Here is a 72089-nt window from a genome sequence, read left to right as displayed (position 1 = left end):
CACTATACTATAGTGATAATAGATAGATCTAAGGAAAAAAAAATCATAATTATTACCAAACATGCTAAAGTAAGTGCATGATAAAATTCAATATATATTCTTGAGAAACATTCTGAATAAAACAGAAAATATGACAAGATATGAATATAGTTTCCTTGCTTCCATTCTTGTCCTTTCCCACCCTAGTCTTTTCTTCACTTGTTGACCACAAGGATGGCATTTAAAAAGACATGAGATCACATTATTCCTCTGCTGATGCCAATCTAATGTTTCTTCACTGCATGCAAAGTAAAAAATGAGTCATCGTAACTGCTGCAGGCCGTTCACAATTTCCTACACTGGCTCTCAGGCACCATCACCCGTCACACTCTGTTGCTCACTACTCAATCCATACTGGCCTCAGTTTTTTCTCAAACATACCATGGACACCTCTCTTCAAGCCCTTAGTACCTGCCATCTCCTCTGCCTGGGAAATTTTCAGCACGCATACTGTATGGTTCTCTCCCTCACTGCCTTCTTTTTTTCAAATGTCACTTTAGAGAGGCCTTTTCAGGCTTCCCTGGTAGCTCAGCTGGTAAAGAATCCACCTGCAATGCAAGAGACTCCAGTTCTATTCCTGGGTTGGGAAAATGCTCTGGAGAAGGGAAAGGCTATCCACTCCAGTATTCTGGCCTGAAGAATTCTGTGGACTGTGTAGTCCATGCGGTCATAAAGAGCTGGACACAACTTTCACTTTCACTAGGGAGAGGGTGGGATGATTTGGGAGAATGGCATTAAAACATGTATAATATCATATAAGAAACGAATTGCCAGTCCAGGTTCGATGCAGGATACAGGATGCTTGGGGCTGGTGCACTGGGATGACCCAGACAGATGGTACGAGGAGGATGGTGGGAGAGGGGTTCAGGATGGGGAACATGTGTACACCCGTGGTGGATTCATGTTGATGTATGGCAAAACCAATACAATATTGTAAAGTAATTAGCCTCTAATTAAAATAAATAAATTTAAATTAAAAAAATAAACACTTGAATTTTCATTTTATATCCCACTTGCTTGCTTTGTTCTTCTCCACAGCATTTATCATCTTCTACCATTGTACATACTTAGCTCTTTTTCTTATCTCTTAATTGTCTGCACTCAATAGAATACGGTCAGATATTTGGGCCCAATTTGTTCTCTGTTTTTTTCACAGATGACCTGGCATCTGCTGCTGCTGCTGCTAAGTCTTTTCAGTCGTGTCTGACTCTGTGCAACCCTATGGACAGCAGCCCACCAGGCTCCTCTGTCCACGGGATTCTCTAGGCAAGAATACAGGAGTGGGTTGCCATTTCCTTCTCCAACCTGACATATAATAAACACCTATTATTGAAAAAAATTAATTATACAGTATGCAAAAGTATGAAAAAGCCATTAACATATAGATGCATTTCTAAGATATATTTTAATGTGAAAAATGTAAGAGGCAGTAGAATATGCAGAATATGCTACTATTTTGTGTAGAAGAAGAAGGAAGAATTGGGGAGGAGAAAAGGGGGGAAGAGTGGTTCCGGGGGAAGGGGAGATAAAAAGTCTCTATTTGTGCGTGTGTGTGTGTGCTCAGTGCTTCAGTTGTGTCTGACGTTTTGCGATCCTTTGGACTGTAGCCTGCTGGGCTCCTTTGTCCATGGGGATTCTCCAGGAAGGAATACTGGTGTGGGTTGCCATATCCTTCAGGGGATCTTCCCGACCCAGGAATCAAACCCACGCCTCCTGCTTTGCAGGCAGTTTCTTTACTCACTGAGCCAGCTAGGAAGCCCCCTCTATGTGTATAGCCATGAACTATTTCTCGAAGTCCATATAAGAAATTGTGCTTCTGTGGTAGCTCAGCTGGTAAAGAATCCACCTGCAATGCAGGAGACTTTGGTTAGATCCCTGGGTTGGGAAGATCTGCTGGAGAAGGGAAAGGCTACCCATTCTAGTATTCTGGCCTGGAGAATTCCATGAACTGTATTTTCCATAGGGTCACAAACAGTAGGACGCCACTGAGTGACTTTCATACAAGAAACTGCTGAGACTGGGTGCCTTGAGGAAGACAAGTAGGTGGGTGAGGAACAGGAAGGGGAGATACAGTGTTCATAATATAACCTTTTGTTTCTTCTAGGCGTGACACATGAGACCATTTTGAAAATACCTTTTTCAAAAATAAATCATTTGAGCAAGAGTTTAATGCCAATTAAACGCACACACACATCCACCTACACACAAGACATATAAAAATATATTAAAATGAATGAAATAACATCTTGCCTTTTCCAAATTCTGGAGTAGGAGAAAATTATCCCAAAAGGCATTTGCTTATGACATAACTTAACGTATATTTCATGGTAGCATTAGTGGACTTAGGAGTTTAGGGTTATTTTGTGATTTTTGTATGTTTAATTTATGTCTTATTTCTCTGCTCAGCATCTAGTCCCTTTTTTACGGCTTGCCTTTGATTTTGACTTAGAAGAACCACCCTTTCCAGTTCTTTCACCATGTACTTCAGATTAAGCCAGTTAGTGCAGTCCTACCTGCTTACCACAGTTACTGGTTATCTGGACTCTTCATCAACTGGGGCTAATCAACGACATCAAGACAACCCCAGAACTTTTGCCGAATATACTGAGGTGCAAACTCTCTTACACACATCAGGTGTTAAATGGAAGTGAGGTAGACAGGTGAGTCACTCTATGGACCTGAGAATACATTCAGTCAGTGAAAGAAAAATGAGAAATAAACCTTTGTGAGAATATTTGAGACCTAGATCAAACCATTCCTGAAAGCAGCCAGCTCTACTCACAGACTTTCTTCTTCATATTGGCCAAACAAATTTCCTTTTTCCTTAGGTTAACTTGAGTAAGGCTGTACGTCACTCATAACTAAACATAACTAAGTCTTGACAGAGTAGCTCTCATTCTTGTGACACATGAACTCTAGACTATTGAAATACTGAGAAGCTAGAAATTTTGCCCTATGTCACAACTTTAGAATGGTTGAAACCAAGATTTAAATTCAGGCTTATCTGGCTCCAAAGACCTCTCTCTTCCTATAACACCTTGATGCTGAAGCCTTGGATACCACTGAGAGAGAAAAAGACAAAGAGTGAGAGAGAGACAGATAGACATAAACAGAGACAGACAAGAGATAATACTGTTGGACAACAGCATCACATATAAGAAAAAATAATCAGTAACTAAAGGTGGAACCCTCCCCCCGCCCCCCACCCGCCGCACAAAGCTGAGACAGCCATTAAATGGAACAGTCGCACAATGTTAAAGACCTAAAGGTTATTTCATGCACCTGGCAACACTCTACCTGCTCAATGTATTTAAGCCACCTTTAAGGTTTTCTCTTAAAGAATGGATTAAAGACTTTTGAGTGTTGGATAAGGGTGAGATTTCATTGACTTTCCTTCACACTTTTCCCCAAGTCCCTGAAGAATAGGAACATAAGAGATAAACTAATGAAATATAGTTAATAATTTAAGTTATGACTTACTCTTTCAGCCAGCATTTCTTTTGACATTTTCTAAAGAGAAGGGGAAGTGAACAAAAAACTTGCCCCAGGATTCCAAACTGCAGGTGGCATCAAAGGAACTAAAACCAAGAAGAAAGTTCCATTCATCAGCCTCCCACTGGCCAACAATTTCTTCTGATAAGAGCTGGTGGAAGATCACTGTAAGACACGGTCAACCACTTTTTCATACTGCTTTCCCTGGTGGCAATAAAATTGATTTTCTGAAACATATTCTTAGGGCTTTGCACACTATGAAGTGCTAGACAAATGGAGGCATAATACTAATAACTGCTCTCATCATTAGAAAACCGTGGTTTACAGCAATAATTGTCAACCAGGGGTGACTTTGCTCTCCAGGAGATATTTAGCAATGTCTGGAGATGTTTTCGGTTGTCACAATAGGAGGGGGTGGTGCTACTGGTATCTAGTGGTAGAGGCCAAAGATCCTGCTAAATATCTTATGAATGCAAATAAGAGTCTCCCACAACAAAGAATTTCCAGCCACAAATATCGATGGTGTTGAGGCTGAGAAATTGATTGAGAGGGAGGGTAGTGTTTGTCTTGTGCAAGCCACAGTGATAGAATGTCATTGTATGTGTGCGTGCATGTGCGCATGTTGGTGGTGTGGGGGGAAGTTGAAGCTTTCTCTTTCATTCTTTTTTGTTGTTGTTGTTAAGTTTTTTTTAAGAACTTACCTATTTTATTTATGTATTTATTTTTGGCAACATCAAGCTGCACATGGAATCTCAGTTCCCCAACCAAGGATTGAACCCATGCACCCTGCATTGGAAGCATGGAGTCTTAACCACCAGACCTGCAAGGAATTCTCTCTTCCATTCCCTTATAGTTGCCCACTGAGTATCCAGGTTTCCAAAGCCAAATCTTGTGTGTCTGAGGTAAATATTTTGCCAATCAAGTCATCATCACCCAATAGCAATTTCAGGCTGCCTTTATGGAAGGAACAGCAGACGTTTAGAAGAAGGATGGTTTACATAGAATGTTTAAACTTCAATCTGAATCATGAAAGGATTTTGGTTGCTGAAATTTGGGGTAACATTTTGTCATCATTTTGAAAGTACTGTCACATCTCCAGTATATGTCTGTCCCATCTGTAATTTCAGCACCTGTTCATCAGACAAGGATGGGAGCAACTCTCTCTTAAAGCCTATATTGCTATGTACTAATTTACTAAGACTGTCTTCCCATGCATTATGCATCCCCACTCATCACCATAAGTGAATAACCTTCCCAACCACATGTGGCCACACTTCAGCACTCCTGAAGAGGGTCTTAGAAAATGCATTTTAAATAAATTCATTAGTGAAACTGGAGAAGGAAGTGGCAACCCACTCCAGTATTCTTGCCTGGAGAGACCCATGGACAGAGGAGCCTGGTGGGCTACTGTCTGTGGGTTCACAAAAGAGTCTGACCTGACTGAGCAACTGAAGATGAAGGTTAGCAAAATACATAATCAAGTAACATGCTTAAAGGAAACAGAGATCCTAGGTAAAGAATGGATCTGCTACCAAGACTTTCACTTTCTTTCACAATCCTGAAAGGTCCTTCCCACAGAGGGAGAAGGATGATGACCCAGAAACCTCTCTCTGTTGCTGTCCTCCACTGAAACTCCACTGAGGGAGATGGTCATGACAAAGAGAGATGAATGAACATTGATTCCTTTCTAGTCAAATCTGAGTATCCTGGCACAGTTTTATATATTAGTGATAAATGTGATTTAGACTTTTAAAATCACTATTTAGAAAGTAGAGTAAAAAATAAATGTTCCATTCACCCAGCCCCTGTAGTGTCTCCATACTTTAGAGGAAACCACTGTTAAGAGCACAGTGACTCCTTCCATATTAACTTTATACCCCTTCATTCAGCAAATATTTATTGAGTGCCTACTATGTGTTTTGGAGAAGGGAAAGACTACCCACTCCAGTATGCTGGCCTAGAGAATTCCATGGACTGTGTAGTCCATGGAGTCGCAAGGAGTCGGACATGACTGAGTGTCTTTCACTTTCACTTTCACTATGTGTTTGGCCGCTGGGGTTGTAAAGATGAACAGACAAAACATGGTTTGTACCTTTTGGTACCATATACTGTGGTGAAGGGAAGAAAGAGAAAAGCAACACCTTCAGGTTAACATGTAAATTAAAGAAATATAAATTGGGATCAGCCCAAGGAAAGAAACAAATACAGAGCTGGGAAAGAGAATACTGAATGGTCCTGCCCCAGACAAATTGATCAGAAAATATTCTGGGAGAAACTAAAACTGGAAGATAAGAAAAGGCAAGCAAAGAATGGGAAAGAAAGTTCTAGAACTTTTTTTTCAATTAATATATAACAGAATTTCGTTCATGTTAATTCACAAATATTTATTCCCTCTTTTAATCAATAATCACTGAGAGCCTAGGTGCCAGTCCTGTTCCATTAAGATAAAATAATGAACAATATCTTTGTTTCCACTGATCTTATAATCTAACAGAAGAGTTTATATATATATATGACTATACATTAGACAGGCAGTCTGACTCCAGGATCTGCCATAGTCCCTCCTAGGAAACAGAGTCCTAGGTTTTGTTTTCTGGTTATAAAAAGTCATAATATGTGTTTACTTTGTAAAATTTAAGAAATACAATTTTTTTAATTGAAATTATTTTTTAGCTTTTTAACAGCTGTTTGTAAGGAAAATCTCATTCGTCATTGCAACCATTCAGAAAGTGAAAACCAACTAAAAGCAACATCATTACTGGACTCTACAGAAAGGAAGTCCTCTAAAACATTCCTGTCTTGTGTCACCTTGACCGGTCCCTGGGGAGAGACAGGTAGACCAGTTGTACTCTGAACTCCACAAGCTCCCTGCAGTGAATGCGTAGCCTAGGTTATGGGATTTCAGCTCTCTCTACAATTGACTTTCCAGCTGTTCCAGTTTGCACTTCCAGCTGCAAATTTGTTTAACACTTCTCAGGAAGCCAAACACGTTAACGAGATGGTCCAAAGAATACTTTCAGGATTTAGATCAGTGTCCTGAATCAGATTCTAGGGCATCCCTGGTGCACTGCAGGGGGAGCCAAACAGAACAGAAATAAAGAATGCAGACTCTAGAGCCAGCTGGCCTAAGTCCAAAGATACAGGACCTAGGGCAAATGATTTAATCTTTCTGGCTGTTAGTTTCTTCGTACATAAAATAGAGATGACATATTAGAACTTGATCCGTAAGTTGTTAGCAGTAATTGTGAGTGGTATATTTAATATCTGTAAAGCACTTAAGGTAATGTTGTCAGAGTTAGCACTTAATAATGTTATTGGTTATTGTCATATAAAGTTACCTCTAACCTGAAGGGCCAGTCATCATTGGTTTTCTTTTCGTCTCTCTCTCTCTCTCTTTTTTTCTTTTTTTGTCTTCTCTTGTGGCTTGCACGACCTCAGTTCCCTGATCAGGGATCCCACCAGGGCCCTGGCAGTGTAAGTGCTGAGTCCAAACCACTGGACCTCCAAGGGATTCCTACCATTGGTTTTCTATTTTGCTCACAGAATTAGAGTGATAATTTTCTACTTAGTTTTTCTTCCCTGTATTTTCTAAGTTGTCTTTACTGAATATGTGCTACTTTAGAAAGTTAGAATAAAAATATTTTAAGCAATTTTCAACCAATTCAACTAGAACACAGAAAACTGAATGATTAAGTCCAGTTTTTAAAAATAGAGGCTACAAATGTTATTCATGGTAGTTTAGTTCTTAGTTACTTAACCTCTCTTGATAGCTATGACCATGATTGCAAACCATCATGGACATCCTCATCACTTAATGGAGATACTTTAAATAAACAGAGCAATTCTAATGTCAATCATATTATTTGGATGCTAAGCTCTCTCATCTGTCAAATGGGGTTAGTAATATCTGCTCTACCAATCCCACCACTTCACAAGAAGATAAAATAACACAAAAATTTACAATGAAATAATGACACTGACACTGAGACATATATTAGGAAATCAGCTATGACTCTCATAGTTAAACTTTTTATATTGTTTTATTCTGAGAAGGTAATTGAGAGTTCTTAACCCACTTGAGGAATAAGGAAATAAAGGCATAGAGCATTTACAATGTTTTCTCAACTCACACATCAGATAGTTGTAGAGACTGAACTAAAAACTCAGTGTCCTCATGCCTGATCAGTTCTCATGATCTCTTTGTTCAATATTTATCTGCCTTATTCTGGAGAAGGCCTCTGAGCAACTAACAGCTTCTCTGTGTATTAATTACTCAGTTGTGTCCAACTCTTTGTGACCCCATGGACTGTAGCCCATCAAGCTCCTCTGTCCTTGGGATTTTCCAGGCAAGAATACTGGAATGGATAGCCATTTCCTTCTCTAGACAGCTTCTGTACCTCTATTGATTGCAGTCCTCCTCCACTGCAAGTCTTAGAAACTTGAGGAATTTTTCAGAACCATGCAATGAACTTTTCAGCCCAACAATGCAAAAAGACACTGCCAAGGTTTAGAAACATGGTGAGAAACAAGGCATTTCCTCTAACTGTTTACTATCTCCCCCAACAGTTCTGCTTAGCTAACTGTGAAAAATCAAAGTTCTAAATGTGATGGGGAAAGTTTCCAACAGCATTAGGTTGAAGTGTAAAATAGGATACAAAACTGAAGATAGATACATAAATAGATAGGCAGACAGACACAGATATGCTGCAATCTTAATACTGCATCTTTTAAAACAATTAAAAGAAGATAACTGTGGACTTCCCAGGTGACACTAGAGATAAAGAACCTGCCTGCCAATGCAAGAGCCATAAGGGAAAGTGGGATCAATCCCCGAGTCTGGAAGATTCCCTGGGGGAGGGCATGGCAACCCACTCTCATATTCTTGCCTGGGGAATCACACAAACAGCAGGGACTGGTGGGCCACAGTCCATAGGGTCACATAGATTTGGACACAGCTGAGGTGACTTTGCATGCATGCATACAATCTTATTTCTGCATCTTTTAAAATGATTAAAAGAAGATACACAAATGTTCTTGGTTAGATAACATATGACTAGTTGTCATCTCTAAAAGTGAGAGTATGAGTGATTTTTTTTATTACTATTCTTGAAGACATTTTTCAATTTTTCTACAATAAGCAGAAATTATTCCTATGATTGCTTAAAGATTCATAGCCAGTAACAGAAGTTATGGCTGTTTGCCCTGTCAATACGGAGCAGTGCTGGAGGCTGGAGAAGTAAGCACAGGTCTTTCTCCAACTCAAGGCATCATACCTGATGATTTAACCCACTCAGTTTAACCCATAATTAAACTTATGGTTTTACCCACATCCTTGATAAGTGTTAGTTGCTCAGCAGTGTCCAACTCTCTGCAACCCCATGGACAGTAGCCCACCAGGCTCCTCTGTCCATGGAATCCTCCAGACAAGAACACTGGAGCAGGTTGCCAATTCCTTCTCCAGGAGATCTTCCCAACCCAGGGACTGAACCAGACTGAACTGGTTCTCCTACACTGCTAGAAGATTCTTTATCATCTGACTATGAGGGAACCTACATCCTTGGCCACTTGTCAAGTAAACCCAGCCCTGTGTCATTCAACCTGTGGCATGATTCCTGTCAGAGGGATTGGTCTGATTTAAATATGACCAGCAATTTTCTAGAGGCTTCTAAGGAAAAAAAAGTGATCTGTTCATCTGAGAAAGCCATAATTTTCTCTTTTTATCTGGTTGGTAAGATATGCAGATGTGAAGACAAAAACTTCAAAGGCAGAATGGGAGAATCAGCCCAACAATGAAGCTGACAAGAAGTAAAGATGGGAAAAAACAAAGACCTCTATGACATCCATGAACAGCTGAATCACACCAGCCCTGAAACCTGGCGTATCTTTGGATGATCCAGTTACAGAAGCCAAAAGGTCTCCCTCATCGTGAAAGCCAGTTTACATTTTCTATCACTTACGCAACAGAGTCAGCTATGTGGGTTTATGCCATACCTATGAATTTATATAGAGACTCCTCTAATTAGCACCACAAATTTTTAATTAAATGCTTTACTGAAAGTAACTTTCCAATTGAATTTTTCCTTCAATATTTTCTTTTAAAAGTATAAATAGGGATTAAATTAGATAATCTCTAGATCTGCCTCCCAGATCTAAAAACTTATGCTTGTCAACTCAAACTACAAATGATGTGAAATTTTTGAATTTTAGGTGTTTCATACTTAAGCTTCAGGTGTTTTACAAAGCCATTTGCTTTATGACAAACTCCTCCAATTTAGAGAAAATTCTGCCGGCTGTAGTTTTATGCATATTTATAGTCTTCAAAAACGGAGAGAATAAAACTCTAGTAAGATGGATAGAAACTGTAGACAAAGCTCATTAGCCTTGTCAGACATTTGATAAATAATTATAAACCAACTGCAGTAAGTTGTATGCATAAAACCAACCTTTGATCTCTTTGAAAACAACTGTTCCAGCAACAATTTAAAACTGTAATCACATGTAATGTATCTTGAAGCATAGAACACATAAATGTTCTTTCAAATCTGCCTGAGACTGGATTACTTTCCAACTGATTGTTAGTTAAGAAGCTGATTCTATTCTATGCCGCATTTAAATAATGGGCTAAATAGTTAGCATATAATTTGAGGACTAATCAACAAAATGTTTATCATACACAAAAATGTAATCTTTCCCACATTAACTTGTTGTTAGACTGTGGAAAGATTAACTACACTAAAGAAATATATTCATTAGCTTTTAATGATCGTAACCGACAGATACCATAGCTTTAAATTGCTTTTCGGAGTCTGGTTTCTATTTTTATAATCGATGTTCTAACTAAACATTCATCATTATGAAGACAAATCTTGTAAGTTATACACATATTTCTGTCTCCCTATGACAGACATTGATTTAGAAAGGAGGGACTAGATCCAACCTCCAGGAAACAGCTGGTCTCCTTAGATAAGGAAATCACTGAACTGGCTTTTAATATTGTAAGAAAAAAAGGAGCGAGAAAGGAAAACAAGGGAGACATTAGAAGCAGACGACAAAAATCTGAACCACCTACAGGAGACAACACAATTTACAATTCACAGAACATAACTTAATTATATTTCTTGATAGTCATCTTTATCGGTTATGTTCTCTCTGAAATCAAAATTGCCAGCTATGCCACTGATAGTAGAACAAAACGTTCTGAGAAAATCAGGTGGCATAAAAGGGTTAAAGGAGAAGAGCTGAAATCCTGGGGTAATGAAGCTCCAATACCTGACAGGCCACTCTCAAAGCATAAGCAGCAGTGAGAGCTTGAAGAAAGCTACACACCCAGGAAAATGCTTTGTTTTCCTCTTACATTAATAGATCCTTGTTGCACAATGACTTAATACATACAGATACATGATGCAGTCAGAGTACATGCAGTTTTCCCAAAGCAATTGATGATGGAGCATGCTTTGCCCAAACGTCACAAGTTGAGAAATGAAGGTACATTTTATTTTACCATTGCTAGGAATGTCTATTTTAAGAAACAGACACAAATCAGATTCCCCCTTTCCTAGTTTTCTCAGCAGAACTCTCTACTGGAATCTTCATTATGTTAACATTAAAAGAAAAATTAAATGATCTCTTCTATATTTGGAACTACATGTTGCCTTATGAAATGAAAATGTGTTAAGAAAAGACCTTTCAGATCGCTTAGCTCTATTTAACCAATAGATTTCCTCAGTCAGCCTCTTTTTTGTTTGTTTGTTTGTTTTTAGAACTGGAAAACCTAGAAGGGACTTACTTTTAATTCCCAAATTTATAAAATACTTAAAGGCTCTGAGAATGAAAGTTCCACTGAATATATGAAAGAAGATACTTAGAAATTTTAAGGGCTGCTCCCTCTGCCCAAATTCACAGCTATAAGTAACAGAGAGCAGCTGCCATGCCATGCCATGGTATTATTCTCACACGCATTTGATTTTCTTACAACTGAAAGTGATTTTAGCTATTGTACTTCTAGGATTACATGAGCCAATTGCTAATTTTCAATTAACACACAAGTCCTGCATGGAGTAGTTAACCCTTATGGATAATACAAACCCAAACCTGCAGACAATCCCCAAATCCTTGTTTGGGGGGATTAAAATGTATTTTATGACTTAAAAATATATTTAACTTTCTAATTCTATTTACACTGCCCTGATACTAAAACAGGTTTGCTTGTCCAGGCCACACAATAATGGTAACCTCTGAACATTTCAATGATAAGGGAAACTTTTGTGGTTAAGAGAAAAACAAAAATGATTATGAATAAATATAACATAGCTAACAATGACTTTTAGACACGATTATAAATGCATAACTTATCATTATGTTTTACTGAAAAACAAAATATGTCACTTTGGAATGTATTAGTGGTAGAGTAGTACTGAAATCACTCACAATTCTACCATGCAAATACAATTACCATATTTTCATTCAGAATTGCATATTATCTTCCATGCGCATTCCTAATTTTTCTTCTTACAGAGGGAAGTGGAGAAGGATGGGGAGGAAGAAAGTTGAAGAGATTGGATGGAAACAAACAACAAGACATGAACTCATTACAGACAAAATTAGGGGGGAAGTTAAGGAAACTAAGGTTAAGTGAGATCCTCAAAAACAGAGGCTATTATAAAAGGCCTCTCTAAGACATTTTTTTTAAAATGTCTTAAAAATAAAAGTCTACCTATAGACAGACCAAAGCTGGATGGAGGCTACTTGGTATGCCACATCACAGTACATGGCTTCAATCTTAAAGTCCTGCTGTCATGCGACTGCCCCAACTTTCTTATCTACCATACCAGCCTGAAGGAGGGCAAGCAGATAGACAGAGAGATGCCTCACAGTCAGATCAACTCCCTGTAAACAGTCTTCCAGGGATTCCCATGCATCACTTCCTTTTGTATCTGATTGGTTGGCACAGGGTCATAAGGCCACGTGTGTATCAGTAAACCAGACAAGGGATTCCCTTCTCCAGGGGGTCTTCCCCATCAGGGATTGAACCTGGGTCTCCTGCATTGCAGGTAGACAGCTTACTGTGTGAGTTACCAGGGAAGCCCAAATCAGGGGAATGCAGTCTATAATCAGGCAGGAATGTGAGCAGTTCACATTGAGGTAGTGCTACCACCACACAGGAAGGGAAGGAGGGAACAGTGTCTCTGACCCACTGCACATTCTTTAGTTAAGGTAGTATCACCTGTACTAAGCAGCAATCTGGACCCAGATCGTCTCTGATGAGCTGTATGGCCCTCTGAGAAGGGTCTTTGTTCAATTCTTAGAAGGACTAAGCGGATTAATACATGTAAAGCACTTGGAACTGTGCCTGACACACAATAAATACTCAAGATATGCTAATTAGCAATCATTTATTTTCAAATATTTGTTTATTCTAAAAGAATGGTTTGTAGCTTCCGGGAATTCTGTGCATGTGTGGAGCAAAAACTCATTTTTAGAAAGTTTCTTGAGGACCTTAGTGATGGTGATCTATTTGGTAAGAATCCTCTAAAATCCCTTGATATATTCAATATGTGTCAGGTTTTAAATTCCTTCTGGCGGTAACATTTTGTGATGGTTTTATCCTTGTTATTTGAGAGATGAGGTAGGGCCACAGCCCTCCTTAATGCCTGCAGGTTGTATAACATTTGAAAATTGTTTATTTCTTAATGCTGCTACTTTTTTTTTTTTTAGTGTCAAACAAACTTTTTTTGTAATTGAGTTTGGGTCTAGGGGAAATAAATCTTGTGAAGTCCAGGAAAAAGAAAAAAGAGAGAGAGAACATCAAGGGAAAATCCTTCCGAAATATAAACTTTAACTGCTGTTAATAATGCCCAAACGATTCTTACGAAATTGTGAGCCACTGTCTGAAGCAGCCAAGGGGTTGTCACCTTCTTGGCCCCAGGCTGGTCACTGCCCTCTTATCTAAGGATACAGAGAAAATGCTAGAGATTTGCTTAGTACACTTACTTAGGTTGCCTCCTCTTATCTACCCTCATTGGTGAGGTCCTACATTATTCTCTTTTTAACCATTAAGAAAGCCAGAAGTTCAGGACCACGAGACAATCAGCCTGAAAACTCAAGCAGTGACTGGCTAATTGCATGCAGTTTCTTCAAACACACACCACCCTGCTTAGAACTTTACCCCTGCAATTAAACTCCTAAAAATGTATTTGAAAGGGGTTTGGGGCTCCAAAATCACTGCAGATGGTGATTGCAGCCATGAAATTAAAAGATGCTTACTCCTTGGAAGGAAAATTATGACCATTCAAAAGCAGAGACATTATTTTGCCAACAAAGGTCCGTCTAGTCAAGGCTATGGTTTTTCCAGTGGTCTTGTATGGATGTGAAAGTAGGACTGTGAAGAAAGCTGAGCACCGAAGAATTGATGCTTCTGAACTATGGTGTTTGAGAAGACTCTTGAGAGTCCCTTGGTCTGCAAGGAGATCCAACCTGTCCACTCTAAAGGAGATCAGTCCTGGGTGTTCTTTGGAAGGACCGATGCTAAAGCTGAAACTCCAGTACTTTGGCCACCTCATGTGAAGAACTGACTCATTGGAAAAGACTCTGATGCCGGGAGGGATTGGGGGCAGGAGGAAAAGGGGACGACCCAGGATGAGATGGCTGGATGGCATCACCGACTCAATGGACATGGGTTTGGGTGCACTCCGGGAGTTGGTGATGGACAGGGAGGCCTGGCGTGCTGCAATTCATGGGGTCACAAAGTTGGACACGATTGAGCTACTGAACTGAACTGAACTGAACTGAGCCACCTGAGAGAGGCACACAGCCATGGAGAGCAATCTCATCTCTGATTAGAGGGTGTGAGCTCTGGCTTTTCTGAGGGCCTGGAGAAAACATGCCATTTCCGTCAGGTTATGTAGGAACAGCTTAATCCTTTTGTTTGCAGAACTGTTTTTTCAATCACTTCAGTGGGCACTGATGTCATGTGTTCATATGAGTTTGTTTCAGGGAGCACAGGGTTTGCTTTGTTTGGCTCAAGGAAAAAGATTGCATTGTTGCTTTATGCTTGTGCGTGCGTATATGTGTGTTGGGCACCCAGGAGAGGGAGACATGAAGCAGACCGGGGGACAGGTTGGCAGGACATCTGATGCTCACTAGCTGAAGAGCGCACTCAAGTCTTTATCATGGAAGGTGTAATCAGATTTAGAAGCTGAAGAGCAGGTTGGCTGAAGGACTGCAAAACTAAGGGCACAAGCAGTGATGCTTTTAGGACACAAAATACTGAGTATACTTTTGTAATGGAATCTCCAGGAGAAAGGATTCCTTCCATGGGTTAGCAAGTGGGGGTGCATAATGGCTTCACAAAGTCAACAGGCTTTTATTGAGGACCTATAATGGGCTTCACCAAATTGGGAAACACTGCCACATGGGCTTGGCATTAGGTTTCAAAAGATGTTGGACTTGGGACTATCAGAGAATCTGGGTCTAGGATGAGGCCTAGTTCCTGCACATCAATGGCTTATCATCTAGAAGACACTGACAGCATACGTGATTTTTTTTAACATAAAAAAAGGCATATCCATAAGTGATATGCAGACATACTGGAGTTACATTGATCAGTATAATCCATCACAGTTGCCCTAAAAAGTGGGCATATGGAGCAGGGAAGACAGAAATGGCGAGTAAGGATAACCTGAATATCAGTAGAGCACCCCTGCTTTTGAAATAACAACAAAGTTGTCATTGCTGTTCAGTTGCTAAGTCGTGTCTGACTCTTTTGTGACCCCATTGGGCTGTAGCCCACCAGGCTCCTCAGCACATGAGATTTCCCAGGCAAGAATACTGGAATGGATTGCCATTTCCTTCTCCAGGGGATCTTGCTGATCCAGGAGTTGAACTCATGTCTCCTGCATTGGCAGGCAGATTCTTTATTGCTGAATCATGGGGAGGCCCAACAAAGTTATAAGGAGAATAATAAATAAATACATAGATAGATAGATAAAATCTTTTCAGTTCCTGTTCTAAGTTCTCTGTGTGCCTTAATTCATTTAATCCTCATAACATCCCTTTGAATGATGAAACAAGAAATGCCTACCATTATAAACCCCACTGAACAGATAAAGCCACTTCAACACAGAGTTAACAGGACTAACTTGTCCAAGGCCAAACAACTAGTAAGGGGGGCTCTAGAATTTCAATAGACTGTAAACAGAATTGGGTTGAATCATATTCCATGTGTGATGGGAAAGCCTCATTCCTTCTGAGCTCATCAGGAATTTTAGAAACAGGATGGCAGCTTATACTTTTTCTCATCACCTTCGCCTCCAGTTTCATGCTTTTGCTGAATTATTGCAGCTCATAGATGGCTTTATCATCTTCTGCATTTGTTTTTTGTTGTGTATCTCAACACTATAGATTGAAACACAACTCCTATACATAAACATACAGATATATATTATTCACATAAATCTTCCTTTGAGTCAAAGAACTGACTAGACAATTTTTAAGGACTTGTGGAAAAAAAGCGAGTTTATGAAGAAAGCTGAGCACTGGAGAATTGATGCTTTTAAACTGTAGTGTTGGAGAAGACACTTGAGAGTCCCTTGGACTGCAAGGAGATTCAACCAGTCCATCCTAAAGGAGATCAGTCCTTAATATTCATTGCAAGGACTGATGCTGAAGCTGAAACTCCAATACTTTGGCCACCTGATGCAAAGAACTGACTCATTGGAAAAGACCCTGATGCTGTGAAAGATTGAAGGCAGGAAGAGAAGGGGATGACAGAGGATTTGATGGTTTGATGGCATCACCGAGTCGATGGACATGAGTTTGAGCAAGCTCTGAGAATTGGTGATGGACAGGGAAGCCTGGCATGTTGCAGTCCGTGGGCTTGCAAAGAATCAGACACGACTGAGTGACTGAACTGACTGAAAACAAAAGTGAGTTTATGAGCAAAATCAGCTTTTTAACCCCATTATGTTTGAGATTAGGAATCATAACTACAAAACGGCATTCCACAAATAGTAATGTAAGTGCATTATATTTGACCAGCACAACTTTTCAAAATGTGAATCCGAATACCTTCAGATGAGGCCAGAACTTTCCAACTCACCACAGGCCCCTGTCTGTATTGTCACAGGCAGGTCAGCTTCACTGGTTTGCACCACCAATCTGGACCATGAAGCATTTCTATTTGCCGTCCTCAAAACAACTTCCTTGAATTTAGCAAATTTAATGCATGGGTTGTCAGCTTTCAGAGTTGGAGCTGAAAACCAGAACCAGAATGTAAAGTATGAGGTATTGAGAGTCAACCACAAATTTCATCCATATTTCTAGAGCTGGAAAAAAATATCACTGCTAAATACTATTTATTATTAATTTATCATCAATCATTTTATTGATGAGAATAGAAAAAATCTTATCACTAAATGAATTAGCAGAATCTGAAAAACCAGAATTCTTTTCCTCATTAAACAAAATAGATTACAGTTTGTTCCATGCACCTGGACTAGGGAGAGATGCCACGAGTTTATCCAAGTGAATGCTCGGTTGTTGGGAAAAGCAAGAACTATTAGAACTTTAAAGTAACTGGAACCTTTGTAAACAGCAAATTTAAACCAGTAACCAGCAAATTTAAATGAGGTCACCTGAGGCAAGCCATCAAACCTCCTCCAGACTTCCCCCTAAAGTTTCTGAAAGCCTAAGGGTCATGGTAGCTTTTATTCAATCATTATTCATTCATTCAAAGGTATGTATCCGGATCCAATCTGAATCAGGCACTATTGTAGGTCCTTGAACTAGAGGGGGAAACAAAACAGACAAAATCCCCTCACATAGAAAAGAAACTACAGACCATAAACAAACACACAGATTATAGAGATCTCATATAAGAGTTTCAGAAAGTAAGTGCTCTAAAACAAAGCGAAACAAATCACACACACACAAAACTTTAAAACAGTTATTTTTACTAATAAAACTTATGCAAATTAGTGTATGGCTTCAATATGAAACAACAACATAATTTTTAATAGAAAAAAATAAAATGTAGAGCTACATATACAGAAAGGGCACTAGAACAAAAGTTGGCACACTGTACCTTGGTTTTCTTATTTTGGATACATTCTTAATACCAAGAGATGCTCTACCTACATCTCTTAACATCTACCTACATCTCTTACCTAATTAATTAGATAACATATTAAAGTGCTTCATAAATAATAAATGGTATTTTTTAAAATAATTAAAAAGCAAACAAACATGTGAGCAGGCATGCAAGAGGCACTTAGGAGTTGACCAGTGGTTTTTGAGAGACTGAGGGGCTTACAGTACAAACACTCAAGATCCAATATTCAGCTCCTGGTTCTCAAAGTGAGCACCACTTCTCCTGCTCAGAGCCTCGCTCCTCACCAGCTGCCTCAGCCTTCCTTTGCTCCCATTTCTCCTTTTCCTTATCTGCTCCCTTTCACACACTTCATTCTGGATGATTTATTATGAATTTAGATTAGTTATCTTTGGGTTTTACACTACTGCCAACCTAGACCCTCAGGCTCTCACCCTTTGCTCTGTGGTATTCGTCAAATCATGTTCCTTACCCAGCTGGAAAATGTGAGGCAATCACCAAAGCATCCTGACTCTACCATTTGTCTCTATTCCTTTTGTATTGCTCCTTTTTCCCATGAGGTTCTTAAAAGTCTGTGCTGAGCCATTGTGTTCCATCCACAAGGCAAACTAGAATAAGGTCATTACTTTATATGATATTATTTACACAGTGGTTTTTTTTTTTTCACTCAAGCAGCAAGAACTTTGCATAATGATATTTTATTCGAAATGTGAGAAAGATTTCCACGTTCAGTTTTTGCTAAGGACATGATAGGTATCCTAGAACAAAATATACATGTGGTTATCTGAGGAAAAAATGACTTTTGTTTGACCAAAAGAATAAATAAATAAATAAATCTTAGGAAAAACTATTAGCAAATAGAACCATTCAGTTAAGAGTTGCAATAAGCAATTTCAGTTTTGCTAAAGATAATGAAACCACTTCTTTTTTGCTTATTCCTGGAATTGGCCAAATCATTATGGATCTCGGTAGTAACTAATGGTCTAAGACAACAGGGTTGGCAAATGAGTATTTTATAGCTCAGTAACTCTTTGAATGCAAGCTAGACCATTCAGGTATTTAAGTGTTATCCATGGCCTCTTGAACTGAACAAATCGGTCTGTAATAATTAAAATACTGTAAGCAACGGTGACACAGTTCCTGAGTTTTCAAAGAGATTCTCTTTATCCCTAAGGGAAGGAAATGAGGTGTTGCCTTGTTAGAAATGCACTGTTTACATCTAGAAGCATCTTGACAAGCTGGTGGAAGAGGCTCATTTGTAAGCCCAAAGCCCCTTGGCTGCCCTGTCTCTGCAGCTCTCTAGAAGTTTCCATGGAGGGAGCAGTGAAAGGCGACAGCAGCTGAACTCACTCGAGTGCTTCTTTCTCAGGCTTTCCATCTCAGTGAGCAGCCCTTTTACTTCCTGAGTCAAGACTTCACCATCATGTCACACTCCACAGATCTCCATGCATCAGGGAAATAAAAAGTAGTTTCTATTTTTAAAATGATTGGAGAGACATTCTACATACAGGAATATCATCCTGTCCTCACCTTTGGGTGGATATCTCATCTTCACAAGAGAAAATGTTATTAGGGACTCTTCTGGAGAAAGGAAGTTCAAATGAAACTATCTTGATACATAACTATTTTAACTCTGGCAAGCACATACAGATCAGGAGGGATTTCTATTGCTTTAAAAACATTTAAAGAACAAGAGATATTATTAATTATAGCTTTGAAATATTTCGTTGACCTTCAGCTCAGAGAAAACCAAACCAAAGGAGAACAAACTGGCACAGAAAGGAGGTCAGGCAGGGAGGTCAGGCGCTACCTTGTTGAAGTTTAATTAGTTGTACCTCTGAGGTCTGAGAGAAACTACCTAAGTAACCACAATAAATTGGCTTGCAGGAAATAGGGAAAAATATATCCTTACAGGGACACTTTCAAGAAGACATGACCTAAAAAAGGATGTAGTTGATTTTTGATTGACTGTTTGGGGAATGTCATCTCCAAAAGGACAGGATTCGTGTCTTTTTTCATTAATTCCAGAGGGAACTTAGCCCAGGGCACTGGCCAGATAAAGGTTCAAGCCATTCATAGAATCACAGACCGAAGGAAGTCCAAGGGACCACAGCCAAGAATTCCCTGACTATAGGAAATACCCAATTCAAAAAATTTAATTTTTTAAAGATAAATTTTTATCTTTTTATTTTCTCAGAAAAAAATCCAGAATAAGACATTCCAAATATTTTCTTAAAGGCAAGGAGTTCTCCCTGATATTACAGGATGAATCCCTTTTAACCTGTCAAATGTAACAGCAGAGAATAACAGCTTAAATTCACTCAGATAGTGTGGCTGCTTCTTCCCCATGAAGTTGGTAATTAAGATCTTTCTCTCCCCAGGGTTCTCAGTCCAGGGAGTAAAACCTAATTCTTTAACATTTCTTCATCAGACTCTTGCGCCAAATCATTAATAACATTTAAAAAATGATCCCTCAGAGGTCTCCTCCAAGTTCTCAACACCCTTCCATTATAAGATTTATGTTTCTGAAAGCAATGGCTTTTAACAGCCTTCCTGTCTTATTTTAAGGGAACCCCTTCTCAAGAACTATTCTTCTTGTCTAATATACTATAAGATCATTACCTGACCTGGTTTGCTGGGTTCTCAGGGAATTCCTGGGATGTGGGGCTCACAGTGATAAAACCAAGAACATCCCAAGCAACCTGGCATGAATCGGTCATCCTACAAACAAAAGATTAGCCTGTTCTGACTGGTGTGGGAGTGGGTAGGAGTCCCAGGGCACTTCACTGTCCCCCTGAATCACTCTGACAGAGCTCTATGGCTCCAAGGGAACTCAGAGTAAACATCACACTCTAAAGTTTATTTAGAAGAGTGCTAAGTACAGATCCAAGTTTCTCAGCAGCAGCAATATTGACATTTTGGGCAGGATAATTCTTTGTTTTGGGGAACTTTCCTGTGCATTGTGGAATATTCTGAAACACCCTCTATCCACTAGATGTCTATAATACCCTCTCAACTAAGGCAATCTGAAGCATCTCTGGATATGGTCAAATATCACCCAACCCAAACCCTGATGAGAACCAGTGGTCTAGTGATAATTTTTTTTTAAACTTTCCAGGTTGCACCCTTTAGATGCATCATAAAATCAATGCAGTAAGTCACACCCACATTAAAATTTTAAGAAAGAATGCAAAGGTATAGAATAGGGCAGGATAGGATAGAAGAGAATAACCTGGAATGGGATGGGATGGATAGAAAACAGAGTTTTGAATATAATAAAGGTATTATTTTAATAAGCATTTGTTTCAGATATATGTAATGTGCATATAGTAGGTCACAAGGTGAAGTTCTTTTTCTATTATGAGTCATAATCAAAAATGTTTGAAAACTTTTATGTTAGGCTCTGTCCATCCTATTTGCACATATTAATCCACATTAAGACACTGTTCCTCTCTAGCTTGACCTGCCTACTCCACCTAGCCTCTACTACCTAGTTGCCATTCTTCTGCAAAATCAATTCCATGAATGACTTATATTTACAAAGCTTGAGCTATCCTGCATGAATTATCTGTTAAACATCTCCCTGTTGCATGTATCCACTTCTACAACTTGTCAAGGTCAGCTCAAACTTGATTTAAGTGCATATAAGCAGATATCACTGACAGATTTAATATGAATACGTTTTACTCCACTATTTGAGTCACTCTGTAATTCTGTAGGCTCTAAGGGAAATACTTGCAGGGTGCACGTTGCTCCTGGCTGGTAGCACAATACGTCTGTGTCCCCTTGGATTTTGTGAATACTGAAGGCATTCAAATTTCAGCCATTTCTCACTATAGAGATTCACATGTTGAGATCGTAACCCCCAGTACCTCAGATGCAACCTCTTTTGCAGACAGGGTCTTTATAGAAGTAATCATTAAAGTGATGACGTAAGGCTGGGCCCCAATTCAGTAGGACTGGTGACTTTGTGAAAAGGGGAAATTTGGAGGCAGACATTCAAAGAGAGAGAACGTCCTGAGAGACTGCAGCTATACTGCCAGAGCGAGGAGAAGAGGCAGTGAGAGCAGGCCCCTTCCTCGGAGCCCTCAGAACCAGCCAGCTCTGCTGACCTCATCCCTGTCTCTGAGCCCACTACTATTTGAGGAAGTTAGTCCATCCATGGCACTTTGCTTTAAATCAAGATCGCCCAGCATGTAGCTGACTTTCTCAGGTTATGCACAGACCACACCTCACGAGTATAGCAATAATAAAACCAGGACCCAGGGGACCCTGGCAGAGCGCCCAGTAAAGACAATCATGGACATTTTTGTCTTCCTGAAGCTAGGAGGGCTAGGTCTGGGCAGATTTGTAGCCCCTTGGTCAGGGATCAGTTCGGCCACTAGAAAGAAATGATGGTGGCTTTGATTTTTAGTGGAAATAAACCTTGCCTGTACTCCATCAGAGATCATTTGTCTTGATCCTGTATTCACTTATGGTCAAGAAGTAAAAAAGTCAGCCCAGTAGAAGGATGTGTGTTTTTTGCATGATGCTTAGCATAGTAAGCCTGGGCTGGTATGCCCACGAGGCCAGGGAGCAGGCCTTCCCAGGAGCTATTTCCCCACAATAGTTCTGATACAATGCCAGGCAGATGTGGGGAGGACAGAGAGGGTGATGTGGGGACCCTGTGTCCCCCTCCTCATTTGTAGTGTGCTACTATTTTGGATGTTACTGGTTGAACTGTGTCTCCCCTAAATTCACATGTTGAGATCCTAACCCTCAGTATCTCAGATGTGACCTCTTTTGCAGACAGGGCCTTTATAGAAGTAATCATTAAAGTGATGACATAAGGCTGGGCCCTAATTTGGTAGGACTGGTGTCTTTATAAAAAGGGGAAATTTGGAGACAGACACTCAAAGAGAGAGAATGTCCTGAGAGACTGCAGCTATGCTGCCAGAGCGAGAAGAGGCAGTGAGAGCAGGCCCCTTCCTCGGAGCCCTCAGAACCAGCCAGCTCTGCTGATCAAGCCCTGACTCAGACTTCTGGTCCCCATAATGTGAGACCTACACTTCTGTTGTCTAGGCACCCAGTGTGGGGGACTTGGCTACAGCAGCCCTAGCCCAGTAATACCGTAGGGCATGGAGTCATTGCTTCCCCAACACCACGGACAAGAATACACACACACATATACCATACACACCACACATACACTCACAAATACACACGTACCATATACATACAGCACACACACATGCATACATGTGCATACACACATGCCAGACATAACGCACACATAAACATACACATAAACACACACATAAACATACACACCATACATACCACACACACACACACCACACACACATGCATACATACACATGTACATACCACACACATACCACACACACACACACACCATACACACCAACACACACATATATACACATACATACTGTACACACTGCACATACATATACACATCACACATACACATGCATGCATAGACATGTACACACACATGTACATACCATACACACAATACACAGAGACACACACACATACCACACACACCAACACACATATATATACACATACATACTGTACACACCACACATACATATACACATCACACACACACACATACATATACATGTACGTGTCATACACACAACACACACACAGACACACACATACCATGCACACCAACACACATATACATACACATACATATCATACACACCACACATACATATACACACCACACACACACATGCATACATACACATGTACACCACACACACACAGACACACACACATACCATACACACCAACACGCATATACATACACATACATACCATACACACCACACATACATATACACACCACACATACATGCATACATACACATGTACACCACACACACATACCACACACACACACATACCATACACACCAACACACATATACGCACACATACATACCATACACACCACACATGCATATACACACCACACACACACACACATACATACACATGTACACACCACACACACACACCACACACACACACACCATACACACCAACACACACATATATACACATACATACTGTACACACTGCACATACATATACACATCACACATACACATGCATGCATAGACATGTACACACACATGTACATACCATACACACAATACACAGAGACACACACACATACCACACACACCAACACACATATATATACACATACATACTGTACACACTGCACATACATATACACATCACACACACACACATACATATACATGTACGTGTCATACACACAACACACACACAGACACACACATACCATGCACACCAACACACATATACATACACATACATATCATACACACCACACATACATATACACACCACACACACACATGCATACATACACATGTACACCACACACACACACAGACACACACACATACCATACACACCAACACGCATATACATACACATACATACCATACACACCACACATACATATACACACCACACATACATGTATACATACACATGTACACCACACACACATACCACACACACACACATACCATACACACCAACACACATATATGCACACATACATACCATACACACCACACATGCATATACACACCACACACACACACACATACATACACATGTACACACCACACACACACACCACACACACATACCATACACACCAACACACATATACACACACATACATACCATACACAGCACACATGCATATACACACTACACATACACACACATGCTATACACACCACACATACACACACTGAATATATCATACACCTGAGATTTTCATTTGTCTTGATTATCTTTCTAATGTAACATTGTTGCTAAAAACACCTCTTTGAAACTAATTAGACTCTTGTAAACTAAGGTCCCTAAGCAATCACTGTCTCTCCCCATTCCTCTCCTTACTATGATGAGATGAGCAGGGAAAGTAAAGCACATTTCCTAGGTCACCAGCAGTTTGAGGGCACAATCGAGCTTTCTGCTCCAGACTCAGAGTTCTTCACAGAAGAACTTCTCAAACTTTCACATCCCATGCATGGAGAGCTGGTTAAAATGCTGATTCTGACCGATGCTGGAGATCTGGGGTGAGGCTCAAGATTCTGCACTTCCAACAAGCCCCCAGGTGAGGCTGAGGCTGCTGGTCTGCAGACCACACTCTGGGTAGCAGGCTGTAAAGGAAAGTGTGTGTGAGTGTGTGTGTGTGTATGTGTTAGTCACTCAGTCGAGTTCAACTCTTTGTGACCCCAAGGACTGTAGCCCTCCAGGGTTCTCTGTCCTTGGGATTCTCTGGGCAAGAATACTGGAGTGGGTTGCCAGTTTCTTCTCCAGGGGATCTTCCCGACTCAGAGATCGAATCTGGGTCTTCCACATTGCAGGCAGATTCTTTACCATCTGAGTTACCAGGGAGAGGAAAGTGGTATTTCCCAAATCAGGTCCATCATTAGAATTCATCCCAGACCCAATGTCCAGAGATGGGGCCCAGGGACTTCTTTTATTTAAAGAAAAAATCCCTAGAAAATTGAGACCGTCATTAAGGTGTGGGAACCACTGCTCCATGCCACTCTGCCCTTTGATTGGATTCTCACTCTGGGAAAAGGGAGGAGAGAATGAAGTTCCCAAATCAAGCAACTGGGACCCAGACACCATGGTGACAAGGCCCCAGGGGAATTCCTGACCTGACTGGGTGTGAGAGTTAATAACCATAACAACAAAGTTGGTTATGCATTTAGAGCTCTGTTTGGGGGAGGTGAGTAGCCACAAAAATGAATAAATGAAGGAAGGAAAAGAGGCGGAGATGATGGAGTGACTAAATCCTATTATAAATCTATCGTCACTGGCACACTTTGAGTTTCTAGGAGTGCAACCAAGATCACTAACAGAGTGAGATTTCCATTTGATGTTGAGAACTGAAGAACATGAAAATGATAAACAAGATAGTCCAGATGTGGGCTTCCCAAGATATAGATGAGTTTTTATTCCAACTTTGTGAATGTGACCACAGCTAGGATGGCTTGGTATCAGATTTAAGGCCAGTTTCTGGATTACAGATAAATAACAATATTTGCCACTGTGAAGCTCTTTGCCATACTTAAATCTCCTACCCCATAGAGCTGAGTTATGAGAGGTTACAGTATGTGCCTAGGGTGCGGTTCAAAGCTATCCACCCCTGTGGACGTTCAATAAATACTTGTTGACTATCTGATTTAATCCCACCGTGGAAGTTGAGCTCATTTGTACTTTCTATAATCATGTCAGATACATTGGAACCACAGATGTGCCAGAGTGGGAGATTTCTCCCATTTCTATTTCTCTGCAAGAACTCCCTGTGCTGCTTATAAATATGCTGATCAAAACCTGCATCAAAGAGAAAACGCATTTCCATATTCCCAGTTTCCTTTATGATCACAGAATGGATCAAACAGAAGAAAACACATCTCCCCATTCCTGTTTTTCTTTTCATTCCTGATTTAGAGGTCAAAGATGATTCACATGTGGGAATACAACAAACAGTGAAAAGTCCACTAAGGGGCAGACCCCATATGCGCTCAAGGTACAAGAATGTTCAAATTCTTTCCCCAGATGCACTTACATGGAGAGAAAAATGTCTATTCTTTCACTTAATATATTTTATTTCACTAAAAGGTGATAATAATCATTCTTACATTTTGATACTTGAAATAAAAAGGAAAAGTACCATAAGTCTTAATATACTGTATCATGAACTAATACATTTTAGTCATAAGGCCTAAATTCAAAAATAATATTTTAGAATTTCAATTGCACCTTAGATATAACTAAAAGATGAAAATGAATTTGCTCCCTTTAATTGAAAATGTTCTAAGATCCATCTCAAAACTGACTCACATCCTTGGTTGTTTAATTTATGATGACTAGGTTAAGTTTGAAAATGTTAATTGTTGACTTTTCTCCCAATATTTCCATGTCATTTCTTTTTGTTTTAGTTTTACAGACCCAGAAGTAAGAACCCATGCTGTGAACATGAGTAATTTTCCTAACAATTTAGTGTGAATTAAAGAAATTAAAGTGTGCTGTTGTGTTTCTTTGAACAGCTTACCCAGGATTATAATATTAATGTTTCTGCTTTCCTTTTGTGAAGGTGCCATTGACCCTAAAATAATCTTATTGCTCATTTTAAGGCAATTGTGTACACAGAAAACAAATATGCTATTTCCCTTCATAGTTCCATTTAGATAAATAACTCAGAATAAATTTCAGTATATTAAATAATTCAATCTGAATAACAATTTATTGACCAGAGTAAACTAAAATAAATATAATTTATTAATATATAAAATTGTGCGGTAGTTTGAGCATTCTTTGGCATTGCCTTTCTTTGGAAATGGAATGAAAAACTGACCTTTTCCAGTCCTGTGGCCACTGCTGAGTTTTCCAAATTTGCTGGCATATTGAGTGCAGCACTTTCACAGCATCATTTTTCAGGATTTGAAACAACTCAACTGGAACTCCATCACCTACACTAGCTTTGTTCGTAGTGATGCTTTCTAAGGCCCACTTGACTTCACTTTCCAAGATGTCTGGCTCCAGATTAGTGATCACATCATCATGATTATCTGGGTCATGAAGATCTTTTTTGTACAGTTCTTCCGTGTATTCTTGCCACCTCTTCTTAATATCTTCTGCTTCTGTTAGGTCCATACCATTTCTGTCCTTTATCAAGCCCATCTTTGCATGAAATGTTCCCTTGGTATCTCTAATTTTCTTGAAGAGATCTCTAGTCTTTCCCATTCTGTTCTTTTCCTCTATTTCTTTGCATCGATTGCTGAAGAAGGCTTTCTTATCTCTTCTTGCTACTCTTTGGTACTCTGCATTTAGATGCTTATATCTTTCCTTTTCTCCTTTGCTTTTTGCCTCTCTTCTTTTCACAGCTATTTGTAAGGCCTCCCCAGACAGCCATTTTGCTTTTTTGCATTTCTTTTCCATGGGGATGGTCTTGATCCCTGTCTCCTGTACAATGTCACGAACCTCATTCCATAGTTCATCAGGCACTCTATCTATCAGATCTAGGCCCTTAAATCTATTTGTCACTTCCACCATATAATCATAAGGGATTTGATTTAGGTCATACCTGAATGGTCTAGTGGTTTTCCCCACTTTCTTCAATTTAAGTCTGAATTTGGTAATAACGAGTTCATGATCTGAGCCACAGTCAGCTCCTGGTCTTGTTTTTGTTGACTGTATAGAGCTTCTCCATCTTTGGCTGCAAAGAATATAATCAATCTGATTTCAGTGTTGACCATCTGGTGATGTCCATGTGCACTCACTCATCTCACATGCTAGTAAAGTAATGCTCAAAATTCTCCAAGCCAGGCTTCAGCAATACGTGAACTGTGAACTCCCTGATGTTCAAGCTGGTTTTAGAAAAGGCAGAGGAACCAGAGATCAAATTGCCAACATCCGCTGGATCATGGAAAAAGCAAGAGAGTTCCAGAAAAAACATCTATTTCTGCTTTATTCACTATGCCAAAGCCTTTGACTGTGTGGATCACAATAAACTGTGGAAAATTCTGAAAGAGATGGGAATACCAGACCACCTAACCTGCCTCTTGAGAAATCTGTATGCAGGTCAGGAAACAACAGTTAGAACTGGACATGGAACAACAAACTGGTTCCAAATAGGAAAAGGAGTATGTCAAGGCTGTATATTGTCACCCTGCTTATTTAACTTCTATGCAGAGTACATCATGAGAAACGCTGGGCTGGAAGAAGCACAAGCTGGAATCTAGATTGCCGGGAGAAATATCAATAACCTCAGATATGCAGACGACACCACCCTTATGGCAGAAAGTGAAGAGGAGCTAAAAAGCCTCTTGATGAAAGTGAAACAGGAGAGTGAAAAAGTTGGCTTAAAGCTCAACATTCAGAAAACTAAGATCATAGCATCTGGTCCCATCACTTCATGGCAAATAGATGGGGAAATAGTAGAAACAGTGTCAGACTTTATTTTTGGGGGCTCCCAAATCACTGCAGATGGTGACTGCAGCCATGAAATTAAAAGACGCTTACTCCTTGGAAGAAAAGTTATGACCAACCTAGATAGTATATTCAAAAGCAGAGACATTACTTTGGTGACTAAGGTCCGTCTAGTCAAGGCTATGGCTTTTCCTGTGGTCATGTATGGATGTGAAAGTTGGACTGTGAAGAAAACTGAGTGCCGAAGAATTGCTGCTTTTGAACTGTGGTGTTGGAGGAGACTCTTGAGAGTCCCTTGGACTGCAAGGAGATCCAACCAGTCCATTCTGAAGGAGATCAGCCCTGGGATTTCTTTGGAAGGAATGATGCTAAAGCTGAAACTCCAGTACTTTGGCCACCTCATGAGAAGAGTTGACTCATTGGAAAAGACTCTGATGCTGGGAGGGATTGGGGGTAGGATGAGAAGGGGACAACCCAGGATGAGATGGCTGGATGGCATCACGGGCTCCATGGATGTGAGTCTGAGTGAACTCCAGGAGTTGATGATGGACAGGGAGGCCTGTCGTGCTGCGATTCGTGGGGTTGCAGAGTCGGACACGACTGAGCGACTGAACTGAACTGAACTGAATATATAAAAAAATAATTATTCATTCCTGTTGTTAAGGGAATTATTAAACATGACTTCCCAATTTGAAAAGTAAAGGAAGGAGGGGAAAAAAAAGGAAGGAAGGAAGGAAGGAAAGAGGGGAAAAGGAAGGAACGAGGGAGGGAAGGATGCAGGAAGCAGTTTACTTCGTAAATTTTAAGTTCTATTTAGGTTAAAGGAACCAACTGTGTCACTATGGGTTAGCTTTTAGAAAGGGAGACTATTGAATCGAATCCTTTTCAGTCTCGTCATTCTATGCTTCCATGCAAGAGAATCAGCTTCAACATGTTCATCAAAGTTTTCCTATAGATAGTTCTTGTGTATTTTACTTGGGAAAGCTAGAATTTCTAGAGCTCTCCTATGTTCCTTTGTGGTATTAAAAAATACCTCCAACTGTCACAAGGAGATTTTACAGCTCACCTTGTGGGCTCCGAGCAGACATTCCCAGGGTCTGCAAGACTGTCAGTTCCTCTTTTTGGCTGAAAGAGAACTCTCTTCCTTGAAGCAGCTTCACAGTTTGCCATGCGATGACTCAACACCAAATGACCCCCAAACTCCTCTGAACCGCCCCTGCCTCCCTCCTCAGCCCAGCAAACATCTTTTCCTTCCTTCTCTAGCACAGACAGTGGCACCACAATCTTTCTGGCCTCTCAAGTTCAAGTTCTTCTCTGTATTACTCATCACTGATAAAGTTCTTGCCCGAATCTCTCCTCTCTTACAGATTTGCATCGCCATCCATATCATCATCACCTCTTCATTGTGAAGCAAGTTTCCTTGGGATTATACACTCACATGCACACACACACACATGCACATACACATAGACACACTTTCATTTTTTATTGAAGCATACATTCCATGTGGTCAAGTATATAACTTGATGAATTTTAACACACTGTAAAATGTACAGCTTCATGAATTAACATACGTATTCATCACTGTAACCACCAACCAGATTGAGGTAAAGAATATTTCCAGTACCCCCAGCAAGCTACCTATCACCACTTGCCAGTCTTTATGAGTTGGTTTTCACAACTCCAAACATCCACATGTATTTAAAGAAATAATCTTCCCCACCCAATATTTGGGCATGTCATGACCTCCTGAGATGGTCTCAGTTTCCCATATCTCCTTCTTCACCTTGCTGTCTCCACATGGCTCAGAGATTCTTAGCCTGTTCCAACACTCTCCTTTCTGTGCAGTACAGGCCATGTCCTTCAGCACTGTGAGAACAGCGAACATTCTACCACTGGGATCAAGCCCCTAATACAGGCAAGCTCTGTCCTTAGACTTAACATTCATTATCTCGTTCAGCCCCCATACACCACTTACTTGTTTCTGCAGATTCTGCTAATATCTCTTTCAAGTCTCTATCTAAACGGACTCCTCCAGAAAGCCTTTCTGATAATAACAACAGCTGTTACCTACTGAGCGCCTGTTGTGTGCCATCCAAAAGGCCACCAGTAGAATACCAGAGAATAACTAGTAGGATAACTAGTCTCACTTCAGTAATTAAAGACCAGGTGGTGCATATAAGAAAACTCCTAGGAAGAAATGAGTTGGGGGGGGGGTGGTATTCTTCATTTTACCGGTGAGGTTCACAGAGGCTAACTATCATGCTTGGAAAAACCCAGCAAGTGAATGGTAGAGATGGAGCCTTTACCTCTATAGCCTGTGTATTAATACTTTCCCTTCTATCCTTTGCAGTGCTCTTATTCATTCAATAAATACTGAGCTCCTGCTATGAATTAGGCATTGTTCTATATACACTGGAGGCCCAGAAGTGAGAAAATAGATAAAAGTCTCTGCTCTGAAGTGAGCTTAACATTCCAGAGGGAAGGCCAGCAGAAGACAAGATGATACAGTATCATTTCATGGCACAAGCTGCACTGGAGAGAAATAAAGCGAGTGGTGCTGTGGACAGTGAGACTCACTGATGTTGCTGATCTTTGTTTTTGGCCGTGGATCGTGGCTTAAGAGATCTTAGTTCCCCGACCAAGGATCAGGCTTGTGTCTCCTGCAGCGGAAGTGTGGACTCCTAACCACTGGACTGCCAAGGAATTCCCTGATGCTGCAGTTTTAAACAGAGTGTGCAAAGTAGGCCTCACTGAGAAGGTGACTGAGTCAGGTTTTGAAGGATCTGAGGACACTGGCTCTGGACTTCTCGGGCAGAAGAGCATGTCACAGGGAGGGACCAGTAAGAGCAAAGACCCTGAGAAAGAACCAATGAGTTGACCAGAAAGGGGCAAAAGAGGAAAAGAACAGTAAAAAGTGTTTTCAGAGAAGTAAGAGGGATTGGTATTCAGATTGTACAGGACCCTGTAGCTCACGGGGGTGATGTTGTCTTTTGCTTATAACAATAGCTATGGAAGAATGCTCTGTGTGCATGTGTGTGCGTGCCTCTGTGTTTTACCATATTGTCAGAAATTGAGATTTGCTTTATATTTTAGCATGGACCATATCCCAACTAGATTTTGAGCTTCTTGAAGACAGAGAACATTTCTTCTATTTCTCTCAGATTCCAAAATACTATACCAAAGAGGGAAAATATACCATCACTTCTCACCTCTTAAGCCTAGAAGGTCTGTGACATTAATCTTTCCTGCCAAATACTGCCATGGCCTCAGAATCCTGAAGAACTAACTGCACTTCGGAGTGTTTCTGCATATCTATTACCATTTTTTTTTTCATCTGCATTCACAGTGGTAATCATTCAGTACCTCAAAAACCATTTTACAGCTTAGCATTCTTCTCCTTAGAACATTCCTGGCTGCATTACATCAACAACTGCGTGTACTGTATTATGAACAATACACACCAGCAAGGACAGTGGTGTTATAACCGAGCAAGTCAATTTACAAAACACACTACCCCAAACAAGAGCACAAGAGTTTCCGTTTTCAGCAGTCATTAATGGTATCACTGTAGACTGTGAGACCACAGCATGCTAATTGCCAACACACTGTGCCAGTGCAAACATGAGAGGGAATCCTTCTTGGATGCAAGCATAGCTAAGTCAGAAATTCTTAAGTGTAATCCAGGGAACACAAGCTATTCATTAATTTATCCAATAAACATGTGTTGAGACTGTACTATGTTCTTGTTGTTCAATTGCCCAGTCATGTATGATTTTTGCGACCCCACAGACTGCATCACACCAGGGTTCCCTGTCCTTCATCATCTCCCGGGGTTCATTCAAACTCATTTCCATTGAGGTGGTGATGTCATCCAACCATTTCATCCTCTGTCGTCCCCTTCTCCTCCTGCCTCCAATCTTTCCCAGCATCAGGGTCTTTTCCAATGAGTTGGCTCTTTGCATCAGGTGGCCAAAGTACTGGGAATTTCAGATCCAGCATCAGTCCTTCTATGAATATTCAGGGTTTCTTTAGGATTCACTGGTCTGATCTCCTTACAGTCCAAGGCACTCTCAACAGTCTTCTCCAGCATCACAGTTCAAAGACATCAGTTATTCGGTGCTCAGTGTTTTTTATTGTACAGTTCTCACATCCATAGATGACTACTAGAAGAACCATAGCTTTGACTATACAGACCTTTGAAGGCAAAGTAATGTCTCTGCTTTTTAATATTCTGCCTTGGTTTGTCATTGTCACTGAACCAGAGTCGGAAACATAGTGGTGAGTAAAAATACTTAGGAGTTCCATAATGGTTCTTCCTTTCATCAAACTGTCATACAGGTGCTACCATAATTATTATGAACAGAGAGACCCTATAGAAAGGGAATGTGATCAATCAGGTGAAGACCTATGTGAGAAAGTAAAGCTGAAGTTGCACTCTGAAGGACAAGATACAATCTGAAGGACAGTTTTTCAGAGAGAGGGGATGGTCTATGCAAAGGCCCTGTGGTAGGAGGAGCATCCCAGGGACATATAGACCACTGGCAATGTCACCACATTACTCTCGTGGGAAATGGGTATAAAGAAACTGAGAATATAAGCACAGATATCATGCAAGAGATCCGAAAGTGAATCCCAGAGAAAGAACTTACAGAAGTCACCTGTTCCAAGCTGTGCCTTCCACATCTTCTACCCAAGACACTGGATTTTGTTTAGCACTGCCTCATCTCTTCAGAGACAGATGCAATAAGCTGAAATAAACAGCAAGATACATCTTAGGGATTAAATGAGTTGTTAAGTTGGGGGGAGAGAGACAAAGTGGGGTATGAAAGGTGGATCCTATAACAGTAGGAGAGAGCTCTAAGAAAAAGATCTCCTTCCTAATTCCACACTGAATACCAAGATACTACAGTGTCTATTGTACTCGTAAGAGTTGGCAAAATATTTCCTTTTGAAAAGCATATAATTAGGTCTATTATCATGACTATTTCTTACAGCTAAAATTAATATTTTGAGGGAAATGGCAGTGATTTAAATCAAAAGGTTATACTGAAGGAGTTTTTAGGCACCTTATGGAGCCCTGGATTATTTGAATATTACTACTTTTTTTGCTAATGTACAATCACTCTGATTTAGCGAACAAAGCACTGAACAATCAGCATGAGAACTACTTAGTTATCCCAGTCTTGGAGTTTTTTCTGTGTGATGAATCTGAGACCCTGTTGATATTTATTCATTACATTTTTAATGATATATCAGGTTACCATAGCAATTCTTGTTCCCTGGAAACTTCTTTCTTGCAACACGCATTTACTGTGTGCCACATTAGCAGCCTGATCCTATTGTTTGAGCTGTCTCATTAGCTCAAGCAATCTAAAGCTATTTCAAAATGTTAACCAGTAACAATATGGAGAAAATATGACTATTTAGAAATAATATTTATTTAAGGAAAAACTCCACCTTCAGATGACCCTTTGTCCACGAAGTTTTCCTTGATCCTGAAAACCATTAAATTTATTAAGTTTAGAATACTTAGGGGGGTTTTGCTGTTGTTTAGTTGCTCAGTCGTGTCTGACTTTTTGCAACCCCATGGACTGTAGCCTGCCAGGGATTTCCCAGGCAAAGAATGCAGGAGTGGGTTGCCATTTCCTTCTCCAGGAGACCTTCCCAAGCCAGGGCTCAAACCTGCATCTCCTTCATTTCAAGCAGATTCTTTATCACTGAGCCACCTGGGAAGTCCACTTAGTGGTTTATGTCATTCAGTTTAATGATTTACTATATTCTTTTTTATATAGCTTATTAGTTATTCTTATCTTGGTCTTGTCTCCTTCCATATATTACAGTTCTATAAATCAGAAACTGTGATGGATGGGCTGAATTGTGTTCCCCTAAAAGGATGTGGAAATTCAATCCCCCGTTGTTTGTGAATGGGACCTTATTTGGAGATAGCGTCTTTGTAGACAATTCAGTTAGGATGATGTCATTAGGGTGGGCCCTAGCCCAATATGACTACATCCTTATTAAAAAAGTAGGGGGTGGTATAGACACAAGAGACAGGTATGTACAGAGGAAAGACAATGTGGGGACATAGGAAGATTGTCATGTGATGATGAAGGCAGAAATGAGGTGATGCTTCTATAGACCAAAAAACTAGAATTGCCAGTAAACACCAGAAGCTAGCGGAGGGGCCTGAGCAGCTCATTTTCTCAGAGCCCTGAGAAGGAAACAAACCCTTATCTCAGACTTCTGGCCTCCAAAACTATCAGACAATAAATGTCTATTCTCTAAGCTACCCAGTGTGTGGCACTTTGTTACAGCAGGCCTAGGAAACCAAAAGATTGCCGGGAGAAATATCAATAACTTCAGATATGCAGATGACACCACCCTTATGGCAGAAAGTGAAGAGGAACTAAAGAGCCTCTTGATGAAAATGAAAGAGGAGAGTGAAAAAGTTGGCTTAAAGCTCAACATTCAGAAAACTAAGATCATAGCATCCGGTCCCATTACTTCATGGAAAACAGATGGGGAGACAGTGGAAACAGTGGCTGACTTTATTTTTCTGGGCTCCAAAATCACTGAAGATGGTGATTGCAGCCATGAAATTAAAAGACATTTGCTCCTTGAAAGAAAAGTTATGACCAACCTAGATAGCATATTCAAAAGCAGAATAACTTTGCCAACAAAGGTCTGTCTAGTCAAGGCTATGGTTTTTCCAGCAGTCATGTATGGATGTGAGAGTTGGACTATTAAGAAAGCTGAGCACTGAAGAATTGATGCTTTTGAACTGTGGTGTTGGAGAAGACTCTTGAGAGTCCCTTGGACTGCAAGGAGATCCAACTAGCTCAGTCTAAAGGAGATCAGTCCTAGGTGTTCTTTGGAAGGACTGATGCTAAAGCTGAAACTCCAGTACTTCGGCCACCTCATGTGAAGAGTTGACTCATTGGAAAAGACTCTGATGCTGAGAGGGATTGGGGGAAGGAGGAGAAGGGGACGACAGAGGATGAGATGGCTGGATGGCATCACCGACTCAATGGACATGTGTTTGGGTGCATTCCGGGAGTTGGTGATGGACAGGGAGGCCTGGCGTGCTGTGATTCATGGGGTCACAAAGAGTCGTACACGACTGAGTGACTGAACAAAACTGAGGAAACCAATATAGAAGGCAACACTAATAACTTAATCTGTATCCTCTATTTTTAATGTGTCCATTTAAATTTTTTGTTAAGAAGTAAAATAGTTCTTTGCTAGGATGTATCTTTCAACTTATTCACTTTTTCATTCAACTATTTAATAAATATTAACCATAATATCTGCTGGGTAAGGCACTAAGCATGGAGAGTAAGAATCAGTAAAAATCAGAGTTCCTTGGACAGCAAGGAGATCAAACCAGTCAATCCTAAAGGAAATCAACTCTGAATATTCAGTGGAAGGACTGATGCTGAAGCTGAAACTCCAATACTCTGGCCACCTGATGCGAAGAACTGACTCATTGGAAAAGACCCTGATGCTGGGAAAGATGGAGGGCAGGAGAAGAAGAGGGTGACCAAAGATGAGGTGGTTGGTTGGCTTCACCAACTTAATGGACATGAGTTTGAACAAATTCTTGGAGATAGTGAAGGACAGGGAAGTCTGGCATGCTGCAGTCTATGGGGTTGCAGAGAGTCATACGCAGCTTGGCCACTGAACAACAACAAGGATCAGTAACAGACTCTTTCTTCCAGTATCTAGTAGTAATAACTTCCCTTCAGTTTCTGATCGCTGCCTAACAAAACAGGTGCTTTACATGTATTTTTCCATTTAACCCTCAGAATCAATCCATAAAAGAAGACACTATTGCCCTCAACTTTCAGAAAAGACCAAAATCACTAGGGCTTAAAAAGTTTGAATAAGTTGCCAAAGATCACAAATCCATCAAGTGGAGTTTTGGCATTTAAAGTCAAACCAGGGACTTCCTTCGTGTTCCAGTGGTTAAGTATGTACCTGGCGATCAGGGGACAGGGATTCGATCACTGGCTGGGGAACTAAGATCCCACGTGGGGAAAACTACGACCATGTGCTACAACCACTGAGCCCACATGCCACATTAAAGAATCCATGTGCCGCAACTAAATAAATAAATGAAAAAATAAATATTAAAATAAATAAAGTCAAACCAGTCTGACTCGGCCACACATCTATCTTCCATTCCATTCTGCCCCTGATGAGGTACTGGGAACAGGGGAACATGAATGATTCTGACATAAGGCAGGCACACAGTAAGAGACAGAAAAGAGACAGAAGCTAAGCACTATAGGTGTTCAGGGAAGGGAGATGACAGCTGCTTGGATGAATTGGGGGGGGGGGGGAACCCAAACTTATAGAGGCTAAAATGTAGTCTGGGAGATGAGAAACAGAAAGAGAGTGATACTAGATAGAGCAAAGGCCCAAATTAAGACAGGTCACTGGAGTTGAAAACAAGCACATCCAAGATGTTAGAGACCATCAGCACAGATGTTGCTACCCAGAAGACCCTTGAATGGAGTAGGGTAAAGAAAAAACATAGGTACTGAAGTCTCTGGATAAGACTGGTGCATTCCAGGAGGATAGTACCTCTCCAAGATACTGTATCCATTTTCAAGAAGATGAACTTTGCTGAGTGATGGCACTAAAAACACTGTCTCTGGGGAGACACACAACACCCAGGGAAGTCTCTGTAGTAATAACAGTTGGCTAATTTCTCTTCCTAAGTAACTGACTCAAGATGGACAAAAGGACACCTTTCAAAGAAGGAAGCTTCTAAGGAAATGATACTGTCATGGGAAAACACATTTCAATTAGGGGAGGATGAAAGAGGCAAAGGTTAGGGTAGAATTTATCCCTGAATGAGTAAGGGTTCCAGTGAAAAGTGTTGGCTGAGGGTCAAGATTCAGAATGGGTTTGGAAAGACCTCTAACATATCAGGGTCAGAATGATAAATCCAACAGTAAATCTTTTCTTGTAATATATGGTTAGTGGACAGTGATGAATGCCACATGCTAAGCCTTGGTAAATCCTGACAACATAGGAAAAATATTACTTTTTCTCTATAGTTTGAAGCTTGCCATTTTCCTCATAAAGTCCCAGACTTTTTTCTCTTCTTTTCAGAAGCCCTAGTGATGATCTTCATGATTCTTAATTAATTCAACTGAATGGAACTTGGCTTTGATTAATATGTTTAGGATTTCAGTTACAGTATACACTAGGTTCCCCTTTCTCCTCATCTCTGAGTATGAGCATGATGAAAATATTTGGAAGAAAACAAATGTTTCTGACACTAATCTGTGATGATGTTTGTTGACATTTGATGAGAAAAATATTGGCTGGTCTTACTGTCTCATCTAACATCAGAAGAGATAAAGTATGATGACTCAAGCTGACCAACTTACTGGGAGGAAGAAACTATCAAGGGAGCTAACACTTTCAGGACAACACACCCAGGTATGATCCCCAAACAGAGACGATCTTGGAAGGATATTTTAAATACAAACACTGATTTTAAGTCCTGAAAGCAAAACAAAACTGGCTGTAGGATCCTTCTCTCTGGGATTAGCTGAGCCCATTCTTGGGACACAAAAGAAAAGATAGGGCCAGAATCCTCCCTGTATCTCTAGGGATGCACAGAAAGAAAGATTTTTCCTGAACAAGTCAAGTTAAAGTGTATTTAATTTCAAAGGATCTAAATTTGATGTCTGAGATTAGAAATTATACCTCACTCTCTGCTAGAAATTTGAACCAGGTAAGAGGCAGGCAGAACAAATGGAGACACCAGGCTGATGGAGACCACAGCGACAGCTTTATTGGCATGTGGGAAACATACCTTAGGTGGGCAGCCACAGGGACTTTCTAATCTGAAGCTTGGAATTATAAAAACCTACTCACCGAGTCACAGACAGCACTGCTACTGGAGACATTGGAAAGTTCAAGATCAAGGTGCCAGCAGACTCAGCATCTGGTGAGGCCTCTCTTCCTGGTTTGCAGAGCTACCTTCCTGCTGCATCCTCCCCTCATGGAGAGAGCTCTAGTCTCTCCTTATAAGGACACTAGTCCCATCACAGGGCCTCTCCCCTCCTGACATCAGTAAACCTATTACCTCCCATTGGCCCTACCTCCTAATACCCAATTCACTGGGGGTTAGGGTTTCAATGTATGAACTTTGGGGAGACACACAACACCCAGTGAAGACCTAAACACTTATAATCTTGGTGGCCCTCCTTATGGCAGGTGACCTAAACATAAGCAACAGTGAAAATATTTGGGGCAGAAGTAGCGCTAAGAATAGGAATGGCAGCATCATTTCTGTGAAAGTGTGCAAAAAGTTATTGCAGTCCATCTTCCACCCATGACTATTTTTTTTCCTTTCACAAGATTTTGAAAATAACTAAATAAGATGCCAACATTTAAAAGTCAGGATATTCTACTTAAAATTCTGGGTTACCGTCTTCTGTAAAAACCCTGGGTGGTCTGGCACCCTTAGCCCTGATTCTAGCAAGACAACATCCAGCTGAGCAAATTGTTATTGGCCCTTCACCCCAACCCCCGACCTACCTGTTTGACTCATTACTGCATTCATCCAGTCCTTGGAGGAATTTAGGTTAATAACCTTTCTCTAAGTAATAAACAGATTGTTTGTTTTTGCCTTTGGACTCCTGCAAAAGGTATTAAGCAGGAAAGCTCAGGAGGAACAAACCGAGATGGAAAGAAGGGTAAAAGGAAAAATTTCAATATGCAAATTGGAACTGGCCCACTTAGAGGAAACAGGGAAAAGCTAGTCACAGAGAGGAACAGGCAAACATCAGCTGAACAGTCAAAACCCTGATGCTAGGGCAAGAAGATCAAGGATGTGGGAATGTTAGACAAATGACAAAGGCAGTCAGGGAGAGTCATGCCGAGGAAACCAAAACACTGTTCAGCCAAGAAAAACACTTCCGAAATCACTAACCTTCTTGCCAGGGAGTCTCCGGAAAAGACAATGTTCTTTATAACCAGTCACCGTTTAAAAGTATCACCATGATGGAAGACAATTCAAAGTGCAAGGCAGAGAGAGGAGCGGGGATGGACTGTGGCAGAAATTTGGCTCAAATCTGAGATGCACGTGTATAGCTATGTTGTTTCATTGGCTCTTTTTTTTTTTCCCTGTTATTGAGAAGCTGAACTAATATGAAGAAATTAATTACACAGAACATCTACAAATTTAGTTCTCTGATTTAACTACTTGCCCTATATTTGTTACACAGTGAAACATTATAGAATAGTGTCATGGTATGGCTGCTATATCTCTCAGATCTGGTCAAAATGGTAAGTTATATTGTTAAAAAAGTTATTTACCCAAAATTTTGGACCTGCATTTCAGTTAAGTTCCTCCAGATGGTGGTAGGAGGCACAAGAGTGCTTGTTCAGTTCAGCTCAGTTCAGTCGCTCAGTCGTGTCTGACTCTTTGCGACCCCTTGAATCGCAGCACGCCAGGCCTCCCTGTCCATCACCAACTCCCGGAGTTCACTCAGACTCACATCCATGGAGTCAGTGATGCCATCCAGCCATCTCATCCTGGGTCGTCCCCTTCTCCTCCTTCCCCCAATCCCTCCCAGCATCAGAGTCTTTTCCAATGAATCAACTCTTTGCATGAGGTGGCCAAAGTACTGGAGTTTCAGCTTTAGCATGATTTCTTCCAAAGAAATCCCAGGGCTGATCTCCTTCAGAATGGACTGGTTGGATCTCCTTGCAGTCCGTGCTTGTAATCCATTACAAATCACAGTTCAGGAGAGGAGCAAGAGTTTAAATGTAAATATTGCCCTGCCAGCAAACTCACTGATTCCATAGGTCTAAACAGGTTGGAGCTGCAACTTAATTTTTTTGTCTTTAAAAATTTCCCGCTAAGAGGTTCTGACCTAGGGGAATTGCTGATTGATTGGGGAATCGCTGGATTGATTGCAGCTTTACAAATATGATTTCTTTGGAAAATATTAATCCCACCAAAATTAGAGATAAACACAAGAAATCAATTTTAAAAAGCAAACTAAATCAAACTTACACAATTATTTCAAATGCTAATCCAGACTAGATTGTTCTGGGTAAGAATTAGTAAACTATACAAAGCAAAACTAATAAAAGTATCTTCCTAGGCACTTTAAGTTGCTTTCAAACTAATGCTTTAATGAATCTCTAACTTAAATACAGGGCTTCCCTGGTGGCTCAGTGGTAAAGAATCTGCCTGCAATGCAGGAAATGTGGGCTTGATCCCTGGATCAAGAAGATCCCCCCAGAGGAGGAAACGGCAACCCACTCTGGTATTCTTGCCTGGGAAATCCCATGGACAGAGGGCCCAGACCGCTACAGTCCATGGGATTGCAAGAGTCAGACCCGACTTAGCAACTGTGAAACCTTAATGTTTGCTAGATGTGTTGTTTTGGCTCACTTTCCCACAATGTATATTTTCTACGTGTAATACATGTTCATTGGCTAGGTTGATATTCGGAAATTGTTTGGGGAGGTGGAAAAAGACATTAATTTACACCAGCAAACATGTTTAGATGACTATTATAATGGAGTTTAAAAGTGTAATCAACAGCCAAAGGCTTTATGAAACCAGATGAATATGTGCAGCTGTCAGTAAGAAAGATGTGGAGAATGTGGGACAGAAAATATAGACTTGGCAGTCAGTGAGAATGCAGGAAAAACTAGAGGTGGGAGAGATTACTCATGGAGAAAAGGTAAAATGAGAAAGAAATATTTGTGGTGAAGCTCTGAATCTCTTTTTCTCTTTCTCAGAATTCATAGTGTTATGGCTATTTTGGCTTTGTGGGAGCTGGAGTTTAAGCTAAATGATAAATGCACATATCAGAACCATCATTAAAAACAAAGGACTTCTACAGTGTTACTCTAAAGGCTCCAATAAAGGCTGCAGTAATACAAAAGGCCTCAGAGTGAGTTGAGTTAGTAGAGACCTCATTACACAATTTGAAACATTCAGTTGAGAAAGTCAATTTATGCAGGGAATCATAAGCATGATACTTATTTCACTCCAAAGTTATTTTTTTTTGAGTAGCTATTATTTACTGATAATTGGACTTCCCTGGTGGCACAGATGATAATGAATCTGCCTGCTCATGAGGGAAACCTGGGTTCTAACCCTGGGTTGGGAAGATCCCTTGGAGGAGTGCATGGCAATCCACTCCAGTATTCTTGCCTGGAGACTTTCCACAGACAGAGGAGCCTGGGGGGCTATAGTCCATGGGGTCACAAGGAGCCAGACACAACTGACTGGCTAAGCACAGCACAGCATTTATTGATAATTACTGTATAAATTACTGTATATTTATTGAGTAATTACTGTATGTTAGGTTACTTCACATATACCAACTTTAATTTTTATAGCAAACCTGTAACATAGATTTTTTTTTTTAAACTGGAGGATAATTGCTTTACAATGTTGTGAGTTTCTCCAAAGTTTTAACTAAATTTTTATGTAAAGTCATTTTTTTCTTTAAGTGTGGATCTGCTAAATGTAGTTTGTTGAATTACTTTTCCACAAAAGTAAAAAATTACCTTTTTTCATCTGCTTCCAATTTAACAGCAATTTTTAATGACTCACCTTTATTTAGCCTTTCTAGAGCAGTTTAATTTTGTACAAATAACAACTCCTGTCTTCTCTCTTTCTCTCATATTTCATCACTTTTATATAATATTTAATTAAATGACACCCAGCTTGGGAATAAATACAACTGTCCCTTGGTAAGCATACAGAGCAGCTTCTGAAAGTAGAAGTATGCAGGCAAACTGAAGGGTCAGTTAAAAAGGCTTCCTCTGGCCAAAACTGCTAATTTACATCAGATATTTCACACGTTCATGTAGAAAAAGAAAGAGATCATTTCCAAAAGGAGAAATATGAAGGGATTTTACTCCAGGTTGCAAATTTCACTTTGAAGGTCAGTAGTTATAAGATACCCAGTATTTGGCTGGAATTGCTCAGCCAGCCTGAGTGAAGACAGAAGTGTGTTTGAAATGTCAGCCTCTCCATCAAGCCGTCCCTGATGCTCCACTCACAGTGCTCTCTCCTTCTCAGGAATCTCTTTAGCAATGTTCTTAGACCTACTTATCTCATTCTATGTAACAGTGCAGACAACTATGAACCTATCTTTTAACTCTCTTTATAGGGTATAAACTACTTGATAAAATGGAATATGCTTCTCTCATTTATACGCTTTGCTAAGTCAAAGTGCTTTGCACACAATGAGCCTTCATGTTTGTTGTGTTGAACATGTGTGCATGTGTGTTTGGGTGTGGTGAGGTAGGGGGCAGGAGAATTGGAAGGCAAAAAAAAAATCTACCTCTTTCCTTGTTTATAAATGCCCTCCTCTCATGAGATAAGGATGCATTCCAGAAGGCCCCACTCCTCTCCATATCTCTGCATGTGCTATTATATTCCAGTGTTTACCTGGTACTCTTCCCATAGACGTCTCAGCAGTAGAGACTATATTTTATCTTAAAACCCAGTGTCTGTTATAAAGACTGCCACCTAGTGTGTACTGAGTAACGTTTGTTGAATGAATAAACAAACAAAAGACTGAATTGGAAAGTCGCCTAAAAATTCAAGGAGAGTGAGGTTTCCCAGGTGGTACTAGTGGTAAAGAATCTGCCTGCCAATACAGCAGAGTAGTTCAGTTCAGTTCAGTTCAGTCGCTCAGTCGTGTCCGAGTCTTTGCGACCCCATGAATTGCAGCACGCCAGGCCTCCCTGTTCATCACCATCTCCTGGAGTTCACTCAGACACGTCCATTGAGTCCGTGATGCCATCCAGCCATCTCATCCTCTGTTGTCCCCTTCTCCTCCTGCCCCCAATCCCTCCCAGCATCAGAGTCTTTTCCAATGAGTCAACTCTTCTCATGAGGTGGCCAAAGTACTCGAGTTTCAGCTTTAGCATCATTCCTTCCAAAGAAATCCCAGGGCTGATCTCCTTCAGAATGGACTGGTTGGATCTCCTTGCAGTCCAAGGGACTCTCAAAAGTCTTCTCCAACACCACAGTTCAAAAGCATCAATTCTTCGGCACTCAGGTTCTTCACAGTCCAACTCTCACATCCATACATGACCGCAGGAAAAACCATAGCCTTGACTAGACGGACCTTAGTGGCCAAAGTAATGTCTCTGCTTTTCAATATACTATCTAGGTTGGTCATTACTTTTCTTCCAAGAAGTAAGTGTCTTTTAATTTCATGGCTGCAGTCACCATCTGCAGTGATTTTGGAGCCCCCCAAAAATAAAGTCTGACACTGTTTCCACTGTTTTCCCATCTATTTGCCATGAAGTGATGGGACCAGATGCCATGATCTTCGTTTTCTGAATGTTGAGCTTTAAGCCAACTTTTTCGCTCTCCTCTTTCACTTTCATCAAGAGGCTTTTTAGCTCCTGTTCACTTTCTGCCATAAAGAGACACGAATTCAGTCCCTGGGTTGGGAGGATCCCCTGGAGGAGGGAATGGCAACCCACATCAGTATTCTTTCTAGAGAATCCCATAGACAGAGGAGCCTGTCGGGTTACAGCCCATAGCATTGCAAAGAGTCAGACATGGCCAAAGTGACCTAGCACAGTAGAAGGAACAAAGATGATCCTGAGCTGCCTCTAAGGAGAGTTTGACCCTTCCTGGACTGCATAAGGTATATTCAAACCTCTGAGACATTTTTTTCCAAAAAGTGTATAGAGTATTACTAAATTTTAGAGCCAGACAGGTCCTTAGAGATTATCTAGCCCAAGCCCATTAAAGATGAGTTAACAGATTGGTCCAACATCACCCAGCTAGTTATTAGAATAAAAACCAAAGCAATGGGAAGGGTTTCTTTGGCTATACGAACTCCAACTGTCTTTTTAAAATGTGGATCCTATATATGAAAATCTTGGGGCATTGAGAATAGCTGCTTGGAGCTGGAGAGGATTACAGAGCAGAAAGATGGGGAAAAGGAGAGAGGGCAGAATGTGGTTCCCAGTTTAGGTCTGTCTGACTCCCAGGTGGCCTGCATGGACCACTGTGATATGCTATTTTGTCTTGCTAGAAAGTGGCAGAATAAGGGCTCAGACTCAAGTCCCTTCATCTCTTTACCAGAGTTCTGATATTTTAAAAAAGAAAACCACTTGTTCATATGCCTGTAGAAAATTTTGGAAATAAATTAAATTAGAAACCAAACCAAAACAGAGCTTCCCCAAAACAACCAACATCACTTTCACTTGTCAGTAAATCTTTCTACGACAATATTAAACAAAAATTAAAATTCACGTAAAAGATAAAATACAAGAAACAGGATGAATATGAAATGGGGTATTTAAAAGAGTTGAGCAGTTTTACCTAAGCCCAGAAACTTAAATATTAAAAGTGGATATGGTAGGTATGGAATAGCCTGTTTTATGAAAACGACAGCTTTACAGCAATAATGGGAAAATTATGATGAAACCCATAGAAAACTAGTTTCTGCTTTAAATATTTAAGATCATTCTTTGAGAAAAATGAATTTCCTTGGGGGAGGGGAGGTACCTCATTGCTGAAGAAGTGAGAGTACTTTGGTTTTCGTTCTCAACACCAAAAAGCCATTTTAAGATGGTAAGATGTTAAGATCGCCCAGGACAGGGATTTTATGTTTCTTTTGTACTAGTTTCCTGCCATGCTGATATCAATTCAACTGGCTGCTGATTTCTAAAGAACCCACTGGTTTGTAGCCCATCTAATCTGAAAGGCCCTGGCACACAGTAAGCACCATAAATATCTATCAACTGAACAAACAAATGAGCATGGCAGTCCAGAAAATGCCTGTGATTTGGAGGGTGAACCTTGCTCTTTGTGGGGAAAGTTCTCCTGCTGCCTGCCTCTATCAGGAGAAATCCTTATAAAAGGAAGCTTGTGAGCTTTAGGAATCTCTCCCTCGCTGGACAGTTATAGTGAATGCTGGAGACTTAATGCTTTCTTAAATCGACTGGTCACTTGACCTCATTTTCCATCCAAAGTCCTATATTGAAATCCATTCTCCATGGCAAACTGCAGGTATACAGCTGAACAGCAGTTCAGAGGTCCACTGCAGAAACTAAAGAATAAAAGTATGAAAGCCCTGGGGGAGGTGGAGAGGGAGAAACAGAGTCAAAACCAAGAACAGTTCAACAACAATAGTTCAGTTCAGTTCAGTCGCTCAGCCGTGTCCGACTCTTTGCGACCCCATGAATCGCAGCATGCCAGGCCTCCCCGTCCATCACCAACTCCCGGAGTGCACCCAAACCCATGTCCATTGAGTCGGTGATGCCATCCAGCCATCTCATCCTCGGTCGTCCCCTTCTCCTCCTTCCCCCAATCCCTCCCAGCATCAGGGTCTTTTCCAATGAGTCAACTCTTCACATGAGGTGGCCAAAGTACTGGAGTTTCAGCTTTAGCATCAGTCCTTCCAAAGAACACCCAGGACTGATCTCCTTTAGAATGGACTGGTTGGATCTCCTTGCAGTCCAAGGGACTCTCAAGAGTCTTCTCCAACACCACAGTTCAAAAGCATCAATTCTTTGGCGCTCAGCTTTCTTCACAGTCCAACTCTCACATCCATACATGACCACTGGAAAAACCATAGCCTTGACTAGACGGACCTTTGTTGGCAAAGTAATAGTAGGCACTGGGAAAATAAGAATGGGTAAGTCTAGAACTGAGAACCCTACACTTTAGGGAGAGAGACAAAGTCACACTCATATCTCCATGAATATCATATCTCCAATTTAATAGCCCACATTTTATGATAGAAACATATCTAGGATTAGTGCGCTCTGAGAGCAGAGGAATTTAGCCAGGTTCAGGGGAAATTTCTGGAGGGGAGCCAAAGCCACACAAAAATGTATGCAGCACTGACGTGAAAGGCAGTGTCTTTGGAGGATGATAACAACTAGAAATCTTCAGATTACCTAAAAATGTTTATTTGAAGACCAGTGTCTGCTATGGTTAAATATCTGTAGCCAATTATAGTGTGGAATTACATAACAATAGCACAGATCTGTCTTGTGAAAAGAGTAGATTGTGCATGAACGAAAAATTAAGTGTCCCAATCTCCTTTAGATTTTCTTGACTCTGCCTCATTCTCTAGAGGAATCCATTCTCCTGAGTCTGTTTAAAATGAGGCATTTCAAACCATTTATTCACTTATGAAGTATCTATTGGAGACATCTTATGTCTAAAATTTTAGCTACTTAAAAAATGCAAACAACCACAGGTTTCGTCAGTTAAAGAAGGGGACTGAGGTTGTGCTTAAACTGACAGGACTGAAAAGGAGAGCCTGTAAAATGCAGAATCCCTATGAAATATTAAGCAAGGCTGAGAGCCCCGTGAATGTCTGGTTGCCACAGTAACTGAGGTGGTCTCTGAGCTGCCTGGGCATTCTATAGACCCCAGAGTTGGGCCAGGTCTTGTAGATTAGCACGTAAGAGTTGATTCCACTTGACTCTCCCTTTCCCCCGCCCCCTGTTCTTTCTTGGAAGGAGAAATAATTGAAGCATGGCTGGGAGAGAGGTGGTTTTGACAGACCACAAGGGAGTCCCACAGAAAGGTGTTCACTAGGTGTTCCTATAAGCATCCAATTGCAGGTTTGATGCCTGGAGAGAGCAGGAGGTGGCACCGGGGTTTCTCAGCACTGAAGTCACTATCCAGGGGCGCCCAGGCTTGGAGAGGGTCAAAGCTCCAAAACTGCTTGAGGCCATTTAAAAGCAAAGCTGCTCCATGGCTGCAGAACCCTTTGAATCCTGCAGTCCTGGAGTGAATACCACGCCAGGGGCTCCAGACTCTGAAGGGAAGGGAACAGAGGCCCTCATAATAAGGCTGGAGTTCTTGAGGCTGAAGCAGCTGTGTGATCTCCAGGGGGAGTATGACCCTAGGTTTTCAACTCTGAAATGGAAGGAAAAGTGGGCGAGCCAGGGACAATGTGGGGGTTCCAGGGGTTCCCTCCAAAGTAGTGACTATGCAAGGATCATTTTTCTTAGACCTGTGCATTCAAATTCAACAAGCAATTAGTCACACCTAATGATTCTCTGACACACTGAAGTGACTGAAGACAAGGATTCTCTGCGACCACGCTACATGCATCAAGTGCAAATTGACGTCCACTCTCACTGGTATCCCAAATTGGATCTTCTTTTTCTGCTATGTTGTCATGATAAGGTGTATATACAGTATCAAGGTATATGTTTTGCCAATAAAATGTTTAATTTGCTTAAGGATGTAGCCTTCACTCTGGAGTTCTCCAGAGAGCCATTCACTGGAAGAGAAGCAGGCTACTCTGGGGCTTAGCTTTCCCACATGTCAGCAAGCCATCCTGTGATAAGGCAAGCAAGCTACAAGCCCTTAGCAATGCACAAACCAAGGAAAGGGAGCTGGGGGAGCTGGACATCTGCTATAAAGTTCTTGGTGGTGTGGCGTTTTAATGCTCAGTCATGTCTGACTCTTTGTGACCCCCTGGACTATACCAACCAGGCTCTTCTGTCCATGGGATTATCCAAGCAAGAATACTGGAGTGGGTTGCCATTTCCTTCTCCACGGAATCATTTTGTCGCAGGAATCGAACCCCACATCTCCCGCATTGGCAGGCAGACTCTTTACCGCTGAGCCACTTGGGAAGCCCATAAAGTTCTTACAGAAGAAAATAAAAGTGCAAAGGAACTTAGAATAATCTAGTTTAATTTGCTCACTATAAAGAGGAGGATTTTGTGAATCTGAGAGGTCAGGCAATTGTCCCAAATCACACATCAAGCATCCCTTTCATAATAAATTTTTGCATTGCATATTTGGTGTTATTTTTCCAGAATAGTGCCATTTACTTCTCTTCCCAACTAATTAACACATTTTTTATGACAACAAGGACAGAAAATCTCAACTGCATCCTGGCCTCCTTGCCTCAGCACCGATGTTCAGCGTCACCCATAGAATGAATCCACTTTGTGTTTGTTAGATTGTGTCAGGGCAGGCTGCTGCAACAGAGCGGCACATTCGGGGTTTAGACCACAAACATGTCTCCCTCACTGTTCTGGAGGCTGACCATCCAAGGTCAAGGCGTTGGCACTTCTCATGTCTGATGAGGGACTACTTCTTGGTTTGCGGACAGCTGCCTTATCATTGTATACCTTCACATGGCTGAGAGAGAGGGAAGGGAGAGAGAGAATGTACTTTCCTGCCTGTCTTCTCATGAGGACACTAATCCCACTATGGGAGCATCAGCCTCATGACTATTTACCTCCCAAAGGCCTCTCCAAATACCATCACACTGGGGGTTAGAAAGTCAACATATGAATTTGGTTGGGGGGCGGGGGGAGGACACATACATTCAATCCATAGCAGATGTACTAGGGCAAGTCTTTTCTGGTGGAATATCAGATACAAATATTGACTAAAGTGCACTTTCCCTCTGTAGTGAGCTGAGTGGTAGTCCCCCAGAAGACATGCTCATGTTCTAATGGCCAGAACCTGTGACTTTGTTTGGAGAAGGGTCTTTGCATATGCCATAGAAGTTGAGAATCAGGAGGACACCATCCTGGATGACCTGGGTAGACCCTGAATCCAGGGACAAGGGTTATTATGAGACAAAGAGAGGAGAAGACAGGCCCGGAGTAGGAGGAGACATGAAGACACAGGCAGAGACTGCAGCAATGTGGCCACAAGTCAAACAATGCCCATGGCCAACAGAAGCCAGAGGAGGTGAGCAGCAGCTTCTCCCCAGGGTCTTTGGAAGGAGCACAGTGCTGTCAACACCTTGATCTCAGACTTTCGGCCTCCAGAGCTGCAAGAGGATACATTTCTGCTGCTCTAAAATATCACTTTGTGGAAATTTCTTGCAGCAGCCCTAGGAAACTAACAGAGCCTCCAACAGCATACCCTGCTTCTACCATAGCCATTTCTCCTTCTTTGAAAGTTTATGAATCTAGTCACTTCCACACTGGAGTGGGACTCAGACACCATGGAATTTAGTAGCCATACTTTAAATGCACATGTTTAAAGATTTCTTTTTCTAAAACAAATGACTTGTATTAGGAGGAGGACGGATGTACCAGCTCTGTAACAAAGGGAAGCACTAAACCAGTTTCTTGACTTTAAACTCAGAGCTTGCTTCCAGCTTGCCAATTTCCTCCATTATTCAGTGTCCTGCAAAGTTCAACACAGGAATAGATAAGATGAGTCAGAAAAGTAGCGCAGTTCAATTCCTTGCAACATAAAGCAGCTGCCTGGTCCAAGCCTTCATTATGTTTTTTTGCCTCGGTTGCAGATGTACCCTGTGCTGCTTCCTCTGCTTCTTCAAACTCAAAGCAATATTTCTTAAACTGTTTTTGTCCAAGGCACTGTAAGAAGTGCATTGCGTAGCAGTACAAAATACATAAAAATAGAGCAAGGCATGCTGATTTTTTCTATTCTTTGTGTCACACAAACATTTTTTCTGTCTATGGTGATTGCAGTCATGAAATTAAAAGATGCTTACTCTTGGAAGGAAAGTTATGACCAACCTAGATAGCATATTCAAAAGAAGAGACATTACTTTGTCAACAAAGTTCCGTCTAGTCAAGGCTATGGTTTTTCCAGTGGTCATGTATGGATGTGAGATTTGGACTATGAAGAAGGCTGAGTGCCAAAGAATTGAGGCTTTTGAACTGTGGTGTTGGAGAAGACTCTTGAGAGTCCCTTGGACTGCAAGGAGATCCATCCAATCCATTCTGAAGGAGATCAGTCATGGGTGTTCTTTGGAAGGACCGATGCTAAAGCTGAAACTCCAGTACTTTGGCCACCTCATGTGAAGAGTTGACTCATTGGAAAAGACCCTGATGCTGGGAGGGATTGGGGGCAGGAGGAGAAGGGGACGACCGAGGATGAGATGGCTGGATGGCATCACCAACTCAATGGACATGGGTTTGGGTGCACTCCGGGAGTTGGTGATGGACAGGGAGGCCTGGCGTGCTGCAATTCATGGGGTCACAAAGAGTCGGACATGACTGAGCAACTGAACTGAACTGAACTGAAGTGTGGGCCATAACGCAACCTGCTATAATCCATACACTAATGACTGAGCACATATGCATTAACAAAGCTGTAAAGTGGTACCCCATACTAATACCAGGATCACCTTTCTAAAATATGGATCTCATCAGTTCACTCCCTTAATTAAAATTTTCCAATGGCCTCCATCACCTTAATTCATTCCAATGATATTTTTACATTGTGAATCTGTAAGGGGCACTCTGTAATAATTGAGTTAAAAAGATAAAAAATGCATAATTTTTGCTTGGTTGCACATTTATTTTTATGAGTATGATAGTATTTATATGAGAGAGTGGGTGTCCAACTCTGCAACCCTATGGACTGTAGCCTGCCTGGCACCTCTGTCCCTGAGATTTCCCAGGCAAGAATACTGGGGTGGGTTACCATTTCCTCCTCAAGGGGATCTTCCCTACCCAGGGATCAATATATATAAAAACTGTGTCTCCTGTTTCAGTTTCTCGAACTAGTGCAGGATTCTCATGTTCCCTGCATGAGAATGCATCTTATCCTTCAAGATGCAAATCCTTTCACTTAATTTGTCCTTTCATCCCTTCATTCATCCATCCATCATCCTCCAATTCTTAACCGTCTTCAACATCTGACAGTAGCTACTCTGAGTCCTTGCAGAATTGCCAGCATAACTCAGAAACCCTTCCCAGACCCTCCCGGTCACCCTCCGCACATAGTACAAGGAAAATGTCTTTGTTGGTGCACTCATCACCCATCTGATAATGGATGCTACATGTCTTAATGTCCCACAAGGCTGTGAGCTCCTGAGGTTTCTTTTTTCTCTGTCGGCTACTAGATAAATGTGTGTTGAGATCTCCAACTATAATAGCAGATTTGCCTATTTCTCCTTGCATTTCCATCGTCTTTTTGCCCTGTATCCCCATCACCAACACTGTGCCTGGCCCATAGCAAGGCCTGAGGAAGAAATAAAGGATGAAGAAAAGAAGGAAAGAGAAGGAGATCAGAATACGGTCACAAAACTGGCTTCTATCATATGAAAAAAAAATTGAAATGTCGATGGGGAGAGATTAAGAAGAAAAAAGAAAAAAGAAGGCAGGGGAAATGAAACAAATGTTCCATTCCTTTCAAACCTAGATTCAGAGGAAAATCTAGAAAGAATTTCGATTTGCATGAGGCCACAAACCGTTCATACCCCTACCCATGATCCAAAGCCTGGAGCAGGCACCATGAACCGTGCTCTCTTTTTTCTGGAAGCTCAGCTCTTCCATTCACTGCTTCTCAGCACCGCTCCACTGAAACAACCGCTGCCCCCACCTGATGGAATCAAGGACCAGAATCATGTTGAAACTCAGCTGAAAGTAATTTTTGGAGTTTTCAAGTGCATAATGATATCGCCAGTTCTCTGTGCCATTAGCACTTCAGGAAAGAAAAGATCCACGCACTGCTTGAATCTTGCTGGTGTCATAAAGAATGCTTAATGCCCTGTAATGCAGCCTTCTGTTTCAAAGAAAAATTTCTCAATTTGTTTTGCACTGGAAAACTGCAAGTGGATACCCTTAATCACACAGTCAGAAGGAAATCACTTGAGAGCAGAAAGATGGCTTTCTTGAGACCTAATATGAGGGACCTAATTCAAGTGGTCTTTTGATGATAAGGAATAGAGATCTCTGCATCCTGTCAACAGGTCTATTAGTGAGTGAAGCCTGGGGACTTAATGAAACAGTACCTGATAGTATGGTTTCTAGACAGATTCACTATAAATTACCTGAACATACCTCAAAATAGTGCATTCTCTCTCTTGTGCTTTGCCTCTAAATTTAAAAGTCACCATCAATTTTGTGCCTTTTAGCTGTGATTCCAATTGAAGACCAGCTAATCTTTCATGTAAAAAGAAAAAGCATACCAGTAGACTGCTCAACTGATGCTGAGGATGACCAGCATGGTCTTCTCAATGACTTTGATTGTTAAATTCACTTTACTTTGTAGAAGGAAATTTTCAATGTCTTTGAAAAACACTTAGAGGAAACTCTGGTCGAATTCAAGGTCAGACACAGGGATTTGAGAACATTCATCTTGGTGAGGTACAAATCCCTCCATCATCACCAGCAGAACAAGCAGACATCTTTTTTAGAAAAAAAAAATGTAATTGATTTTTCCTGCCCACGGAAAAGAAAAAAAAAAAAAAAACGTCCATTTGTATAAGTATGTGGATATTCCTTGTCAGGTGAAATAATGCTTGAATTAAGCTTCCATTTTCAACTTGAACATCTTTGTTGCATCATGGCCTTCATGACCTCCCTGCAGTCAGATATGTGGTTGAATCACCTCTCATCTGTCTAATATTTTTCCACCTTTCCATTCAGATAACTTATTTCTGAATTTAACTCTCATTCTAAATTTTAGTTTCTTTCTCCCAAAATATGACTTCCTCACATACCTAATTTTTTGTGTAATGGTAAAGCAGTCAAAAAACATTGTGAGCAGATGCTATGAAGTGGGGAAAAGGACAAATGAAATCAAGGCTCTGTTCTTTACCCTTGAAAAATGGCAGAGACATGAAACCTACATATTCAATAACAATGAGAAAAAAATTTGATCAAAATACAAAGAAAGTTGCAAATTAGAAAAACACTACAAAATGTGCCACTTTATTATTCAAATACAATAATGAATGAGATGTTTTGTGAGAATTTTCAGGGACTTCTTCCTGGAAGAAGCAAGAATTGCCAAACATAGTTGACTTTAGTCTGTGTGTTTGGGGGAGGGAGCAACATTTCATCTCTCTTTGGTATTTCCAGCTTCCTTTATTTGCCAAAGCGCATTAATTTTATTTATCTTGACATTTATTTCCCTCCATTTGCAATCAGAACTCTTAATCCTAAAAGAGAAAATAGAAAATGCCTTATTTTCCATCTGCTCTGTCTTTTCTATTTCCTATTATATTCATATCATTTCTTAACTATTTAATCTGATGGTCTCATATTACTGTTGAATATTCATATTTTAGTCTCAATATGTTATTCATTACCACTCAAGCCCATTTCATCCTTTTAGAATTCATTCTCTTTCTTTCCTTCATCCCGGCTTCTCAAGTTTATTCATTACCTCCCATCCTGATCTCTGTAATTCACCCATGTTGGTCTTTTGACATTCTGTCTCAAAACACTATTGAAACCCTATTAAAAACCTTGAATCTCAACTAATTTATTCCCCCACTCCAAGTCTACTGATTTCTAGTTCATCTCTGCCTCACATTTAAATGGCTCACTCTCAATTCCCCCCAAGCACTTTATAAAGCTTTAACTAACATTATCTACTTCTTCCACAAAATTACATGTATTTTCATCTCTTTGTGAAGCCTGTTTTCTAATTGGTTTCGTTTATTTAGCTTATCTCTCCAATTTTCTTCTTTTATAGCCATTTTTTTTCATAACTCTCCTCATTGTGCCACTTTTAATCATGGAAATGCACCTTGGTTTAAATGACCTGAAGATAAATACTGAAAATGCATATCTGAATAGTCTAAACTTGATTACCTAATGGTTTGGGTGAGGATAAAAGGAACATGAAGATAAATAGTCACCAGCCAGGTTTAAATACATAACAGGCTTTGGCAGTTATACTCCTCTACCTCCTATGGCCCCTCATCGCTGATCTTCCTCAAGGCTAGAAACAGGGAAGTAATCTGAGGTACATTTCTCTCTCCAGGTCAAATGCTACTTTTCATTTGTAGGAGCCAGTCTCTTCAAACACTACTTTTATTTGTAAAACAAAAACTGAAGTTTTGACCAAAGACAAAGTTTAAGAAACACTTAATGGTTACATCAACACCTTTTCACCTTGCATGGTTTTTAAATCACTCCCATGATGATTTCTTTTTTGAATCCACTGACAATAAAAGATGTTGTTGATACAAAAGGTCAAAAGCAAAAACTACAGTGAGTTGCCTAATGAACTGGTAAACATGATGCTAACATCATTTCTTAAAGCCCTAAACAGTTTTTTCAACAGCTGAGTGGATCTCAGTTGGTAGATTGTGCAACGATACTGTTCAGAGCATGGAGCCACGAGTAAGGCCCAAGTCTTCTGAATTCACAGTCTGGCTTACAACAAGGCAGGCAAAAGTACCAGACACATTTCTCTTCATTTAAATGGTTGGCAGATTTTCACTTGATTTCTTTGGAGAAAGAGATTCTCATCAGCAGTATACATCATATTCACAGAAACGAATATCCCTACATCTGGTTCTGGTTTGTTTATAAATCAAAGATTAAGTGCTTCACTGCTTCCAAACCAAAGATGTTTCACTGCAGTCCCTCCGGTCTTCCCCTTCATCTTCATCCCTATTAACATTTACATCATTTGCCCTTTTAAGGCTTGGAGAACCCTGACTTCATCCAGTTCTCAGTTACACACAATCTCTACCTGTGGGCTTCACTAGGATTTTACCAATGGCCATTTTTATGAGTATAAAATAGGTAGATTATTAGGAATTTGCATAAAGTGTATTAAAACCTGCATACATTTATCTAAATTATGTCAAGGATTCCAATGCAGTTTTAGAATGGAAATTGAATTCTGGCTATCTCTTGGGGAGGTGCCTTCCTAAAAGTAGTTATCAACTCAAATGGCTGGGGAGAGGTACAGATAGATGTCATACATGAGTGGGGCAGGCCAGTAGCTAAGAGAACACAGGACAGGTGGACACTTTAGTGGACAAAGTGTAGAGCCTCGACAATAATCATTGAGCCGAAGAAAATACATCTCTGAGCCACAGGACACTGGAGGGTACAGACCTACAGGCCTTATTACTTTAAGAGCAGAAATTTCCCAGAGCTTCTCCTACAAACACACGTATATAAGGATGGTTTTCTCTTATGGTACCCACTTCTCTCCCATGCTCCATCACCTACCTTTACTACAAGCAACTGAGGCACTAGAGATTTCAGCTGGTTTGGAGAAACAACTAGCCTTGGGTGGAAGGCTGAAATCCAGTGGTAAATTATAAAGAGGAACTCTTCAGGCAGGTCTTTTCCTTTGGCAACCCAGACAAGCCAGGCTGTATGGAATGGATTCTCCCTTTCACAGCACCCATGTCTCCTGAGGAGAGGGCTGTAAGATAAAATATACAACATCCAGTTCAATTTGAATTTCAGACAAATAAGAAATGATTTTTTTTTTAGTATAAGTAAGTCCCCAATATTGCTTGAGACATACAGCAAAATATTAATCATTATTTATCTGAAATTCAGATTGGACTGGACATCTTGCATTTTTATTTGCCAAATCCAGCAACCCTCCCACTGCTTTCTGGATGGTACCTCTGTCCCAGGTCTTCCTAGTCTTTGCAACAGTAGCAGGAAGATGGGGCCATCACTGGCAGAGCAGTGGTTGGGGTAATGCCAACTCCAGAATCAACTGTACTGCTTAGGTTCAAATCCCCCCTCCACAACCTCATGATATGTACTTAACTCCTGTACATCCATTAGCTTTCCTGTCTGCAGAACGAGGATGATGGTAAACACCCTACCTTATGCTTCTATTGAAAAGAGGAAATGAGTTAAGCCACCCATAAGTGTGAGGCTCTGTGTTTGGCATGCAGTAGGCACTCAGGAAATGGTGTCATCTCCACAGCTTGCCTTGTCTGGTACAGACAGAAGTCTACTTGCTAATTATGGCTGCATTCTAGCTAATATTTAAAATTATTTGACTGATGTGATAAACATTTATTTGGCATCTCCCATATGCCCGCTATCTGGGAGAAAATTTTATTTTAAACTCATATTTAGAAAAGTACAGTTTTACATTTCAATACAAGGCACCAGAAAATTCTTCAGGAAGGTTACATTAGGCTCACAGGACAGACTGTCAATTCTTCATTTGTTCCTCAGTCTTATTTATCTCTTTTGTCTCCCCCTCGCTTCAGCTTATCAAGAGCAGCAAATAGTCCCTTGTTTTATCCACTAGATACAGCAGGACACTATTTCCATTGCAAATGATTTACTTGCTCTCCAGACACTCCCTGCCACAGCACACACACACACACACACCCAGGCACACACACACAGGCACACACACACACACACACAACACACACACCTGTCCCACCTCTACCCTCACCCTGGAACTCTGTGTCTTGGGGCACTATTGTTCTCTTTCTAACATAATAAGCAGGAAACCTGCCCAAGGGGGCACACACGGAACCAACTGGGAAGCTGAAATGAGCCTGCCCCAGTTCTTGGCTCCTTGCCCAGTGCTCTGTCCAACAGACCATAGTGGACACCTGGGTCTGCTGAATAGGGGCCCCACGGTTGCTAGGGCACAGGAAGAAGCCAGAGTTGGAAAACTTTTATGATGCTCCCCATGGCGATTAATCTGTTTGAAGGTCTGGGCTCTGAACTTTGGATTCTAGGTCTGCATTCCTTCATAAAAGCTTGTGTTTTGAAAGCCACAGTCAATGACCCCGTGAATTTAACTAGACGCGTTCTTACAAAGCAGCATCATAAAGGAAAGCTCCTAAGTGACTGGAATCTGCCAACGTGCTGTCTTGTGCCCCTGGCTCCCAGTATGGGGGCCCGGGAGAGGAGAATCCCACGCCAAGTCAATTTCCCTGCTCAGGCTACTGGTGTGGAATGCTGGGCTTCCTCAGAGGCACGGCTGTCATTTTGGATGCTCTTCTTAATGATGGCTTAGGCACTAATCTAAAAGGTCAGTGCCTGCTCACACCGCAGTACTGGTGGCCACGGTTAAACGCATATCCGCGGCTGGCAGGGTAGGGTCGATCTTAGGCCTGAGGAAACGCACATCTCTCTAACCCTATAAAATGAAATCTATTGGCTCTTTGCTTTTGAAAGCTTCAAAGTCTTTATCCATTTCAGCGGATAAGCTAAAGGAAAGGTAAAGTCAAGAGCCACGGCCTCCTAGAAAGGACACTGTGACCTTTCTCCCTCCCTCCCTCCCTCCCTCCCTCCCTCTCTCTCTCTCATTAACTGCTTTCATGAGAACTAAGAAAAAACCAGAACAAATGATCAAAGGATTCTGGTTTAGAGAAGAAAATGGTGTCTCCATCTTGTTCAAGATTCTTCAGCAATGTAGCCTCCAAAAATGTCTGTCATACTTACTCTAATTAAATAAGTTCCATTCACTTGTTCAACCTTATTTACTGATCTGCCTTTACCAGCTTTGTGCCTGCAGCTGAGGCAGCACTTTCTCTTAGAGGGACATTAGAAGCTGAACAATGTGCATCAGAGGCTGTCTGCCTAATTCAGGGGATTAATTGGGCATGGGTAACCTAGACCTCCACAAAAGCAAGTCCAACTATAGACTCATGGATTTTATTTGCACAGCATTCAGATGACATTCTGATTTTCCTCTCAGAACTATGACCCAATTCCATTCCTTTTTAGGGCTGAGTAATATTCCCGTATATATATGTGAATGTGTAAGTCACTCAGTCATGTCCAACTCTTTGTGACCCCATGGACTATACAATCCCTGGAATTCTCCAGGCCAGAATGCAGGAGTGGGTAGCCTTTCCCTTCTCCAGGGGGTCTTCCCAACCCAGGGATTGAACTTGAGTCTCCCACATTGCAGGTGGGTTCTTTGCCAGCTGAGCCACAAGGGAAGTCCAAGAATACTGGAGTGGATAGCCTATTCCTTTCCCAGAAGATCTTTCTGACCCAGGAATTGAACCAGGATCTCCTGCATTGCAGGCAGATTCTTTACCAACTATCAGAGAGCTATCAGAGAGGCTCTTGTATATATGTACCACTCTTTATCCATTCATCTGTTGATGGACACTTAGTTTTCTTCCACGTCCTGGTTGTTGTAAACAGTCCTTCCATGAATATTGGGGGCTGCATGTGTCTTTCTAAATTATGATTTTCTCAAAACTGGCATGGATGAACCTATTTGCAGGGTAGGAATAGAGACACAGATGAAGGGAACAGACATATGGACATGGGGTGGGGCAAGTGTGGTGTGACTGGGAGACTGAGATTGATGTCTGTGAACTGCCATGTGTAAAAGAGATAAGCTAGTGGAAACCTGCTGTATAGCACAGGGAACTTAGCTTTGTGCACTGTGGTGACTTAGAGGGGTGGGATAGGAGTGGGGCTGGAGGGAGGACCTAGAGGGAGGGGATATATGTATACATATAGCTGATTCATTTGGCAGTACAGCAGAAACTAACACAACATTATAAAGCAATGATACCCCTCCCAAAAGAACTATGCTTCCTCCCCATTCTCAGTCTGTGCATTTGAGATGGGCCCGATCCCACCTGCAACAGGGCACATAACCTAGGCTTAGACAGTCAGTATTTTCCTTTCCTTTTGCTGGAATAATTTGGTTCTAGAATGTGCCTGAGATTCAGTTCAGAGCAACTAGAGCCAAAGGGAACTTTACTGGAACTGCGGGGAAAGTGGCACCATCCTCCCACAGGGCTTGTGGGGCTAGCAGATCATGGATCACCAACACAGACGGAATGCCGATTCAAGTGAGATGAAGAAAAGCAGAGAGTAGTGCTTAGTGATGGTGAGAGACTGACTTGTATCAACACTAGACACATACCTAGAGTCAACTTTGCAGCAAGTCAGTAAGAGCCTTGAGGATTTCAGGTACAAGAGCCAGGACATCCATCTTTTGGCTTTAGCCAATATGGATTGGGTTTCATCACTTGCAATGGAAACACTGTTGATAACAGTGCACAAAAAAAGTGTGTTTGGAGAATGCCTAGGTTCAAGTGAAAATTAAATCCCCCGGGAACTATACATACTCATATGTATGCATGCATGCTCAGTTGCTTAGTCATGTTGAACTCTTTGCGACTCCACAGACTAGCCTGCTAGGCTGCTCTGTCCGTGGGATTTTCCAGGCAAGAATACTGGAGCAGGTTGCCATTTCCTTCTCCAGGGGATCCTCCTGGCCAAGGGATTGAACCTGCATTTCCTTCATCTCCTGCATTGGCAGGCGGATTCTTTATCACTGAGCCAGCTGGGAGGCCCCAACTCATAAATATGTAAGCAACCACAAAGGATACTGTTCTCAGTCACTGCTTCTCCTCACCACAGTTCAGGAACAGTGCCCATCTCTACCCCTGCCTCTTAATCAGAAGGGCTTCCCTGGTGGCTCAGACGGTGAAGAATCTGCCTGCAATGCAGTAGACCCAGGTTTGAAGCCTGGCCAAGCAAATAATGCTTGCCTGTTCTATATTCTCTTCACTGTCTCCTACTTTGCCATCGTCCCAGATAGTTCTGTAAGGTGGCTGAAACGTGTTTTTTTTGGTTGATTGGTTTTTTCTGCTCATTTGTTTGGGGGGTTATTTTTTTGTTTGTTTTGGGTTTTGTTTTGTTTTGTTTTGTTTTTTTATTTATTAGTGGTCTACATCAGAGATCAGACAACTATGGTCTGCCGGACAAATCTGGCTTGCCACTCATTTTTGTAAATGAAGTTTTATTAGAACACAGCTACATTCATTCTTCCTTTGTCTGTGACTGCCCTGGCACTACCAGGGTAGAGCTGAGTGACAGAGAGACCACAAACCCTGAAATATTTACTATCTGGTCATTTCTGGGAAAAATTTCTTGACCTCTCATCTGGATCATTAACTGGGGAATGACTGCAACTTTTAGCACTGGTGCTGCTAAGTCACTTCAGTAGCGTCTGACTCTGCACGACCCCATAGGCGGCAGCCCACAAGGCTCCCCTGTCCCTGGGATTCTCCAGGCAAGAACACTGGAGTGGGTTGCCATTTCCTCCTCCAATGCAGGAAAGTGAAAAGTGAAAGTGAAGTCGCTCAGTCATGTCCAACTCTTAGCGACCCCATGGACTGCAGCCCAACAGGCTCCTCCATCCATGGGATTTTCCAGGCAAGAGGACTGGAGTGGGGTGCCATTGCCTTCTCCAAACTTTTAGCACAGTTGTGTTTTATTTGAGATGTCTTTGGTAGCTTTATTCTCCATACGATCAGTGTTCTTTTCTAGGTGATGGTGATGAGAGAGGGAAGTTTAAACTCTGTTTGATTATAAAAGTCACTGTCTACCTAGAATGGAAATAGAAGCTTAGATAGGATTTTCCTCTCCCTTTTCCCACTGCAATGTGAAGAAACATGGGTGCCGTCAGTGCCAGGTTTTTGGGAATTTGATATCGTTCTCTCCTGTACATTATCCCCTGTATCTTAAAGGATGAAAGTCTGGAAACTATGTTTCCAGAATCCTCTGGTTTCCAGGGTTCCAGGCTGGTTTGCATCTATAAAAAGAACCCCCAAGATCCGTAGAAGACAGAGGAGAACTAGAATGATACGAGTGCTCTCCCAACAGAGCAGGGATGGGAACTCATGGGCTTTAGGTGGTGGGTGAAAAGTTTTGCAGTGGTCTCCGAAGATCACTTAAGTTAACGTTCCAGACTGTGGTGAACATTCTGTGGGTCTTGCAGAAACCTTTGGTAGGAACCTGAGACCTAGGAGAGCCTTTTTCCTGACCTCTCAACCTCCAGTTCTTCTAGCATCCATTCCCAATTTTAAAGCCCTTCCTGTTTGAAACACCTAGAAGAGTTTCTGTTTTCCTGTCTGAGCCTTGACTGATACACCATAATACTCCCTGGACAACAAATGAAATATTTCCTTCAGCCACAGAAGCAATGGATGACAGTGCCATGGTTTCCTAATATCCCTGTGTGTTTACTTAGTCTGCCAATGTTCAAAGTCAGGAGGTGAAGCATCCTAGTAATCTGCCAACTGACTATTGCTGGTGAGGCACTGAATGCTTCCACTAAATGCCACTGTTGCTAGGATATTTCTGGCAGAAGTTGTGGTTTGTGCAAGGATGTGAAAGTGAGACTAGATGTGTACAAGGGATAAAAGGTAAATGCGGGGCCCTGAAACATGCGCCTGGGGAAGACTAGAGAGGATGATGATGGTGGAGAAATTTTAGGCTAAGTCAAAGTATTTAAAATTAATGTGACTGCATGTTTCCTCAGCCTCCTGAAAAAGTATAAGAAAAGTAAATTCATGCACAAAGCAACTGGCATTTATCTGACTGTATTTTCAAGAAAGCTCAAAGTGACATCAAACTAGAGATGATGAGAATGCTGACCTGATTGCAGGGACACTGCATACGGCAGTGACAGCCCTGAATGGATTTCAGGAAAGGCAATTTCCAGTGCGATGCAGCCACAGCTGGCCGAGTGACCTTGGCTGAGTCACTCTTCACTGGGTCTTAGTCCTTTTCTTTACAAAATGAACTACACAACCTCAAAGGCTTTTTCTTTCTTTCTTTCTTTCTTTCTTTAGGCTGTGATTCTTTATCCATGGCTTAAAGGGGATTGAGTCAATGGAGGGTCTTGGGAGCTGTGAGCAAATTAAGGCAATAGAAACTCAAATCCCATCCAGAGCACAAAGTTCTCTGTAACTTTGATGAGTTATCACAGAATCAATTTCACTCGATGGCCACCAGTGAAAGAGAGCAGGGGACCATCAAGACTTGTCTCCCTCCCTCCTGTCTGTTCCAGTTGTCTCATCTACTTCTGGCCTCTTTTAGTTTCTTTCTTTCTCTCTTTCCCTTCCTCCCCTCTCTTTCTCTTGCTTGCACGCATGTACATAGGAAGATCGGACTAAAGGAGAGGAAGAGAAAGCCAGTGGTAGGGGGAACTACTAAAAAGAAAACTGGCTGTTCCTAGCTTTGATTACTCTGTGCCAGGCTTCTCTGGTGGCTCAGTGGTAAAGAATCCGCCTGCCAGTGCAGGAGACACATGACACTTGGGTTTGATCCCTGGATCGGGAAGATCCCCTGGAGAAGGCAATGACAACCCACTCCAGTGTTCTTGCCTGGAAATCCCCATGGACAGAGGAGCCTGATGGGCTACAGTCCACGGGGTTGCAGAATCGGACACAGCTTAATGACTGAAAAACAGCACAGCTGCCGGGTGTGCACAGCACTGCTCTCACTGTGCCGTTTGCTTTTCTGCAGAGAAGAGGAAGCGAAGGGACAGAAAGAAAGATAGTGAAGACGCTACCATGCTTTGTTAGGAAATTTTTGTAATTAAGCTGTAACAGAGGTCCATTGGAGTAGGAATGTCCTCTATAGAAGACTTATATTCTCAGATGTTTTCAAACTGACTTCCATAAAAATGAAGCCATTAAAAGTTTTTGAAAAATAATTTTTCTATTCATTTACAGTTGATTTATTCAAGGCACTGTCCCTTTTTTGGAGAAGGGTGTTAAGCTAAAAACATTATATATTCAAGATTTGAAGCTGTCATGGAATTATCAGAAGAGATTTAACACGTGATTCCAAGTGTTTCTCTCTCTACAAAGCCAAAAGGTGCTATGGTATTTTAAGTGAGTCAAGTCCTTTTAATTAAGAGAAGAATGTCTTGTTAGTTAGCCATTCTCAATCCTGTGTTTCTCTGTATGACTTATTAATTTATTTACAAACATTATTTGTGACCATGTGTTCTGCTCCATTTGGGAAGGCTTCATGGCTGTCATCTGTTTAGTGTCTTGCTAGAAGTCATTGTTTTGATAAAATAGGACATTCTGCATTTATTGAGTGTCAAAAGGGACTTCAGCAAGACTTAAAATTAGACTTGCCAGCTGTGTGCTCCAGGCAATGGGAACTTATGGGCCTGTCTCACTATCCCTTGACTCTGACAGTCTTTGCCTTAGCCAGGCAAGGAATTTCAATGCCTGAGTCTCCTTTTTTTTTTTTTCCAAATGTTTGGAAAGCAGCCCTTGTGGTCATCCAGATCAGCCAATGGCTCTAAATAGAACACACAGTTAGGCCAACTAAAGAAGGAATATTTGAGAGGAATCACATGCCGAGAGGTTATGTGGAGGGATCACCTGGAGAGAATACCAGGTGGTAGACTGGGAGATGTAGAGCATCACCATCCAGGCATCATCGCTTATGTATCTCCTACTGTGTGCCAAGCGGTCCAGGCATTTCATACACGTCAGTTCATTTAAGTCTTATGACCAGGTACACATGCCCATTTTACAGATGAAGAAAACTGGTTTCATAAAAAAAAAATTTGACTTAGCCCATGGCATATAGCTACTAAGAAGCTAAGTCAGAATTAGAAGCCAAGTATAAGACCATAGCTTGCCTACTAACAGGCTTTGCGCAAATTAGAAAAAGGTGCCCAAGGGCACATGGCTTGGTGAACATACTGCGCCTGTGAACGTATTAGCACAAGGTACTCTTCCTGCTAGTAGATGCAGTCCTGGTTTAGGGCTCATGACTTGGCAAGTAGCACACTGGCTACAGTTCAGTGCCCGCTCACTTGCTCAGCCCAGTGCCTTTGTGAAAGGCATGGACTGACCAATTCCTCCTGGCAGCCCTCACGGCAGGCCAGATATATCTAAGCCTCCCCCGTGAGTGATGTTGAATTGTATGTGTCAAACTGGTTAGGCCACAGTGCCCGATATTTGGTCAAACAATATTTTAGAGTTCTTTGAAGGTGTTTTTGGATGAGATTAACATCTAAATCAGTAGACTCTGAGTAAAGCAGATGTCCTCTATAATGTGTGAAAATGTTAGTCACTCAGTTGTGTCCAACTCGTTGCGACTTCATGGACTGTAGTCTGCCAGGCTCCTCTCCCCATGGGATTCTCCAGGCAAGATTACTGGAGTAGCCATTCCCTTCTCCAGGGGATCTTCCTGACCCAGGGATCGAACCCAAGTCTCCCACATTGCAGGCAGATTCTTTACTGTCTGAGCTACCAGGGAAGCTTCATAATGTGGGAAGATTTCATTCAATCATTTGAAGAACATATCAATATCTATGTAGATACAGATACATAAATATACGTTTTTGTTGTTGTTTAGTCTCTCAGTTGTGTCCAGTTCTTTGCGACCCAATGGACTGCAGCACTCCAGGCTTCCCTGTCTTTCAGTATTTGCCCGAGTTTCCTCAAACTCATGTCCATTGAGTCAATGATGCCATTCAACCATCTTATCCTCTGTCATCCCCTTCTCTTCCTGCCCTCAGTCTTTCCCAATATCAGGGTCTTTTTCAGTGAGTCAGCTCTTTGCATCAGGTGGCCAAATGGAGCTCCCGCTTCAGCATCAGTCCTTTCAATGAAAATTCAGGGTTGATTTCCTTTATGATGGACTGGTCTCTCAAGAGTCTTCTCCAGCATATTTACATATATAAAAAAATATATATATATTATACATATGTGTATATTTACATATAAACATAAATTACACACACACACACATGCACACACTCATTATATTTCTCTGAAGAGCTCTAATACAACCACAATCTAGAGTTTCTATTCTTTTCACAACTCCAAAGAATTTTTTCTTGATATCCATGAGAGAAGATGACCAGAGTGCAAATAAGAATATTCCAAGTTGGTTGAAACACTCTCCTGAAAGAGTACCAATTAGTAAAACTATGTCAGTGTAGAAGGGAGTCTAGGACATGCTTCAGGGCTCCTCACTTGGTGCTGTCCTATACAACACTTCTGTCAGTGGCTTATGATGTAGGATCATGCAAATCCAATTTGGGGATGAAATGAAGCCAGGAAGGATAACTAACATGACAGATGACAGGATCAAGATTTTGACAGGTTGAGTTACTATGCTGAAACTAACAAGAAGGATAATGGTAAAACCTACATTTTAGATAAAAAAAAATCAATAGTTATAGCACAGCTCTAGATTTAGATTTATAAAGGTATATTTTAAATGGAACAGTTGAATTTTGTTCTTCTCAAGTTCAAAATGACTCCACAAAGTAACAGAGTTACTCTAAAAATGTTAATAATATTAAACTCAAAAGGTAAAAATGTTAGTATATCCTATATAACAGTATTTCTGTAGTTTTCATAAGTCTGAAAATACCAGAAATATCACAACTAATTCTAAAAGATTGCACATTTCATTAGGGACATAGTTCAGTTAAGTCCAGTCACTCAGTCATGTCCAACTCTGCGACCCCATGGACTGCAGCATGCCTGGCCTCCCTGTCAAATCACCAACTCCCAGAGTCTGCTCAGACTCACCACCTAATTCTTTCCTAACTGATTGAAATTTGGTTAATTTTTCTTTTTTTAAAAGATTTTTCTAAAGAATGGTGTCAATTTCACCATCTATTAATTTGGAATTAAATAATTGTGTTTTAAAGAATTATTTTCCTATAATCATGAGCATGAATAACTACTGCTGCTATTTTTTAATCATTTCTATTACTATGCCATTCACTGTGATATTTAAAATATTTAATCTCATTTAAATCTTTCAACAATTATCTGAAGCTCAGAGACCTTGGGTATCTACCCCAGGACACTGCTTGTGAGCAACAAAGCTAATATTTAAGTCTAAAGCCATCTGATTTCCAAGATCCTGCTCTGAGCTGCTATACTTTGTGAAGCTTATCTCCACAGATGCTACATATATCCTTATTTTCCACCATGCTTTCTTTACATCATCACCTACGGTGTTTTCTACCTCTTTTCTGTATACCTTACAAGATCCAGCTCACTCTCATCTTTGAGATAAAGTCTGCCCACAGTGATTAATTCAGGCTACAATGACCTTTTCTTTCTCTGCATTAGATATTTTGGTTATGAGTAGAAGATCAAACTGAACTACTTTAAGCAAAATGGAGAATTTATTAGCTCTCAAGAGCAGACAGCAGAAAAGAAAGGGGGCAGATTCACTTTTGATAACTTCAGGAACAAGAGACCAGAACCTGCAAACTTTGTGTCTCCCTGTCTCTCATCTTTTCCTCCGTGTCTATCAGCTTCTTTCTCTCACTGGCCTCCCCTACAGGGCTGGAACTGAGACTTCAGGGAGCTCTGATTGCATGTTCTCAGCCTCAGTCCCAGGGAACAAGTTCTTGGTTTTCTTAATTACCTATATTGAGATATATTTAAGTACAATAAATGTGCCCATTTAAGTGTACATCGTAATCAATCTGGGCAAATGTATACATCTATATGCACCCACAGCCCTTCCTGGGTGGCTCAGTGGTAAAGAATCCACCTGCCAATGCAGAAGACATGGGTTTGATCTCTGATCTGAAAAAATCCCCTGGAGGAGAAAATGGCAACCCATTCCAGTAGTCTTGCTGGGGAAATCGCATAGACAGAGGAGCCTGCTGGGCTACAGTTCGCTGGGTTACAAAAGAGTTGTATATGACTTAGGAACTAAACAATATGTAACCATCATTACAGTCTCAATACAGGCTTTTCCCATCATGCCAGCTCAAGCTTTAAAGAACCAAAAGAAGGACTCTGGTAAGCTTTGAGTCAGTACATGTTCCATAAACCAATCACAAGGAAGATAAGAACCATGATGGACAGCTCCTGCTAATATCAAATGCTGGAGTAGAGAAAGTGCAAAAAGGTAATATCTGTAGCCTCGAAATAGCCCCAGGAAACATCATTATGAGTTTGACATGGGGAAAACACACCCTATGTCATTCTTAGTTTAATTAGGAGACTGAAATTACACAGTAATTTTAATAGGAAAGCTTTAATACAAAATGCATTAACGATAGCAAGGGATTGGCTAGTAAAAAGTAGACAGAACTTTTGTTATTGTTGTTCAGTCGCTGAGTCATGTCCAGCTCTTTTGTGATCCCAGGGACTGTAGCCCACCAGACTTTTCTGTCCATGAGATTTCCCAGGAAAGAATACTGGAGTGGGTTGTCATTTCCTCCTCCAGAGGATCTTCCTGACCCAAGGATCAAACTCACTTCCCCTGAATTGACAGGCAGATTCTTTACCCTTAAGCCACCCGGGAAGCCCTAAAGAGAACGCTAAAGAGTATCAAAACAGCTATTATAAGAAAGAGCCACTATTCCTAAGGCTGAGGCAGGGCACCCAAGAGAGAAGCTTCCCCTGGGGCTGAGGTCTACACCTCAGTGAGGCCATCCCCATGGTCCACCGAATGATGAGGCTGTATGACACCGGTGGAACTTTCAGGAAATCCTCCTTGTGAAGCTTTCCAGAAGCCCACTCTCTAAGGCAAAAGCTGTTCCCTTGATAGTGTCTCACTGGAAGCAACCCACTAAAAATGCCTGAGGTGGACGCATGTCAGCTCTTGGTCAATGGATGTTATTGACTCCTGTGCACAGAGGAGCTGATAATTGGAGAGCCCAGGTACTGGGAGTAGTAGAGGGAGGCTTCCAAGTTGGCACATCAGAACCAGAAGGAAAACTCTTTACTTCTGCAATGACAGAGCTTAACCTCATGCCCGCTAGCAAAGGAGAAATTAAAGGGCCCAGTTCCATTTTCACAGATCAGGCAAAAAGGATATATTTGGAACTGACACGTAATACATTGCTAATCAGCTCATACCTCAAATTGTTTTTACTAATCACTCCCTGAATTCCAACAATCGCTGGTGGAATCTAATACTGATTGCATGCCTCCCCAGTTATTTCTGACATAATTATCTGTACATAGCTACACATACATTGGTCTTTCCAACTAAGGAATTATCAGATGATAAAAAAACATGTCCTAGATTACTGTAAGCTTCCCTTCTCCCCATCCCTATAGTATTTGGTACAATGCTAGGCTCACATGAGTACCTTTAGTGCATATCATACATGAGCAGAGATTGCAAAATAACCCCAAACCTCTACGCCAGGGCTGCCAAGAGGACACCTCCAGCTAAATCCATCCCATAGACACTCGTTCATTTTTAAATCTTACTTGTACAGTGTTTTGTCTACTCAGTTGTTTGAAATTTTAAATTAGTGGTCAATACATAAAACTGGAATTTTACATAGAAACGGAGCATTCTGGACAAATGAGGGGTGATGCACCAACAGGCCTGCACAAGTTGGCTGGAGTTCACCACCAGCCTCTTGTCTCTTTTGTCATAGTTTTCATATGGCCAGTTCACTTTTGTCAAAGGTTTGGATCCTGAAAGTATTTGAGTTCACTACCCGCCTCCCCCCACCACCCTGCCGACAGGACAGATTCCCTTAACTCCATTTGCGGGTCAAGAAGTGTGGGGGAGGAAAAAAGCAGTAATTACATATAAGTATTTTGAAAATACTGATAGTTTTTCAGGCTCTTCATACACACATCAGAATTGTTGAGTATCTTTAAAATGAATGGTCTGATTTCACAAAGAACTTAACACGGGTTATGGATTTAGGATCATTGACAGGATATTGGATGAAACAATTGATAGAGTATCTAGTTTAAGAGGCTTCACTCCTATTATCTAACCAGTAACCAGCACATTTCACAATCTCCCTGCTCCTTAGCTTGCTGATCTGACAGTAACAGGGCTCGTTCTGACACTGTGATTGTAAGAGGCTGCTATAAACAGAAGCTTTATTCATTTTGAATAATATGATGACCTTGCTTAATAGGGAGTTTGGAATGGACACATACACACTGCTACATTTTAAAAAGATAACCAGGAAGGACCTACTGTACAGCACACGGAACTCTGCTCAGTGTTATGTGGCAGCCTGGACGGGAGCGGAGTTTAGGGGAGCATGGATACATGTATATGTATGGCTAAGTCCCTTTGCGGTCCACCTGAAACTGTCACAACATTGTTAATCATCTATACTCAAAATGTAAAATAAAAAATTTAAAAAAAGAATGCTTAATTAAGCAAGAATTTTAATTAATCACTCTATTTCTTTTTTTGCCATGAAGTGATGAGACCAGATGCTATGATCTTAGTTTTCTGAATGTTGAGCTTTAAGCCAAATTTTTCACTCTCCTCTTTCACTTTCATCAAGAGGCTCCTTAGTTCTTCTTCACTTTCTGCCATAAGGGTGGTGTCATCTGCATATCTGAGGTTATTGATATTTCTCCCAGAAATCTTGATTCCAGCTTGTGCTTCCTCCAGCCCAGCATTTCTCATGATGTACTCTGCATAGAAGTTAAATAAGCAGGGTGACAATATACAGCCTTGACGTACTCCTTTTCCTATTTGAAATCAGTCTGTTGTTCCATCTCCAGTTCTAACTGTTGCTTCCTGACCTGCATACAGGTTTCTCAAGAGGCAGGTCAGGTGGTCTAGTATTCCCATCTCTTTCAGAATTTTCCACAGTTTATTGTGATCCACACAGTCAAAGGCTTTGGCATAGTCAAGAAAGCAGAAATAGATGTTTTCCTGGAACTCTCTTGCTTTTTCGGTGATCCAGCAGATGCTGGCTATTTGATCTCTGCTTCCTCTGCCTTTTCTAAAACAAGCTTGAACATCTGGAAGTTCACAGTTCACATATTGCTGAAGCCTGGCTTGGTGAATTTTGAGCATTACTTTACTAGTGTGTGAGATGAGTGCAATTGTGCAGTAGTTTGAGCATTCTTTGGCATTGTCTTTCTTTGGGATTGGAGTGAAAACTGACCTTTTCCAGTCCTGTGGCCACTGCTGAGTTTTCCAAATTTGCTGACATATTAAATACAGCACTTTCACAGCATCATTTTTCAGTTTTGATATAGCTCAACTGGAGTTCCATCACCTCCACTAGCTTTGTTCATAGTGATGCTTTCTAAGGCCCACTTGATTTCACATTCCAGGATGTCTGGCTCTAGGTGAGTGTGAGTGATCATACCATCGTGATTATCTGGGTCATGAAGATCTTTTTTGTACAGTTCTTCTGTGTATTCTTGCCACCTCTTCTTAATATCTTCTGCTTCTGTTAGGGCCATACCATTTCTGTCCTTTATCGAGCCCATCTTTGCATGAAATGTTCCCTTGGTATCTCTAACTTTCTTAAAGAGATGTCTAGTCTTTCCCATTCTGTTGGTTTCCTCTATTTCTTTGCATTGATCGCTGAAGAAGGCTTTCTTATCTCTCCTTGCTATTCTTTGGAACACTGCAGTCAAATGGGTATATATTTCCTTTTCACCTTTGCTTCTCACTTTCTCTTCTTTTCACAGCTATTTGTAAAAGCCTCCTCAGACAGCCATTTTGCTTTTTTGCATTTCTTTTTCTTGGAGATGGTTTTGATTCCTGTCTCCTGTACAACGTCACAAACCTCCATCCATAGTTCATCAGGCACTCTAAGTTCTAGTCCTTTAAATCTATTTCTCACTTCCACTGTATAGTCATAAGGGATTTAATTTAGGTCATACCTGAATGGTCTAGTGGTTTTCCCCACTTTCTTCAATTTAAGTCTGAATTTGGCAATAAAGAGTTCATGAGCTGAGCCACAGTCAGCTCCCAGTCTTGTTTTTGCTGACTGTATAGAGTTTCTCCATCTTTGGCTGCAAAGAATACAATCAATCTGATTTCGGTGTTGACCATCTGGTGATGTCCATGTGTAGAGTCTTCTCTTATGTTGTTGGTAGAAGGTGTTTGCTATGACCAGTGCATTCTCTTGACAGAACTCTATTAGTCTTTGCCCTGCTTCATTCTGCATTCCAAGGCCAAATTTGCCTGTTACTACAGGTGTTTCTTGACTTCCTACTTTTGCATTCCAGTCCCCTATAATGAAAAGGACATCTTTTTTGTGTGTTAGTTCTAGAAGGTCTTGTAGGTCTTCATAGAACCGTTCAACTTCAGCTTCTTCAGAGTTACTGGTTGGGGCATAGACTTGGATTACCGTGGTGATATTGAATGGTTTGCCTTGGAAATGAACAGAGATCATCCTGTAATTTGGGTTCCTGCCCACAGTAGTAGATCTAATGGTCATCTGAGTTAAATTCACCCATTCCAGTCCATCTTAGTTTGCTGATTCCTAGAATGTTGACGTTCACTCTTGCCATCTCCTGTTTGACCACTTCCAATTTGCCTTGATGCATGGACCTAACATTCCAAGTTCCTATGCAATATTGCTATTTATAGCATCGAACTTTGCTTCTATCACCAGTCCCATCCACAACTGGGTGTTGTTTTTGCTTTGGCTCCATCCCGTCATTCTTTCTGGAGTTACTTCTCCACTGATCTCCAGTAGCATATTGGGCACCTACTGACCTGGGGAGTTCATGTTTCAGTGTCCTATCTTTTTGCCTTTTCATATTGTTTATGGGGTTCTCAAGGCAAGAATACTGAAGATGGTTTGCCACTCCCTTCTCCAGTGAACCACATTCTGTCAGACCTCTCCACCATGACCCATCTGCCATCTGTCTTGGGTGGCCCCACATGGCATGGCTTAGTTTCATTGAGTTAGACAAGGCTGTGGTCCCGTGTGATCAGATTGGCTAGTTGTCTGTGATTGTGGTTTCAGTCTGTCTGCCCTCTGAAGCCCTTTCTCAGTACTTACTGTCTTACTTGGGTTTCTCTTACCTTGGACTTGCGGTATCTCTTCACGGCTGCTCCAGCCTAGACAGCATATTAAAAAGCAGAGACATTACTTTGCCAACAAAGGTCCGTCTAGTCAAGGCCATGGTTTTTCCAGTGGCCATGTATGGATGTGAGAGTTGGACTATAAAGGAAGCTGAGTGCTGAAGAATTGATGCTTTGGAACTGTGGTGTTGGAGAAGACTCTTGAGAGTCCCTTG

Source organism: Ovis canadensis, chromosome 3 (assembly GCF_042477335.2).
Source record: "Ovis canadensis isolate MfBH-ARS-UI-01 breed Bighorn chromosome 3, ARS-UI_OviCan_v2, whole genome shotgun sequence".
NCBI lineage: Eukaryota > Metazoa > Chordata > Mammalia > Artiodactyla > Bovidae > Ovis > Ovis canadensis.
Note: the sequence above shows the minus strand (reverse complement) of the source record.